Below are 72089 nucleotides of genomic sequence, written 5' to 3'. Positions count from 1 at the left end.
TGCGAAATTTATTACAACAATATAAATAAAATAATAATAATAATAATAATAATAATAATAATAATAATAATAATTAATAATAATAATAATAATTAAAAACAATAAAAAACAAAATAAGAAAAAAAACAAAAAAAAAAAAACAAAAGACAAAATGTCAAATCAGGAGGTAGAATTGAAAAAAGAAGGGGGAGGGGTGGGGGTGGTGTTAGTGTTTTTCTATGTTAAGTTACCATTTACCTTTGCTCACTTTCACAGGAATTGAAGATGTATTCTTACAAATTTTTGAAAGCGAAAATCATATTATACCATATTTATTTTGTTGATTCATTTGAGAACACGTTAATTTTGTGAGACTGTGAGACGCAATCTAAAAAGAATTTTAAAATGCAAAACAAAATGAAAAGTCCGGAAATCCTTTTTTAAATTATTATATTCGTCATTTTCTTTACATATAAAATAAAATAAAAAAATAATGTTTTTTTTAAATACGTGAAACATTTAATTGAATGTTACAATCTAAATAATCTAATGTGATTTTTAAAATGTTAGAATATTCTATTATCCTAACAGATTTGTCAGATATGTAAAAATTTTAATATTCTACTAGAATATTTCATAGATATTTCTAAAAAAATAGTAATTTTTTATATTATTTATTTATTTATTGGATAAAAAGTGATGAAAATAATATTTAAGAAAATCAAAAAATTTCAATTATTTTACATTTTAATTTTTTTAATCTACAAAATGAATGATTATGATTATGTCTTCCCGTGTCACAAAATATAGTTCTATCACATGAACCTAACAGCTTATTTTATTACATTGTAACGCTTTATTTTTAATTAATATAAAGTTATGTTGGCTGAAATAATGTTTGTTCATATAGTTTAAAGAAAAAACATATGTTAGTCACGTTTGGTGGTTTTAAAATGTTGAAAATTACTAATATAGTCAACTTTGCTAATTACTTTGTAATAAATAGCAAAAAAATATACACACAGTAGACTAGAGCTGACAAAAATTGACTCGACCTACCAATTCAACCCGAATCCAACCCAAAATTAGCAGGTTGGGTTGAGATTTTCAACCCATTTAGGATAAATGGGTCAACCCAATTACGTAGGTTGAGTTGGGTAAATATTAACAACTTGTTCTCAACCCACGAACCTATTTAACTTATATATATATATATATATATATATATATATATATATATATATATATATATATATATATATATATATATTACGATGTATTAATCTAAGTTTTGAACTAATTCTTATCTTTTTTCGGCCGACAATATTGTCACTCTTCAAAATCATTTTAAAATTACATATCTTTAATATTATTTGAAAATTTTCGTTGTACTTTTGAATTGGAATTGTGCTTTAATATACTTTGGAAGTTTATTTAAGTTTTGAATTATATTAAGTGGTGTAATTTTTAGTAAATTTTTTTAGATAGGTTAATCTAGGTTTAACCCATTTATTTAATAGGCTGGGTTGAAACTTACATAAACGGATCAAATCGGTGACAACCAATTTATTTGAAAGTTTGGATTGGGTTGTAAATATCTACCCATTTAAATAAAAATGTTGGGTTAGGTTGAAATCTCCAACCCAATTAATAAATTGGTTGAACCCAAAATCCAACTCATATCGACTCATTGTCAACTTTATAATAGCCATCAATTTCGTAGATGGATTAGAACCATCTAAGAAATCATTATTCCATTTGCAAAGGTACAAACTGTTTATGCATATTTATGCTTCAGAGAATTGTGCGTTTATAGATGAGAAAACCATCTATGAAATAATTATTTCATTTGTAATTTGACCAATAACCATTTTACGGTTTCAGTTTTTTGAAGTATAAATATAATAAATTTATACATATGTCATAGATGGATTGTAGTCCATCTATGAAATGCTCTCATTCAGTAGATTTCTATATAAATAGTTAGTTTTAACTTTGAATTTTATAAATAGTTAGTTTTAAATATGAATTTCTTAAGATTGACAACAAAATCTGAGAGTTATAAATATGAGTTTATACAAACTAATAGATTTTATATTAAAATTTGCAAAAAAATTTCCCTTGCTACTTATATCATTGGAATTCTTGTTTAACTTATATGTAGCTTCCTTAGAATTTTCCCAAATAAAAACTAGAATAAGAAATGATTTTAAAAAAAAATGTATTTACACCTAGAAGGTGGTACATTCATAGATGGATAATTTGAACATAAAACTCTCCGAAACATAAACTTATATGAATTGCTCGTGCTTTCATAGATGAAATAATGATTTCATAGATGGATCTAAGCCTTCTATGGAATTGATGGCTATTTTGAGTAATTTTGTTTTTTTATGTCTATTTTTTACAAAGTAGTTACTAAATTTGACTATAATAGTAATTTTCTCTTTAAAGAATAAATTTTTGGTTATTTGCTAGTATAAAAAGGCAATTTAACAATTTCTATTATATTTTTAATTTATTCTTATTCATTTTATTTACTAAAAATTTAAAATCGACTATTTTAATATAAAAACCAACCCACTTTTATCTCACCCCCTATCATGTATATTATCATATACTTTAAAAAAAAAATATCTTTAATCTAATATATTATAAAAATTATTATTTTATAGTTAATGGTCGAGTGTTCAAGTCCCGTCGTGGACATTAGTGAAATTAAGTGTTAGCTTAGTTATAGATTATATATTTGTATTTGCCGGTTCATATATATATATATATATATATATATATATATATATATATATATATATATATATATATATATATATATATATATATATATATATATATATATATATATATATATATATATATATATAATGCTTTTAATTACTTTCAAAAGCATAAAACAAATTAGTACAAATATAATTACTATATTTTTTTGAATTAATTTTATATTTTCTGAATTAGTTTATATATTTTTAAATAAATGATATGATGGTGATTTTAATAAAGTGGTTGGTGTGTAGTTTTTCTAAACAAAAATCAGATTATCTTGGTCCATTTGACGTGATTTTCTATGTTGGGGATATGATTTGAAAGGGTAACGCATTTTACCTTTTGATCATATTTGAGCACCAAACTTTTTATGTTATGTATTAACACTCGAAGTTGTTGAAACGTGTAAATGTTACCCTTATGATCTGTTTTAGTTGGTTACAAGCGGTTATAAGGGTAAAATATGAACATTTTCAAATAATGATTTCATCGATGGATCTAAGCCTTTTATGGAATTGATGGCTATTTTGAGTAATTTTGTTTTTTTATGTCTATTTTTTACAAAGTAGTTACTAAATTTGACTGTATTATTAATTTTCTCTTTAAAGAATAAATTTTTGGTTATTTGCTAGTATAAAAAGGCAATTTAACAATTTCTATTATATTTTTAACTTATTCTTATTCGTTTTATTTACTAAAAATTTAAAACCGACTATTTTAATATAAAAACCAACCCACTTTTATCTCACCCCACTATCATGTCTATTATCATATACTTTAAAAAAAATAATATCTTTAATCTAATATATTATAAAAATTATTATTTTATAGTTAATGGTCGAGTGTTCAAGTCCCGTCGTTGACATTAGTGAAATTAAGTGTTAACTTAGGTGTAGATTATATATTTGTATTTGTCGGTTCATATATATATATATATATATATATATATATATATATATATATATATATATATATATATATATATATATATATATATATAATGCTTTTAATTACTTTCAAAAGCATAAAACAAATTACTACAAATATAATTAGTATATTTTTTTGAACTAATTTTATATTTTATGAATTAGTTTATATATTTTTAAATAAATGATATGATGGTGATTTTAATAAAGTGGTCGGTGTGTAGTTTTTCTAAACAAAAATCAGATTATCTTGGTCCATTGGACGTGATATTGTATGTTGAGGATATGATTTGAAAGGGTAAGGCATTTTACCTTTTGATCATATTTGGGTACTAAACTTTTTATGTTATGTATTAACGCTTGAACTTGTTGAAACGTGTAAATGTTACCTTTATGATCTGTTTTAATCGGTTACAACCGGTTATAAGGGTAAAATATGAACAATTTCAAATAATGATTTCATCGATGGATCTAAGCATTCTATGGAATTGATGGCTATTTTGAGTAATTTTGTTTTTCTATGTCTATTTTTTACAAAGTAGTTACTAAATTTGACTATATTAGTAATTTTCTCTTTAAAGAATAAATTTTTGATTATTTGCTAGTATAAAAAGGCAATTTAACAATTTCTATTATATTTTTAACTTATTCTTATTCATTTTATTTACTAAAAATTTAAAACCGACTATTTTAATATAAAAACCAACCCACTTTTATCTCACCCCACTATCATGTCTATTATCATATACTTTAAAAAAAATTAATATATGTAGTCTAATATATTATAAAAATTGTTATTTTATAGTTAATGGTCGAGTGTTCAAGTCCCGTCGTCGTGGATATTAGTGAAATTAAGTGTTAGCTTATGTGTAGATTATATATTTGTATTTGACGGTTCATATATATATATATATATATATATATATATATATATATATATATATATATATATATATATATATATATATGAACCATCAAATACAAATATATAATCTTTTTAAATAAACGATATGAACCGTCAAATACAAATATATAATGCTTTTAATTACTTTCAAAAGCATAAAACAAATTACTACAAATATAATTACTATGTTTTTTTGAACTAATTTTATATTTTATGAATTAGTTTATATATTTTTAAATAAATGATGTGATGGTGATTCTAATAAAGTGGTCGGTGTGTAGTTTTTCTAAACAAAAATCAGATTATTTTGGTCCATTTGACGTGACATTCTATGTTGGGGATATGATTTGAAAGGGTAAGGCATTTTACCTTTTGATCATATTTTGGTACTAAACTTTTTTTGTTATGTATTAACGCTTGAACTTGTTGAAACGTGTAAATGTTACCCTTATGACCTGTTTTAGTTGGTTACAACCGGTTATAAGGGTAAAATATGAACAATTTCAAATAATTCAGAAGTAAATTAAGCACGAAAAAAAGTTCAGTGACTAAATATGAACAAATTTTAAAGTTCATTACCCTATCAAGTCATTATCTCTTTTTGCAATTATCCCTTACTTTATTTTGCCTATTGCTATCAACTACGATTAATAATTTTGATTTCAATCACTACGAATTGTTTTGTGTTGTGCTTATATGAAGTATTACAAAATATAATATATACCACATAACCATGTTGTAGTTCATGGCTTTAATCCTAGTAAATGATATAAGCTTTTATAAGTGAAACATCACCCACAAAGAATAAATTATCAAAAGAGTTTCACAAAGGGAAAAAGATACATATGCGAGCAATTAAATAAAAAATAAGATCAAAAATCAAAAGGAGCATGGTGAGAATGAACTTATATAGAACTAACAAACAAATAAAAAATTTAGATACATGTAATAACTAGCAAGAAAAGTATTGACAAGACAAGGTAAATATAAAAAAAAAAAAAAAAAAAAATCAAAATTAGGAAAATGCAAAAGCAATGTAAAGGAAGCTAGCACCTAGACTACTCATGTACTGCTCCACCACCTTGAGCTTATTCATGTACACTCTATATTTAAAGTTTATGTTCTTGTAAAGAGAAAAACCACATTCAAATATAACATCATATTATATTCACAACGACCGACTCCATCTTCTGGAGTGCAAACTGTCGCGTATGTCATAAGTATATGTTCTTTCTTCCTCGCACAATCTACAACGAATGTCTCGACCTTCTAAAGTGAAAACTATCGCATATGTCCTAATTATATGTCTAAAGCCACTACATTTTTTCCCTTCAGATTTTCTGATTGAAGCCTCTCCTAATGCATTTATAAGTGTTTTTTAGTACCTTATACTATAAAGGTATATCACACAATTACAACAACATCTTCACTTTTGTGATATCCATATGCTGCTTGTGCTCATCCTTAATAACATTTAGAACCATTCATGGGATAATAACTTCAAAGGGTAACAAACTTTCAATTTTGTTCACATTTAGTCATTGAAATTTTTTCATGCTTGATTTACCCTTAAATTATTTAAAATTGTTCACATTTTACTCTTATGACTGGTTATAACTAACTAAAAATGGTCATAAAGGTAAAATTTACACGTTTCAACAAGTTCAAAGTTTAATATATCACGAAAAAAAAAAGTTTAGTGGTCAAATGTGATCAAGAGGTAAAGTATGTTATCCTCTGAAGTCATTATCCCTCTATCTTAACGTACAAGCTTACAAATTGTGTTTTTCTATGTTAAGTTACCATTTACATTGATCACATTCAAAAGAATTAAAGATGTACTCGTACAACCTTTTCAAAGCAAAAATCATATGGTACCACATTTATTTTATTACATTGTAACTTTTTATTATTCATTAATGTAGAGTTCCGCTGACAGAAATAGTGTTCACTTCGGTTATTATAAAACAAAATGTACTAAAATTAACAGCTTAATCCATTTTCAATAGTAAGTTAAATAAATCGTCCATGTAGTTTGAAGAAAAAGCATAAGTTAGTCCAACATTTGAAAATTGTCAAATCAATTTTTGCAATTTTAAAAAGGTGAAAATTACTAATACAGCCAAATTTTGTCGCACCGTTGGCCGCCGACAGAAATGCTGAGATGTGCGACGTAAATCAGTGATCACAGTCATTGAACCTACATTAAATAGTAGAAATAAAATCTTCTGTTATTACCAAAATAGAATTTTCATCGACAATAGTTATTGCTAAATCGTGACACACGTTAATAGTCTAGCATTTATAAATGTATGATAAAAAGAACAGAGGGTCTTCTGTGTAAACACTTCCAACCTTTTAAATGACCTCAGAATACATGGATTAAGATATGTCAAAAAAATTGTTGGTAAGTTCTATAGGTTTTGACACAAAATATAATTATACTAAAAAGTGTTTTATAAAATTTATCTAGTTGACTAGCTTTTATAAATACGTACTTTTCTATCAAAAGTATAAAATAATTGAGTTATTAAAATGTATTTAGACTCATTTAGATCTATCATTGGCTCAAATCCAAAAATACACCATTTGATAAATATATAAATAAATCAAACTTAACAAATTTCTATGGTTCCCATGACCAAAATGTTTTTTATATAAGGATTTTGATTACCAATTTATATAAAATAAAGTCATACCACACTAGTGGGGCAAACTCCTCCCACATAAATATTGTATTTTCGTATAATAACGAAATAGTTTATATAAATATCTTATTAATTGTAAGTTAATAAACATGAACTAATCATGTCATGTTGTTAATTAAGTAAGTTGTAAGTTTTTTTTAGAAAAGTTCTCCTGTTCTTCCAGAAAATCCTATATTTTCTGATATGATGAATGAAAGTAAAAATGACTCTACAATTCCTTCTATGAGTACTAAATGAATACAAGTTATATACCATTTACAGTAAACATACAACTGATTGTGTGAATCTGCCCTAAGCCCACAACCAAACAAGGAACAAGGAATGAAGCGGAAGTCACACATCGTATTGTTTGTTAGATCTTTAGTATATATAACCTCGGTGTATTCATTTGGTACTTAAGGAGTTAACTATAACAGTTCTTTATATTTGATGAAAACTTTAAAATCATATATTTCCTTTAGTAAAATAGTAACCACAATAGTTCCTTCTATAATCACTTAGTAGTTAGCAGAGGAGTCAAGGAGAAACAAAGAGATATTCAAAAAGAGTTTTCTAATAAGTGATCAACCATAGAAACAAAAATGTCTTATGCATCACACTAATAAATATTAAACTTAATTGACTTAGTGAGCTAGTGATTTCACTACTCATACTAGGTGTTAGGATTATTTCTTTTCATGCAGTTAGTATCAGTTATTCAATTCACAGAGATTCATTCGAGGATAGCCACTCTGATTTAAAAAGTTTATTTTATATAGACTCCCTTTATGAATTGTTTCCAGAACCCTATGAATGTCAGAACCAGATATATTCAGAACTAGGATAAATTAGTCTTACTTCTTTCGGCTTATAACCTCTTCTATAGAATTCTATCCATCTCATCTTTGAATTATTATCAGCAAACTATGCCTCGCGGTAGACCTGTAGGGCACGAAGTCAATAACGCAACAGAAAATCCACCACCACAACCCGACTTTGCTGCTATCCAAAAAGCAGTAACAACCGCAACAACGGCTGCCATAACTCAGATCTGTGCAAAGGTACCAGTGGATCTGGTAGCGGTACCCACCTATCTAACCCCGGAGTTACACACGGACACCAACGGGAGTGTTCGTACAAGGACTTCATGAACTGCAAACCCAAATCCTTTAATGGAAATAGGGGAGTCATTGCTATGATGTGATGGTTCGAGAAAACGGATTCGGTCTTCGCAATCTGTCTGTGCCCAAAAGTGAGAAAAGTTAAGTTTGCTGCCTGCACCTTCACCAATAGAGCCCTAACATAGTGGAATAGCCATGTAAAGTCACTGATCCTATCAATGGCTAACTCGATAGGTTGGGAAAACCTAAAGGCGATGATGTTGGAGTAATACTACCTAAGGGGTGAAGTACAAAAACTGGAACAGGAGCTATGGGAGCATACAATGGTCGGCTCAGACATAGTGACCTACACTAATAGGTTTAGCGATCTGGGAGCACTATGCCCTGAGTTAGTTACCCCGGAGAGTAAGAAGATAGAAAGGTACATCTAAGGTTTATCTAGCCCGATTCAAGGAGATGTACTGGCTTCTAACCCAACTACAGTCAATAGCGCCAAACGCCTAGCCCAACGACTCATTGACTATGGGGTGCAAACGAGCCGAGCTAAGCCCGAGCCTGGCTAGGCTTAGCTAGGGCTTGTTTAAGTTGTACGAGGCTCGAGCTCGAGCTCGGCTCGATTCGAGCTTTCTTTTACTGATCTTGACTTGAGCTCGTAAAGAATTATACAAGCTCGGCTCGGGCTCGAGCTTGGCTCGTTTGTCGTTTGATGTGCCTAAATAAGCTTAAGCTCGGCTCAAGCTTGTTTACTAATACCCGAAATCCATAATTTCCCAAATATGTTTTTATTTTAATATAAGCAAATAATAATAAATTATATTATATAAAGGCTCGTTTAGACTCGCGAGCCTAATTGAGCTTAGTAACATAGGCTCGAGCTAGAGCTCGTTTAATAAACGAGCTTAATATTAAGATTGAGCTCGGCTCGGGCTCGTTTAAAACCAATTTTGAGTTGAGCTTTTAACAAGCCGATCCCGAGTAGCTTGGCTCGTTTGCACCCCTATCCGCCACAGCATGGTGTCCCCGTTCCCAAGACATCAAAGGGAGGGGAATATAAACGGAAGTCGGGGAACCAGTGGAAAGAGCGAACAACACAGGAGACCCCGTAGGAACAACCAATGGTCACTATATATGCAGGCACAACACCTGCTACTCTAGCACCTGCCAATCGATATGCTGGAGCTCTCTGAAGTTTGATGTGTGTAACTACCACTACACCAGAGTATGTTAGGTAATGCAATGCTTGAATTGCCACAGAAGGGGCACACTACGCGGTTCTGTAGGGCACCGACACAACCAATCTCCCAAGTCCCCGAAGTAGAAGTAAACCAGGCCTGTTATGGCTATGGGGAGACAGGGCACTACAAGAAGGACTGCCCAATAACAAAGAACTTAGGAGTAGATGGACGAGTTCTAATGATCACCGCAGGAGAAACTACCTCGGATTCCCCAGAAACCAACGATACGTCTTCGAAATAAGAATTTTTTTAAAATTTAATTTATATTTATATAAGACTAAAACTTGGGGAAACATTTAAAAGTAATTATAGTAACTCACTCGTCTAAGCAAGTCACAACATCCATAAGAGAACTAAAGATCCGTACAGGTGAGCTATGATGGCTTAGTATGTACATCAGGGTTGTGCATAGCTAAGATTTTGCAGACATAGAGTGAGTGATTCCGCTTTAATTCCTGTTCTTGTTTGCTTGTGGATTTGGGGCAGAGTCACCCAGTCGACCATCTTATTCATCTTAATTATACATAACTTGTATATGCCCGACGATCATAGAGGTACCGAGGAGGATCATACTATAGAGTATCGACACTAGTTATCAAGGCACTTTAACTATTTGTACCCGCTCATTGCGGTACGATTTGTGGTAGTGGTATTATAAAGGAGAAAGCTGAAAACACTAGAAAGTCTACACAGAAGTATCTGCATCTATTCCCTAGTCCGTAAACACTTACTTTTAGAAATAATTTCAGGATGAACTTCCCTCTAACGGGGGGATGATGTAACAACCGATATTTTAAAGTCCATATAATGATCTAAAGTCAAGTATTGAAAATTATTGTTTTTGAAATGATAAAGACAGCGTCAAAAATGAAATGTTCAAAAATCTCAATTGGAATGTACTAAGTGATAGATATTGTAACAAGGCTTTCAAAAACAAAAAGAACACTAAAATCCGAGTTATAACAAAGAAGTTATGACAAGTTAAAGATCCGCAACAAAACTGGTAAATCATTGTTAAGCATAAAACGTGAAATTTCAATAAAATATTTTTAACCTTAGGTATCAAAATGAAAGTCGTATATCTCATTAAACCGTAAACATACATAAAAAGAACGTCCAAATCTGACTTCATATGAGGAAGTTATGATTTTCCTAAGTTTCGGACATAGCAGTAGACAGCTAAAAACTCGAAATAGAGATCGAGTGATTTTTAGCTGATGCAATCTAAACGAGAATTGAAGATCTCTACATTAGTAGTACAATGATAAAAGGATAGACGAAAACGGGCATCAGATGAAGAAGTTATGCATTTTTAACATACTTTTCCTGTCCTGACCTGTTAAAAATATAATATTAAAAATAAAATCAAAATTAGTCGACGGAGTCTAAACAAAGTTGTAGAGCATAATCTCACCTACGCGTGGATATAAAGAGCGTCAAAAACGGAACTGATATGCGAAATATATGAATCTATGAAGTTCGGGGCAAAAACTTCGACACATGTCAGAATTCACGTCGTGAGTGCAGAGTTCATGACTTGAACAGGTTGATTTACTCTTCCAGAGCAAGTGGACAGATGACACAAGCCATGAGTGGATCAGGACCAAACTCACAACGTGAGTTATGCAAAACTCACAACGTGAGAGTCGAGATTTCAGGCTATAAATAGAAATCGAAGCCTTCTACATTTGGTTGCTATTTCTCAACCCCTCTCCTCTCTTAAACCCTCTCTAGCCACTCTTCAACACCCCGAAGCCCCGGTAACACCCTAGCACACAATGCAAGTCCCGACACCCCAAATCTCCCGAGAAACTAACTCCTTTCCGGTCGAAGTGTTGCCCGCGTGAAGCTCGTTTCTTCACTAGAAACCCGCAGTTACGTCAAGAAATATCATTCCTAGAAACGAAGTGTTGCCTGATTTACCACTTATCGGGTTAGTTCATACCCCTATAATCAATCTTTTAAATGTTTTAAATGCTTTTAAAGGGGGAATACAAGTTGAACACAATGATAATTGTGTAAATGTTATTTATGATAACCATCACTGTAAAGGATTTCTTATGTTTTTATAAGTGATCAAAACCATTTCAAAAACTCTTTTTAAGTTATGTTACTTTATTTTTAATAAAATCGCCTTTTTAAAGAACGATCATAACTTAGCAGATAATCGAGTCTTTTCTACAAATCAGAGACAGATCAAAACAAACATACTAGTAAACTGTAATAGGTATAGTTTAGGGGTTCATAACATACTATAATAATAAATAGAAAGAACATACTATAAAGAGAAACAGGGAGGTACATACAATAACAAGAACAGAAGGAACATACGATAACAAGAACAAGATAACAATAATGTGAAACCACTACTTCACAGCTTAGCAATATACTTGTTAGGTCGCGTTTTGTAATCAGAGTCCCTTGGAGGGAGTGCATGATTTTGTGTATAGATCTATATGAGATTGACACCCCACACCTTATTGCGAGCTACAGTGGGACTTACAAGTCTACAGACTACGGGTGACAAATGTCGCATCAGCTTCGGCCACAGTTGGTCGCCGTGTTAAACACATGTCATATCAGTATGGTTATAACCACATCACATTTTAACCTTAATTAACAAACTGGTTTTAAAGTAGTTAGTACATACAATTAGAAAGGGGACTATAATGCTAACTTTATAATTCCTCGGTAGATACATCAGGGATATATATTAATCGGGTCTGGTAGATAGTAGAATGTGTGCTTTCCACTTCATTTCCTGTTCCTTATTTGGTTGTGGGCTTAGAGCAGATTTACCCAGTCTACTATCTATTCGATCCTAGTTAAATATATATTCCGTATACACCAAGTAATCATAAGGTGTACGCTTAGGGCAGATTCACACAATCGATTGTTTGTTTACTCTAAATGGTATATAACGTGTATCCATTTAGTACTCATAGAAGGAATTGTATAGTCATTTTTACTTTCATTCATCATATAAGAAAATATAGGATTTTCTGGAAGAACATGCGAACTTTTCTAAAAAGAACTTACAACTTACTTTCATCACTTAAATACTCATGAACTCACCATCTTAAATGTTGATCTACTCTTTCAAAATAACTTGTATTCTCAGGAAACTAGTAGACAGGTACGTACACTGGGATTCAGAAGATGGAGTATAGTAGCTTCATGTCTTGTTTTGTTATTTACTTTTGGATTATTTCTTTTGTTAACCACATACTTTGTAAACACTTTCATATTAATACAATGGTTGTTTGTTACTTTGATTACTATGATGCATGTGTTGTGATACTAAACACACTACTAGAAAAACAGCCTTTTACGACACGCAATTTATGATACGCATTGATTCACGATACGCAATAGTGTGTGATCTAAAAATAATGTCATATCTCTATAAATTTAAAGGATTTAGGTCGCGCATTTTTGCGTGCCCTTAAATTAGTGTCTAAAAAAAACATGGAGGGTGCCTATAATAAAACGTGTGTCGTCTAAGGATGTCGCTTTATAAATTTTAATGGAAACGCGCCTTCCATCCTTTAGTACCTGAGGGGGAAAATGAAATCCTAAAAAATTAAAATCCCCGCCTTCCTTTTTCTTCCTTTCCCTCTTGTCCTAATTATCGACGCTCCTTCCTTCCCCTTGCCGACATTGACTGCCACCTACTTCTTCCCTCACACTTCGACCATCGTTACTTGCCATTCCCGATCGTCGAGGTCGATCAAGGCAAGCACGCCACCAGCCGACAACCCTCAATCTCTCCTTCTCATTTTCTCTGTAAACCCTAATCCGCCTCCACCACTACAAAATCCCTTTTGTTTATCCTAAAAGAATAACGCAACCAAGCTCGTATCTCAGATCAAGTACTCCAGCGTAGCATTAAGAAATGAGGGCCCGCTTCAGGTTCACATCCTCACTGACGTGCAAGTATCATTATCTAGGGCTTTTTCAAGGAGTACTCTACCTCAACTCACCTCTGACCTCGACTCATCTCTTTCGACGACCACCTCGAGCTCACTTTACCTCACCAGAGACTGCAACGATTGCTCAAGTTTACAAGCCCTAGGTTAGATTAATATTGAAGTTAATTGTTATAGAATTTTGACTTGATGAAGAATGAATTTTTTTATGGACGATCGTACCACCATGTTTGGATCCATAAAAGAAAACAATCTTGATTTTAGTAGACCTAATCTGTCTTCTTCAACCCTTTTGGATTTTTCACCTTCTTACTTTAGTTCCACAGACGTATTCATGAGATGTTTTGATCCAATCGTTTCCCCAGAGGAAATAGATTTGAACCCTCTTGATGACTATCAAGAATTCTTTAATGATCGATTGGTTCAAGATTTTGACTATTGAATGAAAAATGCATAATGGACACAGACCTTCTTGTTCAACTATGGTTTCCAGTAATTAGACAAGGCAAACATGGGGCCCATGTGAAGGAAGATCCGGGCCCAATTATGTGATTGAATCCGCTTCGTATGTGTTCGATCCAGAGATTTTATGGTTCTTTGAGGCGACCTCAACCCAGCAGCTCGTATCGGGAGAAGGTATTGCTGGTAAAGTGTTGGGTACAAACCAGCAGCTCGTATCAGCAGCTCGTAGGTTGTCCATCATCAGCCACACACTGTGTTTTATAGGCCATAAAGACTTGGAGTAGATGAAATTGAAATCAAAATTGGTATTATCTAGCTGAATTGATATCGATTTGACTCCAAATTGCAGTCAATCGAAGGATTATTTGGTAAGGTGCACTCCTCTGTATTGTAAAAATTTCTCTTCTTTCTCCTGTATTCATGCCTCTGATTTCGATTTTGATTCTTCTTGTATTCTCCTCTGTAAAACCCTAACTAGAAAAGCGATATAGATATTAATCGTGATTTCCTCCTCCTTCCTTGATCCCCAGTTCTACTCTCTAAGCATCTCAGGTACGCTCCATTCCATCTCCCTTATTTTCATTTTTTATGTCTCAGGTGAGACATCCATATCCCCTACTTTTTTTCTTCTTAAATCCATTATGATAGTTGTTCACAGTCGCACACATCACCACACACACATCCACATGTTTACTATTTTGATTCTTTTTGTCTATTTTCGCTGATAAGTTAGGGTTTTGGTCTCTTTGTTATGGACTATGAATGGTGAATGATTCTGGTACACGGGTAAAGAGAAATTAACTTATACTTATAGTTGCTACTCCTATTCCTACAAAAAAATGAGCTCACATTTGTCTTTGAATTCAATTCAGATAGTTTTCAAATGCCAAGTGAATTCCTGTGGATGATTTGTTTCAGTACTGATAGGTTTTACAAAAAAAATCAATTTTGAATCTATGCCCTTCAGGGCGGATGATTTATTCCATCATGGCTTTGGTTAAGAATACATTTTGCTCTTCCAAGACAAACCATATTATGCTAATTGCTAGAGACTAGAGAGTTAAAAGACTTTGTCTTAAATTGATAAAATAAAATTGAATGTTGGATATTGTTGGAATAGTGTCTAAGGCTATAACTATATTCGGTGGTGCATGGTCCTTTTGGGTTTCCTTCACCATAGCAACCTGAAGGATGATTTGTTAAGAGAGAGTAAATATTATAAGGAATAATATTTAGCTATTTGATTAATATAAGTCATAGATTAATTGGTATTAATTTGGTGACTTAAAGAGATTAATTAAATAAGAGGGTATAAACTGTCAATTGTTTGATAGTTAGACTTTAGACTATAAATCCATTAGGATGGACTTTGGACGGTTTCTAAGAGCTTTAGGATAGCTCAAAATAGTCCATAAGGATATCTATGGAATGGATTTGGATAGCCTTAAGTGAAGATTATCCAATTAGGGTTTAGGGTGAAACCCTTAAGGAGTCTAAAGGTATAAATAGGCCCTTGGGGTGTGGAATTCGTGAACAAGATTTCAGAACCTAAAGAAAGGAATCTCTGGCCGAATTTCATCCCCTCTCCTCTCTCCTAAATCATCTTGCTTGCTATTGGTGTTTGTGAACCATCAGAGGAGTGACAATTGTGACTCTAGAAGCTCCAAGACAAGAAGATCAACAAGGAACTCAAAGGTATGATTCTAGATCTGTATTAATGTTATTGTTTAACCTAATTAGCCATTAGAAGTCTTGGATTCAAAAGCATGTTTGATAGAAAGCCTAGATCCAAGCAATAGGGTTTTGCATGCGCACATAGGAAAGTTCTTATGGCTAAAACCCAACAGTGGTATCAGAGCCTAGATTGGTTTTCTACAAATTGTTGCTTGTATAACTGAAACAAACCTGCAAAATTCGATTTTTTGGTTTTTGAGTCACTGACTCGTCGAGTTCCAAAGTGTACTCGGCGAGTAGGCCTGACTCGGCGAGTCCATTTGTGTACTCGGCGAGTCCAAGCGTCAGGAAAGGCCAGATTCGGGATTTCTTTGTGTTTATCTTATCCAAACTTACCATAAACTAATTGGATCAATATGAATCCGTTTTTTTGATAAATATAAGTGTTATCTTGATCTAGTTAAAGGTAATTATCAACTAATTAAATATTTAGTTTCTTTATATGATAATTAATTAATTGTTTTAATTATTTTTGGTAATTATCCTCAAAGAAATCAAAGATAAATCAAATAAAGATAATTAAGATATTAATTGTTAATTGAAATTATTTGTTATTTGATCCTCCATGTTTTTAAATGTTTAAAACCTACCCTATAGTTTTGAAATTTAAATTTGTGATTAAAAGCTTTAATTTAGACAACTTAAATTTCAAACCCTAGATTTTGAAAAGTTTAAATACAACCCTATACTTATATGACATTATTAGAATAATATATATATATGTATAACTAATTGCTAGTCTTACCGCTAGTAGGCCTCATTCACGAAGCCGATCTATAAGGTGGGTATAAGGTTGCGGCCTATAAAATGGCGCTTAATGGGTGTACACTCACACCCACCGCTTGCTTGATTGGTGGAGGGTCGTTAGCCGAACGGGTAGGATAGGGCAACCTCATCCTCTCATTAAAAGTATAATAAGAAATACGAAGTAACTAAATTTTAAATTTCCCAATCTTAGTTACTTTAGGAAAAGTGAATTGATGCAATTCCATGAAATTACACTTTGCACCTTGCTAAGATGTTAGTGGAGCGTGTGTGGTTTACCGGCACACTAATTGGTTCTAAGCGAAGGTGGCGGAGGGTGATTCATTGTTTATCATAGTTCGGTGGAGCGTGTGTGGTTTACCGGCACATCGAATAGGTGATCGTAACAATGAAGGCACCATGTAAATTTGCATGGTAATTCACACCCGCTTTGTGATCCTCGGCATCCCAGTCACAAACAAGAGGGGCATATCGAGATTTAAACATGCCATTGAATAGTTCAATGAATCTCATCCGAACCTAGGAATTCTCAAAAACACTTAGGACTAAAAGTTTAAGTTTTGTGATGGAGAATTAGTGAATCGTCATTCACTTACCTTCAATTTATTTGCATGTTGGATTACGGCATCCCTTTTCTAGTATGTAAATGTTATTGTTGGATCCTAGCCCTAATTTTTCTTATTGGGTGATAATTAGGGATTCTTGTTCTAATCTATCTTTGTCCTTTCTATAGATGTCAAACGCAAACAACGCTGCTGCTAGTTCTTTCACGTTGATGAGCCTTTGCCAAAAGGTCACCTTCGATGGAACGAACTTTGGCGAATGGATAAGATACATTCGCACCATTACTCGCTATGAGGATAAAGAGTATGTCCTCGACGAGAAGCTCGAGAAAATCAACCCCGAAATTGCCACTCCCGCTGAAATCACCGCCTTTGAAACCCATGAGCAAGATGCGACGAAAGTACATTGCATCATGATCGCCACCATGAACTCAGAATTCCAAAAGTCCTACGAGGACATGTATCCATACGAGATGCATCAAGACTTGCTGGAGAGGTACCACCAAAACGCGAGACAAGAGCGTTACGAGATCTTCACCAACATGATTTCCGCTAAGATGGGTCATGGAGAATCTCTTACCGTGCACTTGCAAAAGATGCAAAGGTATGTCGACCGCCTTCGCAAGTTAAACGTTGACTTCGGTGAAGACTTGGCGATCGACATGGTGCTTCACTCTTTGCCTCCGATGTACAATCAATTTAGGATGACCTACCACATGAACAAAGAGGAGGTCACTCTAAGTAAGCTCCAAGGTCTCTTGAGGGTTGCTGAGAGCAATTTTAAGGACAAGTCTGTTGCACCAACTCCCAATCCGTCTACTGCTCCTGTCTTGGCAATTGGTCAAGGGAAGGGAAAGAAGAGGAAAGCTTCTTCAAATAACTATCGAAAGGTGAAAGCCCGAGATGGTTCCTCTTCTAGTGGGACAAAAGTTGATCCCTCTAAGCCCTGCTCTAACCCGAAGGAGGCAGAGTGCCACCACTGCCACAAGATAGGACATTGGAAGCGAAGCTGCCCGGACTACCTGCAAGCCATCAAGGAAGGAAAGATCAAGCCATCTTTCGCAGGTATATATGCAATAAAATCTAACGATTCTAATCATGCTATTTCTTGGGTTCTTGACACCGGTTGTGGTTATCACATTTGTTCTAATGTGCAGGGACTAAAAGGAAGTAGGGATGTGGAGCAAGGAAGGATCAATCTAATCATGGGGAACAGAAGATCGTCGCCTGTGACCAAGATTGGAGTGTATTCTTTGGTGCTTAAGAATAGTTTAGTTTTAAATTTGAACAATTGTTGCTATTCGCCAGAAATGGCTAGAAACATCATTTCATTTCATGGTTTGTATAGACAAGGTTTTAGATTTTCTTTTAATAATGAGAATGGTTCTATTTTGGCTTATCTAAATGGTGTCTTTTACTTTGAAGCTATACCATGTAATGGAATATATGAAACTGTTATGATTGTTGATAACTTAGGAAATGATGTTTTGAATATTGATTCTTCCACTAGTATGGATAAAGCATCCTTGTGGCATTGTCGTCTTGGACATGTCAACAAGAAACGCATAGCCCAACTCCAAAAGGATGGAGTGTTGGAGGCATTCGACCTTAGGGAAGATGACACTTGCGAGTCTTGTTTACTTGGAAAGATGACTAAGTCACCCTTCACGAGCACTTGTGAAAGGGGTGAGGGACTATTAGACCTAATACATACCGATGTATGTGGACCTTTTAGATCAACCACGAAGGATGGGAACTGCTTCTATGTGACCTTTACCGATGATTATAGTAGATATGGGTATATCTACTTAATCAAGCAAAAGTCAGAAACCTTTGAAAAGTTCAAAGAGTTCAAAAATGAAGTGGAGAATCAATTGGGCAGGAAAATCAAGATGCTTCGATCCGATCGAGGAGGAGAGTACCTAAGTCTTGAATTCCACGATTATCTCAAGGAGTGTGGAATAGTTTCGCAATTGACGCCTCCTAGGACAACGCAATTGAATGGTGTGGCAGAAAGGCGTAATCGAACCTTATTGGATATGGTTCGCTCTATGATGAGTCGTGCTTCACTACCTATCTTCTTTTGGGGGTATGCCTTAGAGACTGCCGCCCATATCCTTAACCGAGTCCCTACCAAGAAGGTTGCCAAAACACCTCACGAGATGTGGACGGGGAAAGTTCCCTCGTTGGCACATATCAAGGTTTGGGGTTGCGAGGCTTTCGTAAGACGAGATACTCACGACAAGCTTGAACCTCGAAGTGAGCGATGTATTTTCATCGGCTACCCGCAAACTTCCTTTGGATATCTCTTCTATAGACCGAAAGATAATGTTATCTTTGTTGCGAGGAGAGGAGTTTTCCGAGAGCGAGAACTCATAAGCCAAGGAGACAGTGGGAGGCAAATCGAACTTGAAGAGATTCAAGAATCGATAGATGAAGGAACCTCTACCGCTGGCGTTCAACCCGAGGAGGAAACTCCGGTTGAACCGATTGACGAATCCTTACCTCTTAGACGTTCCGATAGACTTAGAGTTCAACCCCAGTTTTATGGTTTTCATATTACTACCGAAGGGGACACGTATATTAGTGATGGTACACTAATAAATCTTGATGAACCTAATAGCTATAAGGAAGCCATGGCTGGCCCGGAGTCTGCGAAATGGAAAGAGGCGATGGATAGCGAGATCCAATCCATGTACGATAACCAAGTTTGGAATTTGGTTGATTACGTGCCCGAACGTAAGACCGTAGGGTGCAAGTGGATCTTCAAGAAGAAGACCGACGTGGATGGGAACGTACACACATACAAAGCGCGATTGGTTGTGAAGGGCTTTACTCAAACTCCCGGAGTTGACTATGATGAGACCTTCTCGCCAGTTGCGAAGATTAAATCTATTAGAGTGATGCTAGCAATTGCCGCATTTCATGATTATGAGATTTGACAAATGGATGTCAAGACCGCTTTCCTTAACGGAAAGTTGGCTGAGGATGTTTACATGGCTCAGCCAGAGGGGTTTGTGGATCCGAAGCATCCGAATATAGTGTGTAAGCTTGAGAAGTCCATTTATGGACTTAAGCAAGCGTCTCGCAGATGGAATCTTTGCTTCGATGAGAAAGTCAAAGAGTTTGGATTTGTACGAAGCGAAGACGAATCTTGTGTGTATGTCAAAGCCAGTGGGAGTGTAGTAAGCTTCCTCGTTCTATATGTCGATGACATATTACTCATAGGAAACGACATCCCGACTCTGCAGGAGGTTAAGTCCTGGCTCGGGAAGTGTTTCGCTATGAAGGACCTCGGAGAGGCTTCTTACATATTGGGAATAAGGATAGTAAGAGAAAGAAGTAAGAGACTAATTGGACTTAGTCAGAATACTTACTTGGAGAAGGTACTAAAACGTTTTAGTATGGAAAACTCAAAGAAGGGAGAACTACCGATACAAGGAAATGCCAAGTTGAGTAAGACTCAAAGTCCGAGTACCGAAGCCGAGATAGCAGAAATGAGCCGAGTACCATACGCTTCCGCAGTTGGCTCAATCATGTACGCTATGACTTGTACTCGCCCTGATGTAGCCTTCGCTTTGAGCATGGTTAGCAGATATCAAGGGAACCCTGGCAAAGCACATTGGATTGCGGTGAAGAACATCCTTAAGTACCTTCGGAGAACGAAAGAATGGTTCTTAGTCCTTGGAGGGAGTGATGACTTGAAGGTGCGAGGGTATAGTGACGCCAGCTTTCAAACCGACAGGGACAACTACCGTTCGCAGTCGGGCTGGGTCTTTACCCTAAATGAAGGAGCAGTGACATGGAAAAGTTCCAAGCAGGAAACCGTAGCTGATTCAACGTGCGAATCAGAGTACATCGCAGCGAGCGAAGCGTCGAAGGAGGCGATATGGCTGAAGAACTTCATCGGTGATCTTGGAGTTGTACCGGCCATAAAGGAGCCCATGGAGATTTTCTGTGATAACGAAGGTGCGGTTGCCTTGACCAAGGAACCGAGGGATCATGGTAGATCTCGACATATCGACAGAAAATATCACTTCATTAGACATCGTGTAGAAGAAGGACAACTCGTAGTGAAGAGGATATCATCAGAAGATAACCCAGCAGATCCGCTTACGAAGGGACTGAGTAGGGTTAAGCACTTACAGCATGCTAGGAGTATTGGGCTGAAGGATGATATTAGCATAGATTAGATTGTATTAAAAACGTATAATAGATAAATGTAATTAACATTTGATGATTAAATAAAGAAGTTTTATTTATGAGTAAAGTTACTATCACATGTTAGTTGTTTAACTATTGTTTCACTTTGCATGTTTTGACTTCCAGAATAATTGAGTTTATTAGGAATAATCGAATTATTCAAATGGTCCACAATCGTTCATATGTTGGGAGTAGATATGAATGAAGATTGTCGTGAATTGGTGTGTAGAGTGTCTAAATGGTGTTAGACATGGCAAGAGTTGCTGCAACGTTCATGACTGCTTACGAACTGGTTTTGAGCATTGGAATAAACCCGCGCTTGCTGGAATCACCTTATGGAATACGATATAAAAGGTGATCGCAAGACGATAATATCATATGGTCTTAAAACCTAGATATATGGTTTATTATTTGTTATTTGATTGTGCATTGATAATGCGAAAACGCATCAGTAACTTGATGTTATAAAACGCATTGTTGTGTATAGTTGGTTAATGAATAAGTAAATGCATATAAGTCGAAGTTTATCTGTAAATTTTATCCTAAGAGGGTAGAAGAGATATCTTGGCCACTCGATGATTTGATTTGACTTATGTGCCGGGCCCGGTCAGAACTGAATTGATGTGTTCGATTAAGTTCTATGTCAAATAAATCGAAGATCGAGAAATCTAAATGCTAGACTAACCATTCCATACGATTGTCAGCATGATATCTAACAGAGGACTGTACGATCCCTTATCTAAAGGACAAGATTGATTAGATCAGAGTTGACAGCGTCTTTGAGAGCTACGATTGCAAACCGTATTATACTTGTATAGTTACTAGACTTATCCAAGTGGGAGACTGTTGGAATAGTGTCTAAGGCTATAACTATATTCGGTGGTGCATGGTCCTTTTGGGTTGCCTTCACCATAGCAACTTGAAGGATGATTTGTTAAGAGAGAGTAAATATTATAAGGAATAATATTTAGCTATTTGATTAATATAAGTCATAGATTAATTGGTATTAATTTGGTGACTTAAAGAGATTAATTAAATAAGAGGGTATAAACTGTCAATTGTTTGATAGTTAGACTTTAGACTATAAATCCATTAGGATGGACTTTGGACGGTTTCTAAGAGCTTTAGGATAGCTCAAAATAGTCCATAAGGATATCTATGGAATGGATTTGGATAGCCTTAAGTGAAGATTATCCAATTAGGGTTTAGGGTGAAACCCTTAAGGAGTCTAAAGGTATAAATAGGCCCTTGGGGTGTGGAATTCGTGAACAAGCTTTCAGAACCTAAAGAAAGGAATCTCTGGCCGAATTTCATCCCCTCTCCTCTCTCCTAAATCATCTTGCTTGCTATTGGTGTTTGTGAACCATCAGAGGAGTGACAATTGTGACTCTAGAAGCTCCAAGACAAGAAGATCAACAAGGAACTCAAAGGTATGATTCTAGATCTGTATTAATGTTATTGTTTAACCTAATTAGCCATTAGAAGTCTTGGATTCAAAAGCATGTTTGATAGAAAGCCTAGATCCAAGCAATAGGGTTTTGCATGCGCACATAGGAAAGTTCTTATGGCTAAAACCCAACAGATATATCTAGAGGTGTAAACGTTGAGCTTTATCCAACTCGGAAGGCATGTTAGGCTGGGTTTTACCCATTATTTGCTTTTGTAAAGTGCAAAAACAACTAATAATTCACATGATACAGAAGTATGGTAGTAATACTAATCAGTGTTACATGAACCAGAAGCAGTTTGATTTCATCAATGGGGGCACAAAGAATGGGCAGCCAGATGATGCCTACTCCTGGATTTAATAATAGTAATACTAATCAGTCTTACATGAAAACAGATATGTCCAACAATGGTATCTCATCCACTGAACCAGAAGCAGCAAGTTGGTGGCTAGAACAGTCACATATTACATAGCCTTGGGAGCCATATGGGTGGGGGAATCAGGCCTAGTTTACAACAGAAAGGTTATGGCTTTTCAAATGGCTCAATAAACAACGGATTAGAATGATGCCCAATAATTCACCTATGATGAATGCTTCAGGAACCTCAGAAAGCTATGTGACACCTTCTCATTATGGGAACATGAATGTCCATCAACAACAGATGTCACATGGTACTCTCTCTCTCTCTCTCTCTCTCTCTCTCTGCTTTTGTCACTGTAGTATCCTCTTTAATGTTGATGGGTACTTAATACGTATACTTTGCAGGTGATGGTTATGGGAGTAGCACCACTGATTCTTCTTGAACCGGAAACTTTTATGTTCCCACAACCTCAAATACATCAATGATAAATAATCAAAGTTCCTCTCAAAGTTCCTGCATCAGGTTATTCCTGTAGAAAGGAAATTGTTAAAGGAGAACTTTTTAATTTTTTTAAAAATATATTAAAAAGTTTGGCGTGTTACATGTTTGTGTAGTGCATTTTTCACAAGTCAAAAGAATGCAAAGAGTGGCATAAAATATTAATGGATTGAAATAATGTTGATGGGGCGGATAGTGCTAAAGATTCAGGGAGCTCTCAGCCTTATCCCTTTACTTTACTCGGCATTCCAGAGGCAATATTCAGTTTCTTTTCTTTTTTTGATATACAATATACATGTTAATATATATGTATGAGTATGATTGTTGGTTTTTGTATGTTGATACAGGGCAGTGCAAGAAAACAATTTCAACGGTTGTAGGGACCAATCGAAGAGTCTAAATAAATGATTATTCTTGGTATGTATTTGCATTTTTGGTGATTCAAGCAAGTTTTTGATGTACCTGAGACCTGTAAATCATCCTTCTAAGTGTAAAAATTACTAGAGTGTATGTAAACTCATAATTTGTTGTATTTTCAGATTTTTGCAAACTGTCTTGATACATCTAAACTGGATGATGGTGATGAAACTAAACTCAGGGTGTTAGGGAACAGTTCTGAATGCAATAACAATTGCATCCAGATCATCTGCAACCCCAACAAAGGCCTGAAGACAGTTCTCAACATCAATAATCAGCTCTAATACTTCAAAACCATGATTCAAGATAACAACAAAATCAACATAATTTGAAAATTACTATTTTTCAGTTTTCATATAAACTGTGCCAAGTACCGTGGTAAGGCCATCACATCTTGAACAAGTCCAAGTAAAAATGTTAAATCTGACATGTAAACCTACATATTTTATTATTAATTCTTCTACTTAACTTAATTACTCCATAATGTCTCACGGTATCATGTTCATCTTACCGCAGAAGCAAATTCCACCAGAATTGTGGCGAGTGTGTGATTGTAAAGTGGTGAGGGAACCTTATACTTGATTTCAAGTCCTGTGTCCATAAAACGACCTTAATAAATAAGTAAATGCATGGTACTTTCTCAGCAAAAAGAAACCCAACACAGATATGTAGACATCTACAGATCAAAAAAAAAAAAATCTAAATACATAATCAATGGTGGTTGCTCTTATGTTATCGACTCTCATTCCCCAATATCCAATTGAATAAAGTTTTAACCCAACTGTACTCAAAAAGGATAGAAGCATGGAAAAGAATAATAAATGGTGGTTACAGAAAGTCTTCGTACTGTCACGTACATGTGGAACGATGCTGCCACAGGTGATGGTGGCAACAATGGGACATTCTTCAGAGTTGTTTCAAAGGTAAGTCTGCAAAGAAATTTAAAAAATAAATAAATTGTGGGTTTCAAAATTATTATGATTCAGATCATATAATAACTGAATACAAACTTTAGCTTGTGGAAGTACAAATCCCATTCTTCAAGCTTTGATGGTGACAATCTCCAATCATATGGAACAGCAAGAATAGCATTTGCCTCAATCCCAAATTCAATGCACCATTCTTTCCATACTGATGAAAGAGAACCTGATAATCAAGAATTCACTTTCAGGGACTATATGTTACAACTTACATATAGTGTATAAGTGTGTGTGTTTATGTATATACATATAGTTCAGAGATGAAAAGAATGTTACATGTTATATAACCTCGGTCAAGTTCTATGATAGCTGAAAGGCCACTATCTGGACGTGACTTACACTCTGGATGATCTGTTTGATTGTAAGGATCAAGCATCATGCATTTAAGCCAGCAATTCATTATAGAAAGACACTGCATGGTAGATTGTAGCCTTCTTCTATCATCCACCAAACAGTATTTGATAGAAAATGTGAAATGTAGCTTTACTTCTACTATACCATATATAAACAAAAGACCAGAAATGAATCACATTTTATTTGGAATAACATCCAATGTGGAAATATGTCTTTTCAAGTTGTTACACAATCTGGTAGTACTTTTTAAACTTATAAGTTATAATCTACCATATCTTTTTCCTAAGAATATATACTCATCATATATGATATCTCTAGGATCATCACTTATATGTTTAAAAAAGGAGTCACACTTTGGTTTTCCAGGTCAAAGCTAATGCATTTCACCTGTGTTTAAACTAATTATTGTGATTTCAAGTACCAATGATAAGTTTAAAGTGTTTGACAAAAGTGATTATGATTATGATTTTGTGATTATTTGGGGTCAAAAAATTTAGATTTAGAGATGCTTATCCCTAACTTTATGCACTTACTTATCGTTAACATGTTTCTTCTAACCCCTTAAAATTAATACATGTTCAAATTATAAACTATATCATCACTTATCGTTTACATTACAACTGCATATACATGCTTTTTCATTTTATATATTTCTTATGAAATATCAGAACTAATGGTTGATATATCCCACACTTCATTTGTCTACTCGTAAAGTTGCTTTAGAGGGTATCGCCATGAACACGAATCAGTCTCTGTTAGGTCAGTTACTGATGCACGCCCACAAGGTGTTCGACATAATGTCTATATTAGGTTTTCACCCAGATGAGACCACTTTTGGCTACCAAGCCTATCGATATGCACCAAAATGACTCGAGAACAAGATAATTGAACTACAAGTGTCGGGTTGACCGCAAACCCAATAGTCAACTTTTCTGGTGTGGTGGGGACCAATGTTGGCTCAAGAACCGATGTTTCATTTGACACCAAAACTGGAAATTTCACCAAATACAATGTTGGAATTAGCTTCTCTAATCCAAATCTTATTGTTGCTTTCACCCTGTGAGCTCTTTATTTTGTTATATAAAAAATTAATCTTTTAAAGTAATTATGTTGGAGATTAATTAATTAAATATTGCAACAGGAATGACAAGGGGGAGTCACCGACTGCATTATACTACCACATTGTTAAGCCGTTGACCAACACAACTGTAAGTGCATTATACTACCATGTAAGCCCTTTGTAACTTTTGTTGCAAATCCTTTATTCAGTGATCTTTTCATGTTAAAAGGTAAAAGCCTCATGCCAGTTTAACATGAAACTTTCTGAAAAGATGAGGTTTATTTAACTTATTGGTTTTTTAGTTGTGCATATACTTGTAGCTTTTGTTGAAAAAAGCAATACCGTTGTGCTTCCCTTCTTGTTGCCATCGATGGTTGTTATGTGAATCTTTGTTGGGTACTTGCAGCTCGGTAAGTCCATATGCTTTCCTAAAAACTTTTCATCCTTTTCTAGTTCTTACAATGAGTAATATCCTTAATAGGTTCCAGAAATACTAAAATTGTGTTTTGTGTATGTAGGTTTGTTGTTGTGATCCAAACACCATGGTCCAGTCCTTGTGATTGCCCTCAACATTGCATTCTTACAAGCAATAGTCCCACACTTGGCTTAAATCTAATTGGAGAAGGAACAAAATCCCAATTCCGGATTGCTAGGGCCCACTTTTGTAGGTAGGTAATCATAATCATATAGTTTGTTTTGTTGGTAAACAATGAGTTGTAATAATATTTGTAGTTCCTATGTCTTGGAAATAGGAAGTGATCTGGTGTACTCAATTGAACACCTTCGCGAAGAGAATGATGCGGTTATTTTAGCAGTGGGGGCAACAAAGCCATGAGACCTCCTTGTTCCTAGACGTGAGCTCTCAGGTGTGCATTTTGCAATGGAATTTCTATATGCAAATACTAAAAGCTTATTGGATAGAAATCTTGAAGATGGAAACTATATGAGAGGAGCCAAATGTAGCGCATTATACTCATTTATTTTCTAACTATAACAATATACTTCCATTTTGTTAATAACAATGTATAATCGGATCCCCTTAGTCGTTCGAACGATTATTTGTATGGCATTAAATTTATGTAATGGATTCTATTTTTTGTATATGATATTTTGTTTTCTATTATGAAACATTAAATACAAATTTAATTTGAAAATAAGTAAATCCATAAATAATTTTTTTTTAACATTTACAATTATGATATGCAAAAATGTGTGTCATCTTCATTTATGACATGGCCTTTCTTGACAGGGGCTTTCTTGATACGCAATGTGTGTCATTAACACGCACATCGTAAGGTTACGACACATGAATGCGTGTCGTCTTTCTTTATGACAGGGCCTTTCTTGATACACATTGCGTGTCGTAATTGCGCGTCGTAAATGAGCGTCGTAAATGCGCGTCGTCTATAGACGATGTGCAAAAGCATATCGTCTCTCTTTATGATAGGGCCTTCCTTGACGTGCATTTGCGCGTCGTCTGAGCCTTTTACAACGCGCAATGAGCATCGTAAAAGGCTGTTTTTCTAGTAGTGACATGACGCCCTCCGCCCCCAAATGTTTCCGCCGTTCCAGTTTGGGGGTGTGACAGAATGTTCTGAACCCCTCGTCGCTTTGAATTTGACATTTACAAAACCGCAATTAGCAATGGGTCTGATGACTTTGATTGTTGTGATTTTCTGGGCACTCTAGGTTAAGTCTAGCGGTTTACCAAAAGCGAGATAAAAATCAGTAAGTCCTTTATCTACTTTGGTATCTAGAGAGGGAACTTCTACTATGGTTTGGATGTCATAAAATCTTTGTACTTGCATCCACATCCGTCATTTCATTCATTCTGATTGGTTCATCTAACTATCGGTGGGTTGGCTTGACCAATAGCCCCACTGTAGTTTCCTCCTTCTAACTATCCATCATTCAGCTCGAGCTGTTCAATAGGCATCGAAAGTTCCTCTTGATTCTCTTGATTCGTTTGTACTCTGTCCATTGTGATTGGCTTAGGTGCAGCTTCTATTATAGGCACCTGGTCCATCACTTGGGGTTGAGGTTGCTGATTTCTGTTTTCATTTCCAGCTCCACTTTGGGTTTTTTCCATAGTCATCTATACACCAAATTAGGCGAATTTAGATTTTGATTCACGATATATTTTTAAATTATTCTTATCGCTTCGAAACGTTATATGCTAGTTCTAATATCGTAATCATACACTTACAAAATCCAGAACACATAAGGTTTGCAGATCCGGTCGGCAATAGACCATAGATCCGAACAAATAATGGCATATATGACAAACATATAACATTTAGCACATAAAAGAATTTTAGGCATATTTCCTAAAATATACTAGTGCTCGTGTCTTAAAATGTGGTAGACACTCATCTCATGATCATCACTTAGCATTCTAAGTTTAAGTCTATCCTACAAATTCCTATCTCTCTTAAACTAATGCTTTGATACCAACTGTGATATCCCCAAATTTCTCGGCCAGAAAAGACCGATTTAGTTTATGCTTTTAAAATAAAATCAGAGTAATCTCTCCGATAAAAATATTCGGAATTGGTCCTAAAACAAAATATGATAAAAATTTATCAAAGCATTTCTTAAAGAAATGTATTTTCCATTTCATTACAAAACTTGGGATGTCCACATCGATACAAACCAAAAGCATAAATAGTATATTATAGACCTTACAACAGATATTTACATCTAATGACCTATAATCCAAAATTCCTACTTCATCATCCAACTATGCTCTGGGTCCACTTACGATAATATAAAAAGCTGAATGGGTTAGGCTTGAGAGCCTAGTGAGCATATAGGGTTTTCAACCCACAATATTAAAGTTATTATGCTTTATCATCAAACAATTAACCCAATTACTCATCCTCATTATTTTCTTTTTTTTCTAAAGTATTTACTCTAAGAATCATCTATCACTCCTTCATTGACACTATTATTTTTTAGATTCCATTCGCAATACATGTCAATGGGTTTTTAGAGTACATCTGATGAACATATTGTTCACACACTTGTAGGCTGCGAGCCTGCTAGTGTTCCACGGACTGTCAAGAATAGTTCATGGTTGTCATCCATACTCTGCTAGATGATGGGGTCATCGCTTCGCTCATCACATCTCACCATATTTACCACTCATATATCTTTAATCTACCCATCTTTTACACATCAAAATTATAGGTATAAAATACATATACAGTTTAAGACAAATAAAACATGTATATTTTTGTTCATCCAACATATTTGTAGATAAAAATACATATACAATTGAAAACCTGTATAAAACATTCATTCAACATCCATCTCAAATAAACAAACAATATATGTACACATAGCATGTATTTTATAGAAAATATTTCATATATATATATATATATATATATATATATATATATATATATATATATATATATATATGTGTGTGTGTGTGTAAGATGAAAGTGACCACACACTAATCTGATAAGATGGCAATTGGACAACACTTCGTCCCTTAAAACAACCTTTTTCGATAAAATCGATATGTTTTCTCGAAAACCGAGCTTCACATGGATAGAGTTTCAGCTCGAAAAACTATTTTCTTGGGATCTTCGGGCTCTCTGGGGCTTGCTTACGATGCTAGGATGATATTCTAGGCTTGGGGGTATATAGTGTATGTAAAAAGAAACTAGAAGGTGAAAAAGAACAAAATTTGTAACCATTTTCGGGGCAACCTCACATCCTATTTATAGGGGACCGAAGCTCCTCATTACAGTGGACGTAATTCTAGGTACGCGGGGAGTACTGCCTCGCAAATCTCTTAGTTGGGTGTAACTTCGTACGTTGAGGGTACGAAGTGGATCAGCTCAGACGCGTCAAGGCTACGATACATGTCTCTCATGCGAAGGAGTAGGGGGTGGCAGACTCTGGGTCACTTACACGAGTACTTTGGGCGTACTCCTTCGGACTAGCCTCAAAGTTTGTGCCCAAAACTTAAAAAATCGTAACTTTCGCATACGAACACCGTTTTGACGTTCATTATTTCCATGTGTAGGTTAGACCGTGCTCTACAACTTTCGCTTATACTCCATCGGCTAATTTTGACTTTATTTTAAAAGTTATACTTTAATAGTCCGGGACAGGAAAAGTCCATTAAAAATTCAAAACTTCTTCATTTGACGTCTGTTTTCATCTGTCTTTTTACCGTTGTACAAATATTGACGAGACCTTTGATTCTCGTTTAGGTTGTCTCGGCTAAAAATCACTCGATCTATATTTCGGGTTTTTAGTTGTATACTCTATACTGAAACTTAGAAAAAATATAACTTCCTCATACGAAGTCAAATTTGGATGTTCTTTTTATGAAAGTTCTCAGTTTAACGAATACTACGACTTTTATTTAGATCACTACAGCTAAAAAAATATTTTATCATAAACTTACTTTTTACGCCATATGGCGTCGTGTCGATTCTGTCGCGAAACATTGGCAGATCTTAATTTCTTCGTTATAACTCGGATTTCGGTATTCTTTATACCTCTGGAATCCTTGTTTTAACCTCTAAAACTTTCTTCATAAATATCGGGTTTATCTAATATTTATTTTTTATGCTTATTTTTATCCTTAATTATTAAATCATAATAATTAAGTATAAGCACATAAGTTCGCATAATTCATTCTTATTACTTCAAAACGAGTTACAAAGGTTGACCTAGACTATTACTTCATCATTAATGCTTTACTCTAGAAACACGGGCATTACAACCCAACCCCATATACAAAATCAATATATAAATACCATAATCTAGCTAGCATGTACAAACAGTCAAACTGATCTAACAGATCACTAATCACAGCATCAACTCGTATAAAAGGATACCGACCTAACATGTCACTAACATATCATCATCCTATATACTCGGATACCGACCTAACAGATCATTAAGCATATCATCATGTAATAACCATGATAACAATCCAAAAAGGACCGGCATTGGTGACTTCGACGCTATTAGTATAGTGAGGACAACTCCCTCACAATGTCATTCGGAACTAAAATATCAACTCCTGAAACACAACTCCAAACACCAACACCTCCAAATAGATGCCAACATGATGTAGATGTTGGATCTTCAAGCTTCCTCTCGTTCTAAGCCTCTACATCTTCAATCGTTTTTCAAGAAATGCACGAAACACTCACTTTAGCCTCACACACACTAAAATAGGGTTTAGCTCGCTTAGGGTTTGCTCTCTGGACGTGAAGGGGGAAAGGGTGGCTGTGGGAAAAGACTTAAGGTCCTTTAAATAGGGTGCAAACCCTTAAAATTAGGGTTTCCATGCATAGCCTCTACTCGTTGAGTTAGGTTCTCCAAATCATCGAGTAGATTCTAAAATCCACGCGACTGGATCAATCTTTACACAACGTGTTAGGGGGAAACCAACTCGTTGAGTAGGTTCTATAATGTGAGTTTAAAAACATTAAAATTTACACTTGGGAGTCGGGATGTTACATTTCAGGCAAGTGCTACGAGCCACCTCTGGGTTTTCCATGCAAGCATCACAAAGATAACTAGCATACAGTCTTCAACTACTTAATTAATAATTGGTAGAGTTCCGAATCTAGTCTTTCATACAGTGTACCAACAGCCAACTCCTGGTCTTTCATACAATGTTCCAAGAGCTAACCCTCGGGTCTTCCAACAATACATAAATCAAATGGGTCGGCATTGGTGCCTTCGACCCATACGAATAGTGAGGAGACTCACCTCGAATGTTGAAACTCACTTCATGAAACCGTAGCTGCTGACATTATGACTTCCCAAACTAGCAATGCCCAAACAACATCCAATTAGCAACTGAAATCCAAACAATGATCCATAATCTAAACTTGGGTAAAATGACCATTTTACCACTAGCCCATCAAAACTCATAACTAAGGCCCAAGCACAAAGCCAACAAGGCCTAAAACTATAAGATCCATACAAGCCCACTAATGGCCCGATTTTCCAAATTGGGCCCAATCCAATATGGATCTTATCCTAAGACCATATTTTCCTCAAATACAATGCAGGTTACTTCAAACACCCCCTGGGACAAACTCATCCAAAAGCATATGTCAAAAGTCAAAGTCAACGGTCCAAGTGACCCAACTCGCCAAGTTTGTCCTTCAATTCGTCGGGTTCTCATCAAACCGCAGAATCGCGAAGAATAGATCCAATTAATCGAGTTCCATTAAACTCGTCGACTTTTCCCCTCCTTTTTCATCAGAATCGCGACAATCCTAAACTAAATCACCGAGTTCTCCTATGAACTCCTCGAGTTTTTTTGTCAGCAAACCCGCTTAATCTATTAAGCCACTTAATCATCAAGATAAGACTTCAAATTGCAGATCTGGTCCCTTGAGGTTGTATTGATGTGTAAAGTCTCCAAATTTACTCTTATGAAAGGCTATAAGAAGCTCAAAAGCTCAAAACAAACTAGAAGAAGGGGTTAATGGATGCATGGAGCCCTTAAGACATAAATTTGGACCAAAACATGGAAAAGAACCATAAGAAGGAGATCTATGAATTCACAAAGCAAGGTTGAGACTTTTTACCAGAAAAGTGTCGAAAATGAAGCAAGGATTCAAGATCTAGCAGCTCCTTTTTGTATCACCAACTCTCACCAAGTTTCCCTTCCTTCCAGTGGCTTCAAACACACCACAAAAGTACTCAAATTGGCTCACAACACTCAAAAATTCTTTAGGGTTTTGAGTTTAGGGTTTAGGACGATGGTGGCTGGAAATGAAGCCAACATATGGGGTTTAAATTCATTAAATAGGGTGCAAAACCCCAAAATTAGAGTTTCCTAAACTATTTCTAAATCGAAGAGTTGGTCCTCTCCAACTTGTCGAGTCGGTCTTCAAAAACACGTGCGACCAATGCTTCCAACACGTCGAGTTTCTTCCCCCAAACTCAAAGAGTTGTCCTTTAGAAATGAGGTTTTATTTCCGTAATTGACCTTCTAGATTCAAGATGTTATAAGTCTCCCCCACTTAAATTAGATTTCATCCTCGGAATCGCTCCTTATTAAAACTCATATAAAAACAATCAACATGTTGATCACTATCGGAAATTATGCGCATAAAATAACCTTCCAAAGGAAACTGAAACCCAAACTGACACTTCTATCCTGAAAATAACACCCAAACCTTCAATCCTTGAAAAGCACCTCTACTTTCTGAGACTTAAAATCCACAATGACCTGACTTCCCAACAGATCGCCCATCCTGAAACAACCCATGCCATATCTCAGTGAATAGCAAACCAATCATAACCCTTCTAACTCTGATCATACAACGACCTATCTCGATCTTCTAAAAACATACTTAGAATAATTTTTCTAGCCCAGTGAAGAACGAATCCTTAATATTTAAATAAAACCTAGTCCTATCTCGCCTGAAATCTAAAACCTACAATCGCAATGGTCTGACTCCCTTTCAGACCTCTCACGCCGAACCGCCACCAAGCCAAACCCATAGGTTTTTGAACCGAACAAATACTTCATAGGGGAAACAAAATCACTAACCATATACAGTTATACAACACTTATACTCAATAGTAGGCTCGGATAATCATTCGAAAGATGTGCAATAGGTTCGAATCAATTACTCTGATATTATTTAATCCCGCTGTGAGTGACTTAGCATTACCCAAACACCCAAATACTTCTGATACACATGAAAACCCAAATCGCTAATCCCGCCTAAAACATAGAAACCGCCTAAAACACTGAAACTGGCCGAAATAGTAAGTTGCCTTCTGGCTACTTTCCCAAATCCACCGAGACCTCCCTGATCCCAATTCGTTAGGCAGTCTTCTAAAATACCGGGTTCCTTCCCAGTTGCTGAGCCAAAAGACTCCCACACAGTCTCCCCTCGCGACATCCGATATAAATCCTTATAGGCAATACCTGCCTAAACCATCTCGACACTAACCCGATGCTATGCTGAACACTATAGGACCAACTGTAGTCTTCCTCATACCCGGTCTCCCATGACCTACCATATCCTGATTCCAAACATGTTATTGCCCTCCCTTAGCATAGCGAACTGACCCAACCTAGCCTAAACAATCCTAAGAAAATCGCGAGCAAAACACAATTTACCACCCCTAATCACTGCATAGGGACCAATGAATGCTATGGGGTACCTCGTAGTCTTTCAACACTTCTTAGGCTGACTGACCGCTAGTGAATACTATAGGCCACCCCATAGTTTTACAACACGCATACACTTTTCGCAAACAAGTGAATGCTACGAGCCACCCCGTAGTCTTACAATACTTCCACTAACTGCTTACTAGTCATTTCTACGGGCCACCCCACAGTCTTACAACACTTCCACTCACCGTAACCGCAACCCAAAGCCTTACCGCTAATCTAACAATCCAAACGCCGCCCGAATTCAAACACACACCTAACCATGCTCGTAAACCGAACTCAAATCATGACAGGAACCAAACCCTAGATTCCCCCTCCTGAAGCCTGCTAGCTGACATCAAGAAAATGCGAACCCAACGTTGGAAAGTTTCCCAAACTTCCAACTCATACAATCCTCAATCCGAACAACCACTTGGCCACCCTCCGCCCCGGGGGATGCGAAATTAACCCTATTTCCACACTTGCTTCTAATCCTGATTACATGTATGACTCTCCGCCACTTAGATTCGACTAATTCTTCATAATGCATGAGAATTGAAGGATTCCCGATCCTTTTTAGCCTCTAATAACCAAACTACTAACAACCTATGCTTACCCGTGCTAGTGTTCCATCACTAGCCAAACCCCAAAAGACCGCACAACTTCTAAAGACCATACGAATACTTCCCAAATCCTACCAAAACTGATAACTCTAGATTCCTTGAAATGATACCACACTCAAATCTTGAATTCGAAATAGTCGACACTCAATGCAAAACCTCAGCAATAGAATACTTCTCTTGGCACTTCCAAAAGCCAACCCAAGCACAAAGACTGAACCTACCGAACCCTCACGATGCTGGATAACCATCCCGCTAAGCCCTGACCACAGACTTCCACATAATACCCTTGAACCGATCCTCAATCACGACCAAGATAAATTTGAACACTCTAAATCTGTAGCATCACCTGATGGAGTCCTAATCTCCTTTGTCTATCACCGTAAATTCCGAATCCTCTCCGTTGAGGCTCTTGGTCCACCATTTCATCCATCGGTGATCCTCAAAGTAGCCAGAGCAGGCGTGCTCACTGCTCCTCCTGACAACATCGGATAGTCGACCTTCTTGTGGCCTACCTGATCATAGTGAAAACATAATGGGCTGGCCCCCGAGGACAATCCCTACTGATGTGACCAACCCTGCCACACTTGTAGCAGCCTACACCCCTCGAACGACAAACTCCATCGTGCAGTTTTCTACATGAGCTGTACTGACTCCAGCCTTGCTGGCCTCTCAAACGCTGATCAGAAGTCTTAGGTCTCTTCCCGGTACCCTCCAATTCATATGCACCTGATCTTCGACTCCTTAGCAGAAAGTTGTCTTGAACGTGTTAGCCATATCCACTAAACACCCTTACTAGAAACGGGTCCCTCTCCCCATAGAATGAAAGAGCTCCACAAGCATGAGACTCACAGAAAGAAAGAGTGTAAGCACCAATGGTAGCCATAACCTCATCACGAAACGCTCTTGAGCATTCATCCGAGATCTTCAAAAACCCTTCCTTGACCGAACCACAGACCATTAGAGTCTTCTCCAAAACACTGCAAGTAATCTCCGACGGGATGAATTACCTCCTTTGCTCGCTAATCGACTTAGTACCCTTACCTGAGCCGGAAATATAACCTAAACATCCTTCTTGGAAGCTCATCACCAAACTAAAATACAAGCACGTAGATGATCATAACATACTCAAGAATCCTCTTCCCGAAGGTTCTTAGATTCTACAAGGCTTTCCCTGATTCAAGTATGGATCCTGTGCTTTCAGTAGTGCGGGCCCAGTACTACCTTCCACACCTATCCATACTTTCTTCCAGGATCATCCCAAATCCTCTAAGTCACCTACTCCTCTGATGCACTAATTATCCGCTAAGCAGCAACATGACACCTACCGAAGCACCTCATAGGCTCCCCTAGTGAGCATATAAGGTTTTCAACCCATTTACCCATCCCCATTTTCATCTTTATTTTTTATTTTTTTTAGGTTTTATCCTAAGAATCGACTATCCTTCCTTCATTCGTTCCTACGGATTGACCTAAGGAATTCGCAAAAAGCCCATTACTGCTTGAGGTTAATCTACATAGTACTAAATCCTTAGTTACCATCGTTCATGTACACTGTACTAAATCCATAGCTACCATCGTTTTATAATGAGACACTAACTCTATAGCTGCCAGGGTTTTTTAGAGTACACCGGTGAACATCAAGTCCACAACACCTACAAGTTGCGAGCTTGCTAGTGTTCCACTGGACTATCTAGAATAGTCCATGGTTGTTATCCCTACTCTGGTGAATGACAGGGGCCATCGTTTAGGTAAAGGTTTCACTCATTTTTCACCTATCACCCTGATCTCATGATCTATATCATCTTTCGTCTCATCCTCAAACTCATCTTTCATCACACACCAACTATTTCATCTACCCATGTTCTACCCAACATATTTGTAGATATAAATTACATATATATATAATTAAAATTATTTAAAAACCTATATAAAACATTTGTTCAACATCCATCTCAAGTAAACAAACAACGTATAAACACATAGCACGTATTTCATAGCAAATACTTCATATCTATGCGGTAGAAGAAAGTAACTATACACTCACACATATAAACAACAATATATATACACATAACACGTATTTTATAAAATACTTCATATCTATGTGTAAGAAGAAAGTGACTATACACTCACCTGATCAGACAACACTACGACTTGTAGAAGTAGTATTCTTGGGTAGATCTGGAAGATCTTCGGAAAAACCGAGCATCTTGCGAGCACGGCTTCGGCTTGGGAATCTCACTTCTCGGGATCCTCGGGGGTTCAGAACTTGCTTCGGGGCTCGGGAATGATACCGGGGCTTCGGGATATAATTGGCACACAAAACGATGCAAAACTTAGAGAGAAAGGAAGAAAATGGCAAGGAAAATGGTTGATCTCGGTTTTTATTTATAGGTTGCTGGGTCTGGGATTAGGCTGGGCATAATCAGTACGGTGGGCGTATATAGAGTACGTTGGTCGTAATCTTCGAATAAGCTTTGGTATGCGTGTCCCGATCTTCAAAAACTCATACCTTTCGCATACAAACTCCGTTCTTAACGTTCTTTATATCCACGCGTAGGTGAGATTATGCTCTACAACTTTCGTTTAGACTCCGTCGGCTAATTTTGACTTTATTTTTATTATATTATTTTTAGTAGGCCGGGACAGAAAAACTTCGTTATAAATTCATAACTTCTACATCCAATGTCTGTTTTCGTCTGTCTTTTTACCGTTGGACTACTATCAACAAGATCTTCGATTCTCGTTTAGATTGTTTCAGCTAAAAACCGCTCGATATCAAATCGAGTATTCGGGCTGCATATCGCTAAGTCAAAACATAGAAAAATCATAACTTGCTCATACGAAGTCAGATTCGGACGTTCTTTTGATGCACGCTCATGGATTAACGAACTCTACGACTTTTGTTTAGATCGCTAAGGCTAAATATCAATCTAACATAAATTCACGTTTTACGTCATTCAGCGTGGTGTCGGTTCTGTCGCGAAACTTCGACATGTCATAACTTCTTCGTTATTACTCGGATTTTGGTGTTCTTTATATGCACGGAAACCTTGTGACATATACTAAAACTTAGGTAAGATTATTCATTCAAAATAATCTTCCATAAAAAATTCATTTTTGACGCTTATCGTCTATAAATTGACTAGCCCTAATCTACGAGCGTTATAATTATCTCCTCCTTAGGATGATTACTTCCCAGAATCATCAATGAAACAGGGCTTGTATAATGATTCCATACGTTAACTTTCCATCCTAGTTAATAACCGTGATGCTCAATCTTGCACCTGCTCTTCGTACTATGTTGGGCTTTCAATCGTAACCTTCAAGTTACAAAATAGGTCCTCATTGAGGACTCCTTCTTCTTCTCAGGATAAATACATTCCTTAATCTATTGTAATATACCGATGGGTTGCGTTCTAATGACCTCTCATTGCATGATGCAATGCTTAGACTCAGGTCTTTTAGAGTTAAATTTCCATAATGGAATATACCTTCCTTCATATTCTAATGTGATATAATCACATTTCAGCATGTAGCATTTCTAACTACAAACTTCATTAACAATGAGCACGATTCAATCGATCATATTAATTTCAACCTTCTGACTTTCGTCAGATGTTACCTCGAAATTGGTTCTCTGAATCACGTAATACTCACCGTAGTTGGACTCAATTTGATATGACCACTAGGGTCGGAATAACAACCATCTTACTAGTCATTACTGAAATAAGGGTATTGACATACTTGAATAAAACAGAATCAATCGCTAGATGCTTGGTAACCTTGTGACTTTCCCTGATCCAAATGTGAGTCTTGTGCTTCTGGTAGTATATCCATATACTACCTTTCACACCTAATCATACTGGTCCCAAGTATTGTCTTGCAGTCCCCAAGTCCTGAAATCACAAAACAATTTAACACATACGAATGTGCCCAATTAATCATAAAAAATTTCCTAAACTCTACTAGGGCTACTTCCATGCGTATCTTCTATCATCAATTCTAATTCAACTCGGTTGGTGATGGAAATTCCAGGCGATGCGACACCTTCAAGAATTACACCTACCGTTCCATCATCCTGCCAATCAAAGGTGTACTTGAGACGTACCGTACTCCTTTAAACGTACTGTTATTTTATCAAACATAAACTAAAGGAAAGATACCACCTTCGATATCTTTCGATAGGTGTCACTCAATACATAAGATAATAAAACCAGGGTTTATATTAATTCTAGAAACTATTACACAAAAAGTTCAAGTTCACCCTACACTACGCCTATAATAGGCTACACTTCCTGATACATACTTATATATATATATATATATATATATATATATATATATATATATATATATATATGTATGTATATATATATATATATATATGAATTTTCATCCTTTAATCCCCTCGTTTGCATTTCCCACACCATTTCTCCTTACTTCCTTTTTTGCTAGACTTCGAGAACATGTTTCTTTTGTTGGGCCTCGAAGGCTCCTCAAATTTCCTCTTTTTTCCAATTTCAACCATGTCAGTGGTCCAATCATTGATCATTTCTTCAACTGACTTAGCAACCCAGATAGTTGCCTCAAGAGTAGGTGCTTGGCGTACTGGCACAACAAGTTCGTCCTTACTTTGTTGAAGTAAACACCTTGTTTCTTTCATTTGTTGATCCAAAATCATCCACACCATTGTGTATACTCCTGCCATCGTAATTGGCTCGGGTGCAGCCGTTATTTCTGGTGCACTCCCTATCCCTTGTGACTCAGGCTGCGGGGTATCATTTTCCAGTCCGCTTTGTGTGCTTTCCATTTCGATCTATACACCAAATTGGGTGATTTTAGATCCTTATCCACGATAGATGTTTAAATCATCCTTATCACTCAAAAACGTTTACATGCTAGTTCTAATATCGTAGTCGTACGCATAGAATCCTAAACACATAAGGCTTCCTGATCCAGTCGGCAACAAACCATAGATCCGAACAAATAATATCATATATGGCAACATATAACATTTAGCACATAAAAGAATTTTAGGCAACTTTCCTAAAATAAACTAGTGCTCGTGTCTAAAATATAAAAGACACACATCTCACAATCTTCACTTTGCATTATAAGTTTAATTCTAGAAATTCTACAATTTCCTAGTTCGCTTAAACTAATGCTCTGATACCAACTATGACATCCCCAATTTCATGGCCAGAAAAGACCGATTTGTTTATGCTTTGTTTTTAAAATCAGAGTAATCGTTTAAAGAAAATTGTTGCGGAATGTGTCCCCAAAACATAATATGATAAGAATTTATCAAAGCATTTCTTAAAAAAAAGTATTTTCATTATATGACAAAATCTCGGGATGTCATGTTCCGATACAGACACATAAGCATAAACAGAACTTACATTTATTTACACTAATGATTTACCTCTCCTTTAATCTCTAAATGAAACATGTCTTCGTATTGATACCTGTGATACAAAGAAAACTGAGTGGGTCAGGCTTGGGAGCCTAGTGAGCATATAGGGTTTTCAACCCATTTACCCATCCCCATTTTCTTCTTTATTTTTTATTTTTTTAGGTTTTATCCTATGAATCGACTATCCTTCCTTCATTCGTTCCTAAGGATTGACCTAAGGAATTCCCACAAAGCCCATTACTGCTTGAGGTTAATCTACATAATACTAAATCTGTAGTTACCATCGTTCATGTACACTGTACTAAATCCATAGCTACCATCGTTTTATTATGAGACACTAACTCTATAGCTACCATGGTTTTTTTAGAGTACACCGGTGAACATCAAGTCCACAACACCTACAAGTTGCGGGCTTGCTAGTGTTCCACTGGACTATCTAGAACAGTCCATGGTTGTTATCCGTACTCTGCTGAATAACAAGGGCCATCGTTTGGGTAAAGGTTTCACTCAATTTTCACCTGTCACCCTCATCTCATGATCTATATCATCTTTCGTCTCATCCTTAAACTCATCTTTCATCACACACCAACTATTTCCTCTACCCATGTTCTACCTAACATATTTGTAGATATAAATTACATATATATAATTATAATTATTTAAAAACCTGTATAAAACATTTGTTCAACATCCATCTCAAGTAAACAAACAACGTATAAACACATAGCACGTATTTCATAGCAAATACGTCATATCTATGCGGTAGAAAAAAGTAACTATACACTCACACATATACACAACAATATATATACACATAACACGTATTTTATAAAATACTTCATATCTATGTGTAAGAAGAAAGTGACTATACACTCACCTGATCAGAAGATGATCGGACAGCACTACGACTTCTAGAAGTAGTATTCTTGGGTAGATCTGGAAGATCTTCGGAAAAATCGAGCTCCTCACGGGCACGGCTTCAGCTCGGGAATCTCACTTCTCGGGATCATTGGGGCTTCAGAACTTGCTTCGGGGCTCGGGAATGATACCGGGGCTTCGGGATATAATTGGCATGCAAAACGATGCAAAACTTAGAGAGAAAGGGAGGAAAAAGGCTAGGAAAATGGCTGATCTCGGTTTCTATTTATATGCTGCTGGGTCTGGGATTATGCTGCGCGTAATTTTGGAGTACCATGGGGGTACATAGAGTACGTTGGGCGTAATCTTCGGATAAGCTTTGATATGCGTGCCACGATCTTAAAAAATTCATAACTTTCGCATACAAACTCTGTTCTTGATGTTCTTTATATCCACGCGTAGGTGAGATTATGCTCTACAACTTTCGTTGAGACTCCGTCGGCTAATTTTAACTTTATTTTTATTATATTATTTTTAGTAGGCCGAGACAGAAAAACTCCATTATAAATTCACAACTTCTTCATCTGATGTCTGTTTTCGTCTATCTTTTTACCACTGGACTACTATCAACAAGATCTTCGATTCTCATTTAGATTGTTTCGGCTAAAAACCGCTCGATCGCTTATCAACAAGATCTTCGATTCTCGTTTAGATGATGGGGTCATCGCTTCGGTCATCGCTTGGCTCATCGCATCTCACCATATTTACCACTCATATATCATCGTTCATCTTTCATCACTAGTCATTTATCTCATCTTTAATCTACCCATCTTTTACACATCAAAATTATGGGTACAAAATACATATACAGTTTAAGACAAATAAAACATGTGTATTTTTGTTCATCCAATATATTTGTAGATAAAAATACATTTACAATTTAAAACCTGTATAAAACATTCATTCAACATCTATCTCAAATAAACAAACAATATATGTACACATAGCATGTATTTTATAGAAAATATTTCATATCTATGTTTAAGATGAAAGTGACCACACACTAATCTAATAAGATGGCAATTGGACAACACTTTGTCCCTTAAAACAATCTTTTTCGATGAAATCGATATGTTTTCTCGAAAACCGAGCTTCACATGGATAGAGTTTCAGCTCGAAAAACTATTTTCTTGGGATCTCCGGGCTCTCTGGGGCTTGCTTACGATGCTAGGATGATATTCTAGGCTTGGGGGTATATAGTGTAGGTAAAAAGAAAGTAGAAGGTGAAAAAGAATAAAATTTGTAACCATTTTCGGGGCAACCTCACATCCTATTTATAGGGGACCGAAGCTCCTCATTACAGTGGGCGTACGTCCAGGTACGCGGGGAGTACTGCCTCGCAAATCTCTTAGTTGGGTGTAACTTTGTACGTTGAGGGTACGAAGTGGATCAGCTCAGACGCGTCAAGGATACGACACGTGTCTCTCATGCAAAGGAGTATGGGGTGGCAAACTCTGGGTCACTTACACGAGTACTTTGGGCGTACTCCTTCGGACTAGCCTCAAAGTTTGTGCCCAAAACTTAAAAAATCGTAACTTTCGCATACGAATACCGTTTTGACGTTCATTATATTCACGTGTAGGTTAGACCGTGCTCTACAACTTTCGCTTATACTCCATCGGCTAATTTTGACTTTATTTTTAAAGTTATACTTTAATAGTCTGGGACGGGAAAAGTCCATTAAAAATTCAAAACTTCTTCATTTGACGTCTGTTTTCGTCTATCTTTTTACCGTTGTACAAATATTGACGAGACCTTTGATTCTCGTTTAGGTTGTCTCGGCTAAAAATCACTCGATCTATATTTCGGGTTTTTAGTTGTATACTCTATACTAAAACTTAGAAAAATCATAACTTCCTCATACGAAGTCAGATTTGGATGTTCTTTTTATGAAAGTTCTCAGTTTAACAAATACTACGACTTTTATTTAGATCACTACAGCTAAAAAATATTTTATCATACACTTACTTTTTACGTCATATGGCGTCGTGTCGATTCTGTCGCGAAACATCAGCAGGTCTTAACTTCTTCGTTATAACTCGGATTTCAGTATTCTTTATACCTCCGGAATCCTTGTTTTAACCTCCAAAACTTTCTTCATAAATATCGGGTTTATCTAATATTTATTTTTTATGCTTATTTTTATCCTTAATTATTAAATCATAATAATTAAGTATAATCACATAAGTTCGCACAATTCATTCTTATTACTTCAAAACAAGTTACAAAGGTTGACATAGACTATTACTTCATCATTAATGCTTTACTCTAGAAACACGGGCATTACAACCCAACCCCATATACAAAATCAATATATAAATACCATAATCTAGCTAGCATGTACAAACAGTCAAACTGATCTAACAGATCACTAATCACAGCATCAACTCGTATAAAAGGATACCGACCTAACATGTCACTAACACATCATCATCCTATATACTAGGATACCGACCTAACAGATCATTAAGAATATCATCATGTAATAACCATGATAACAATCCAAAAAGGACCGGCATTGGTGACTTCGACCCTGTTAGTAATGTGAGGACAACTCCCTCACAATGTCGTTCGCAACTAAAATATCAATTCCTGAAACACGGCTCCAAACACCAACACCTCCAAATAGATGCCAACATGATGTAGATGTTGGATCTTCAAGCTTCCTCTCGTTCTAAGCCTCTACATCTTCAAGCCTTTTTCAAGAAATGCACCAAACACTCACTTTAGCCTCACACACACTCAAATAGGGTTTAGCTCGCTTAGGTTTTGCTCTCTGGACGTGAATGGGGAAAGGGTGGTTGTGGGAAAAGACTTAAGGTCCTTTAAATAGGGTGCAAACCCTTAAAATTAGGGTTTCCATGCACAACCTCTACTCGTTGAGTTAGGTTCTCCAAATCATCGAGTAGATTTTAAAATCCATGCGACTGGATCAACCTTTACACAACGAGTTGGGGGGAAACCAACTCGTTGAGTAGGTTCTATAATGTGAGTTTAAAAACTTTAAAATTTACACTTGGGAGTCAGGATGTTACATTTCAGGCAAGTACTACGAGCCACCTCTGGGTCTTCCATGCAAGCATCACAAAGATAACTAGCATACAGTCTTCAACTACTTAACTAATAATTGGTAGAGTTCATAATCTAGTCTTTCATACAGTGTACCAACAGCCAACTCCTGGTCTTTCATACAATGTTCCAAGAGCTAACCCTCGGTTCTTCCAACAATACATAAACCAAATGGGTCGGCATTGGTCCCTTCGACCCATACGAATAGTAAGGAGACTCACCTCGAATGTTGAAACTCACTTCTTGAAACTGTAGCTGCTGACATGATGACTTCCCAAACTAGCAATGCCCAAACAACATCCAATTAGCAACTGAAATCCAAAAAATGATCCATAATCTAAACTTGGGGTAAAATGACCATTTTACCACAAGCCCATCAAGACTCATAACTAAGGCCCACACACAAAACCAACAAGTCCCAAAACTATAAGATCCAAACAAGCCCACTAATGGCCCGATTTTCCAAATTGGGCCCAATCCAATATGGATCTTATCCTAAGACCATATTTTCCTTAAATACAATGCAGGTTACTTCAAACACCCCTTGGGACAAACTCATCCAAAAGCATATGTCAAAACTCAAAGTCAACGGTCCAAGTGACCCAACTAGCCAAGTTTGTCCTTCAACTCGCCGGGTTCTCATCAAACCGCAGAATCATGAAGAATAGATCCAACTAATCGAGTTCCCTTAAACACGTCGAGTTTTCCCCTCCTTTTTCATCAGAATCGCGACAATCCTAAACTAACTCACCGAGTTCTCCAATGAACTCCTCGAGGTTTTTTGTCAGCAAACCCACTTAATCTATTAAGCCACTTAATCATCAAGATAAGACTTCAAATTGTAGATCCGGTCCCTTGAGGTTGTATTGATGTGTAAAGTCTCCAAATTTACTCTTATGAAAGGCTATAAGATGCTCAAAAGCTCAAAACAAGCTAGAAGAAGGGCTTAATGGATGCATGCAGCCCTTAAGACATAAATTTGGACCAAAACATGCAAAAGAACCATAAGAAGGAGATCTATGAATTCACAAAGCAAGGTTGAGACTTTTTACCAGAAAACTGTCAAAAATGAAGCAAGGATTCAAGATCTAGCAGATCCTTTTTGTATCACCAACTCTCACCAAGCTTCCCTTCCATCCAGTGGCTTCAAACACACCACAAAAGTACTCAAATTGGCTCACAACACACAAAAATTCCTTAGGGTTTTGAGGTTAGGGTTCAGGACGATGGTGGCTGGAAATGAAGCCAACATATGGGGTTTAAATTCATTAAATAGGGTGCAAAACCCCAAAATTAGAGTTTCCTAAACCATGTGTAAATCGAAGAGTTGGTCCTCTCCAACTTGTGGAGTCGGTCTTCAAAAACACGTGCGACCAACGCTTCCAACACGTCGAGTTTCTTCCACCAAACTCAAAGAGTTTTCCTTTAGAAATGAGGTTTTATTTCCGTAATTGACCTTCTAGATTCAAGATGTTATAAGTCTCCCCCACTTAAATTAGATTTCATCCTCGGAATCGCTCCTTATTAAAACTCATATCAAAACAATCAACATGTTGATCACTATCGGAAATTATGCGCATAAAATAACCTTCCAAAGGAAACTGAAACCCAAACTGACACTTCTATCCCGAAAATAACACCCAAACCTTCAATCCTTGAAAAGCACCTCTGCCTTCTGAGACTTGAAGTCCACAATGACATGACTTCCCAACAGATCGCCCATCCTGAAACAACCCATGCCATATCTCAGTGAATAGCAAACCAATCATAACCCTTCTAACTCTGATCATACAACGACCTATCTCGATCTTCTAAAAACATACTTAGAATAATTGTTCTAGCCCAGTGAAGAACGAATCCTTAATATTTAAATAAAACCTAGTCCTATCTCGCCTGAAATCTGAAACCTACAATCGCAATGGTCTAACTCCCTTTCAGACCTCTCACGCCGAACCGCCACCAAGCCAACCCCATAGGGTTTTGAACCGAACAAATGCTTCATATGGGAAACAAAATCACTAACCATATACAGTTATACAACACTTCTACTCAATAGTAGGCTCGGATAATCATTCGAAAGATGTGCAATATGTTCGAATCAATTACTCTGATATTATTTAATCCCGCTGTGAGTGACTTAGCATTACCCAAACACCCAAATAGTTCTCATACACATGAAAACCCAAATCGCTAATCCTGCCCAAAACACAGAAACCGCCTAAAACACTGAAACTGGCCAAAACAGTAGGCTGCCTTTTGGCTGCTTTCCCAAATCCACCGAGACCTCCCTGATCCCAATTCGTTAGGCAGTCTTCTAAAATACCGGGTTCCTTCCCAGTTGCTGAGCCAAAAGAATCCCACACAGTCTCCCCTTGCAACTTCCGATATAAACCCTTATAGGCAATACCTACCCAAACCATCTCGACACTAACCCGATGCTATGCTGAACACTATAGGACCAACTATAGTCTTCCTCATACCCGGTCTCCCATGACCTACCATATCCTGATTCCAAACATGTTGTTGCCCTCCCTTAGCATAGCGAACTGACCCAACCTAGCCTAAACAATCCTAAGAAAATCGCGAGCAAAACACAATTTACCACCCCTAATCACTGCATAGGGACCAATGAATGCTATGGGGTACCTCGTAGTCTTTCAACACTTCATAGGCTGACTGACCGCTAGTGAATACTATAGGCCACCCCATAGTTTTACAACACGCATACACTATTCGCAAACAAGTGAATGCTACGGGCCACCCCGCAGTCTTACAATACTTCCACTAACTGCTTACTAGTCATTTCTACGGGCCATCCCACAGTATTACAACACTTCTACTCACTGTAACCGCAACCCAAAGCCTTACCGCTAATCTAACAATCCAAACGCCACCCGAATTCAAACACACACCTAACCATGCTCCCAAACAAAACTCAAATCATGACAGGAACCCAACCCTAGGTTCCCCCTCCTGAAGCCTACTAGCTAACACCAAGAAAATGCGAACCCAACGTTGGAAAGTTTCCCAAACTTCCAACTCATGCAATCCTCAATCCGAACAACCACTTGGCCACCTTCCTCCCTAGGGGATGCAAAATTCACCTATTTCCACACTTGCTTCTAATCCTCAATACATGTATGACTCTCCCCCACTTAGATTCGACTAAGTCTTCATAATGCATGAGAATTGAAGGATTCCCAATCCTTTTTAGCCTCTAATAACCAAACTACTAACAACCTGTGCTTACCCGTGCTAGTGTTCCATCACTAGCCAAACCCCAAAAGACCGAACACTTCTAAAGACCATACGAATACTTCCCAAATCCTAGCAAAACTGATAACTCTAGATTCCTTGAAATGATACCACACTCAAATCTGGAATTCGAAATAGTCGACACTCAATGCAAAACCTCAACAATAGAATACTTCTCTTGGCACTTCCAAAAGCCAACCCAAGCACAAAGACTGAACCCACCGAACCCTGACGATGCTAGATAACCATCCCGCTAAACCCTTACCACAGACTTCCACATAATACCCTTGAACCGATCCTCGATCACGACCAAGATAAATCTGAACACTCTAAATCTGTAACATCACCTGATGGAGTCCTAATCTCCTTTGTCTATCACCGTAAATTCCGAATCCTCTCCGTTGGGGCTCCTGGTCCACCATTTCATCCATCGGTGATCCTCAAAGTAGCCAGAGTACATTGGATAGTCGACCTTCTTGTGGCCTACCTGATCATAGTGAAAACATAATGGGCTGGCCCCCGAGGACAATCCCTACTGATGTGACCAACCCTGCCACACTTGTAGCAGCCTACACCCCTCGAACGACAAACTCCGTCGTGCAGTTTTCTACATGAGCTGTACTGACTCCAGCCTTGCTGGCCTCTCAAACGCTGATCAGAAGTCTTAGGTCTCTTCCCGGTACCCTCCAATTCATATGCACCTGATCTTCGACTCCTTAGCAGAAAGTTGTCTTGAACGTGTTAGCCATATCCACTAAACACCCTTACTAGAAACGGGTCCCTCTCCCCATAGAATGAAAGAGCTCCACAAGCATGAGACTCACAGAAAGAAAGAGTGTAAGCACCAATGGTAGCCATAACCTCATCACGGAACGCTCTTGAGCATTCATCCGAGATCTTCAAAAACCCTTCCTTGACCGAACCACAGACCATTAGAGTCTTCTCCAAAACACTGCAAGTAATCTCCGACGGGATGAATTACCTCCTTTGCTCGCTAATCGACTTAGTACCCTTACCTGAGCCGGAAATATAACCTAAACATCCTTCTTGGAAGCTCATCACCAAACTAAAATACAAGCACGTAGATGATCATAACATACTCAAGAATCCTCTTCCCCAAGGTTCTTAGATTCTGCAAGGCTTTCCCTGATTCGAGTATGGATCCTGTGTTTTCAGTAGTATGGGCCCAGTACTACCTTCCACACCTATCCATACTTTCCTCCAGGATCATCCCAAATCCTCTAAGTCACCTACTCCTCTGATGCACTAATTATCCGCTAAACAGCAACACGACACCTACCGAAGCACCTCATAGGCTCCCCTAGGTTCCTAACCTCACTTTAACATGAAGAACTCCTCATGATGCCAGTCAACCACCTCATGAATATCGACATATTCACTTAGTAGCTGACTCCCATCATCCAAGAGTTCCACAAATCACAAAGCAAGCAACATTCATGCAGTAATACTTCGATCCATAAAACTATCATATAACATCCACCCCATACACTACTACCAGTACAATAAATTTCACCCTTACTGCTAATTGCCTTATGCATGCAAATTATACACAGAACATGATCAAAATAGACTGTTGAATAACAGACTCTATCCTAGGACAAGAACCAGACAAGGAAGAGGAAATAAGGCCAAATCCATTATTTTAAGTCTATAAGATCCTAACTATATATAATTTTTTAAATATACACTTAGCAGCTACTGATACCACTAATATTCCCATTACAGCACAATATTCAATACTCCGAATACTACTGAGCATCACACATATCAATCCAATCCACCACTGACTAATCGGATCTAGAATGCAAGTCTACCATCTCATACAATAAACATATAAAGGCATCTCTCCTAGAATTCTATCATGCAAAAACTAAGCAGATCCATAGCCCTAACTAGCATGTGATTCACCGATTCATAAATCAAACATAACATATAACATGTATGGGTATTTCGGGAATACTTACTCGAGCTCAGCTGATGGCATACACCACACCCTTTCTTTTCTTAGAAAACTCTTTCCTTAAAAACTTTCCTTTTGAAAATTTTATCAAATCCTCAGTTTAAGTTCAGACACACTCAAGAGTATGTCCAAATCCCTCAAACCAAGGCTTTCATACCAACTTGTAATGACCCAAAAATCAAGGATAAAACTTTCATTTTTATTATAGTCAATACTCAGATGTCATTTAATCCAAACATTCCAAAAAAACATTGCTAATTAAATACATTTATCAGAGTTCATCCGAAAATCACATATGACGGAAAACACAGGTGTGTGCGCTGCGATCAAGTCGGGCCCTTCCTTTCCAAATTAATGATACTTGAAACCATAAACTAAACTGTAAGCACAAAGCTTAGTGAGTATCCCCCAAAATACCACATAGCAAACAATCACAGAATAACATCCACACATTATCATCCACAGTATATCATGTAACACACATATACTTGCCATGGACTCCCCCATGGTCTTTACCAAAAATGTCATGGGTTCCCTCCATGGCCATATATTCCACTGACATGGGCTCCCCCATGGTCTATATCCAAATGATATGGACTCCCCCTCATGGTCTTATATCCAAATGTCATGGGCTCCCGCCATGGTCTTTCAGGAAAGTGTCAGGAGCCACATCCAGGTCTTCCATGCAAGCATTACAAAGAAAACAACCATACAGTCTGCGACATCCCCAATTTCACGGCCATAAAACACCGATTTGTTTATGCTTTGTTTTTAAAATCAGAGTAATCGTTTAAAGAAAATTGTTACGGAATTTGTCTCCAAAACAAAATATGATAAGAATTTATCAAAGCATTTCTTAAAGAAAAGTATTTTCATTATATGAAAAAATCTCAAGATGTCATGTTCCGGACACATAAGCATAAACAGAACTTACATTTGTATTAATACCTGTGATACAAAGAAAACTGAGTGGGTCAGGCTTGGGAGCCTGGTGAGCATATAGGGTTTTCAACCCACAATAATATAATTATTATATTCAATCATCAAACAATCAACCCATTTACCCATCCCCATTTTCTTCTTTATTTTATTTTAGGTTTTATCCTAAGAATCGACTATCCTTCCTTCATTCGTTCCTAAGGATTGACCTAAGAAATTGGCACAAAGCCCATTGTTGCCTGAGGTTAATCTACATAGTACTAAATCCTTAGTTACGATCGTTCATGTACACTGTACTAAATCGATAGCTACCATCGTTCTATTATGAGGCACTAGATCTATAGCTGCCAGGGTTTTTTAGAGTACACCGGTGAACATCAAGTCCACAACACCTACAAGTTGCGAGCTTGCTAGTGTTCCACTGGACTGTCTAGAATAGTCCGTGGTTGTCATCCCTACTCTGCTGAATGATGGGGGCCATCGTTTGGGTAAGGGTTTCACCATTTTTCACCTGTCACCCTCATCTCACGATCTATATCATCTTTCGCCTCATCCTGAAACTCATCTTTCATCACACACCAACTATTTCATCTACCCATCTTCTACCCAACATATTTGTAGATATAAATTACATATATATAATTTAAATTATTTAAAAACTTGTATAAAACATTTGTTCAACATCCATCTCAAGTAAACAAACAACGTATAAACACATAGCACGTATTTCATAGCAAATACTTCATATTTATGCGGTAGAAGAAAGTAACTATACACTCACACATATAAATAACAATATATATACACATAACACATATTTTATAAAATACTTCATATCTATGTGCAAGAAGAAAGTAATTATACACTCACCTGATCAGAAGATGATCGGACAACACTACGACTTGTAGAAGTAGTATTCTTGCGTAGATCTTGAAGATCTTCGCAAAAACCGGGCTCCTCACGGGCACAGCTTCGGCTCGGTAATCTCACTTCTCGGGATCCTCGAGGCTTCAGAACTTGCTTCGGGGCTTGGGAATGATACCGGGGTTTCAGGATATAATTGGCACGAAAAACGATGCAAAACTTAAAGAGAAAGGGAGGAAAAAGGCAAGGAAAATGGCTGATCTCGGTTTCTATTTTACGTTGGGCGTATATAGAGTACGTTGGTCGTAATCTTCGAATAAGCTTTGGTATGTGTGCCACGATCTTCAAAAATTCATAACTTTCGCATACAAACTCCGTTCTTGACGTTCTTTATATCCACACGTAGGTGAGATTATGCTCTACAACTTTCATTTAGACTCCGTCGGCTAATTTTGACTTTATTTCTATTATATTATTTTTAGTAGGTCGGGACAGAAAAACTCCGTTATAAATTCATAACTTCTTCATCCAATGTCGGTTTTCGTCTGTCTTTTTATCGTTGGACTACTATCAACAAGATCTTTGATTCTTGTTTAGATTGTTTCGGCTAAGAACCGCTCGATATCAAATCGAGTATTCGGGCTGCATACCGCTAAGTCGAAACTTAGAGAAATCATAACTTGGTCATACGAAGTCAGATTCGGACGTTCTTTTTATGCACGCTCATGGTTTAACGAACTCTACGACTTTTGTTTAGATCTCTAAGGATATATATCAATCTAACATAAATTCACTTTTTACGTCATTCAGCGTCGTGCCGGTTCTGTCGCGAAACTTCGACATGTCATAACTTCTTCGTTATTACTCGGATTTCGGTGTTCTTTATATGCACGGAAACCTTGTGACATATACTAAAACTTAGGTAAGATTATTCATTCTAAATAATCTTCTATAAAAAATTCATTTTTGACGCTTATCGTCTATAAATTGACTAGCCCAATTCTACGAGCGTTATAATTATCTCCTCCTTAGGATGATTACGTCCCAGAATCTTCAACGAAACAGGGCTTGGATAATGATTCCATACGTTAACTTTCCATCCTAGTTAATAACCGTGATGCTCAATCTTGCACCTGCTCTTCGTACTATGTTGGGATTTCAATGGTAACCTTCAAGTTACAAAATAGGTCCTCATTGAGGACTCCTTCTTCTTCTCAGGATAAATACATTCCTTAATCTATTGTAATATACCGATGGGTTGTGTTCTAATGACCTCTCATTGCATGATGCAATGCTTAGGCTCAGGTCTTTTAGAGTTAAATTTCCATAATGGAATATACCTTCCTTCATATTCTAATGTGATATAATCACATTTCAGCATGTAGCATTTCTAACTACAAACTTCATTAACAATGAGCACGATTCAATCGATCATATTAATTTCAACCTTCTGACTTTCGTCAGATGTTACCTCGAAATTGGTTCTCTGAATCACGTAATACTCACCGTAGTTGGACTCAATTTGATATGACCACTAGGGTCGGAATAACAACCATCTTACTAGTCATTACCGAAACAAGGGTATTGACATACTTGAATAAAACATAATCAATCACTAGATGCATGGTAACCTTGTGACTTTCCCTGATCCAAATGTGAGTCTTGTGCTTCTGGTAGTATATGCATCTACTACCTTTCACACCTAATCATACTGGTCCTAAGTATTGTCTCGCAGTCCCCAAGTCCTGAAATCACAAAACAATTTAACACATACGAATGTGTCCAATTAATCATAAAAATTTTCCTAGAATCTACTAGGGCTTCTTCCATATGTATCTTCTATCATCAATTCTAATTCACCTCAGTTGGTGATGGAAATTCCAAGCGATGGGACATCTTCAAGAATTACGCCTACCATTCCATCATCCTGCCAATCGAAGGTGTACTTGAGACGTACCGTACTCCTTTAAACGTACTGTTATTTTATCAAACATAAACTAAAGGAAAGATACCACCTTCGATATCTTTTGATAGGTGTCACTCAATACATAAGATAACAAAACCAGGGTTTATATTAATTCTAGAAACTATTACACAAAAAGTTCAAGTTCACCCTACACTACGCCTATAATAGGCTACACTTCATGATACAGACTTTATATATATATATATATATATATATATATATATATCAATTTTCATCCTTTAATCCTCTCGTTTGATTTCTGCTTCATCGAGGATCATGTGGAATGCCTTTGGCTTTGCTGGTTCATTCTTCTTTGGGAAATTTCTAGAAAAGTGCCCTTCTTCATTACATTCGTAGAATACCTTCTTGGCGGATGTGCACTTGTTGGCGTAATGGCCTTTCCTTCCACATTTGTAGCAAGTCACCTCTTCATCGCATCTCTCGTAATGCTTTAGCGGTATCTTTAGCTTTGTAGCTTCTTCCCTCATTGGTCAATCCTGCTTGAAGTGCCCTGCCTCATTACATTCCTAACATCCCCTTGCAATGAATGTACATTCATCGGCGTAATGCCCATTCTTTCCACACTTAAAACATGTTACCTCTTTGCCACAATTTCTAGGGTTTTTCTTTTTGCATTTCCCGCACCATTTCTCCTTACTTCCTTTTTTGCTAGACTTCGAGAACATGTTGCTTTTTTTGGGCCTCGAAGGCTCCTCAAATTTCCAATTTCAACCATGTCGGTGGTCCTGTTGTTGATCATTTCTTCAACTGACTTAGCAACCCAGATAGTTGCCTCAAGAGTAGGTGCCTGGCGTACTGGCACAACAAGTTCGTCCTTACTTTGTTGAATTAAACACCTTGTTTCTTTCATCTGTTGATCCAAAATCATCAGCACCATTGTGCATACTCCTGCCATCGTGATTGGCTCGGGTGCGGCTGTTATTTCTGCTGCACTCCCAATCCCTTGTGATTCAGGCTGCAGGGTATCATTTTCCAGTCCGTTTCGTGTTCTTTCCATTTCGATCTATACACCAAATTGGGCGATTTTAGATCCTTATCCACAATAGATGTTTAAATCATCCTTATCACTCAAAAACGTTTACATGATAGTTCTAATATTGTAGTCGTACGCTTAGAATCCTAAACACATAAGGTTTCCCGATCCGGTCGGCAACAAACCATAGATCCGAACAAATAATATCATATATGGCAACATATAACATTTAGCACATAAAAGAATTTTAGGCAACTTTCCTAAAATAAACTAGTGCTCATGTCTAAAATATAAAAGACACACATCTCACAATCTTCACTTAGCATTCTAAGTTTAAGTCTAGAAATTCTACAATTTCCTAGTTCGCTTAAACTAATGCTCTGATACCAACTATGACATCCCCAATTTCATGGCCAGAAAAGACCGATTTGTTTATGCTTTGTTTTTAAAATCAGACTAATCGTTTAAAGAAAATTGTTGCGGAATGTGTCCCCAAAATAAAATATGATAAGAATTTATCAAAACATTTCTTAAAGAAAAGTATTTTCATTATATGACAAAATCTCGGGATGTCATGTTCCGATGCATACACATAAGCATAAACAGAACTTACATTTATTTACACTAATGATTTACATCTCCTTTAATCTCTAAATGAAACATGTCTTCATATTGATACCTGTGATACAAAGAAAACTGAGTGGGTCAGGCTTGGGAGCCAAGTGAGCATATAGGGTTTTCAACCCATTTACCCATCCCCATTTTCTTCTTTATTTTTTATTTTTTTTAGGTTTTATCCTATGAATCGACCATCCTTCCTTCATTCGTTCCTAAGGATTGACCTAAGGAATTCTCACAAAGCTCATTTCTGCTTGAGGTTAATCTACATAGTACTAAATCCATAGTTACCATCGTTCATGTACACTGTACTAAATCCATAACTACCATCGTTTTATTATGAGACACTAACTCTATAGCTGCTAGGGTTTTTTAGAGTAAACCGGTGAACATCAAGTCCACAACACCTACAAGTTGCGAGCTTGCTAGTGTTCCACTGGACTATCTAGAATAGTCCATGGTTGTTATCCTTACTCTGCTGAATGACATGGGCCATCGTTTGGGTAAAGGTTTCACTCATTTTTCACCTGTCACCCTCATCTCATGATCTATATCATCATTCGTCTCATCCTTAAACTCATCTTTCATCACACACCAACTATTTCATCTACCCATGTTCTTTGTAGATATAAATTACATATATATAATTAAAATTATTTAAAAACATGTATAAAACATTTGTTCAACATCCATCTCAAGTAAACAAACAACGTATAAACACATAGCACGTATTTCATAGCAAATACTTCATATCTATGCGGTAGAAGAAAGTAACTATACACTCACACATATAAACAACAATATATATACACATAACACGTATTTTATAAAATACTTCATATTTATGTGTAAAAAAAAGTGACTATACACTCACCTAATAAGAAGATGATCGGACAGGACTACGACTTCTAGAAGTAGTATTCTTGGGTAGATCTGGAAGATCTTCGGAAAAACCGAGCTCCTCACGGGAACGGCTTCAGCTCGGGAATCTCACTTCTCGGGATCATTGGGGCTTCAGAACTTGCTTCGGGGCTCAGGAATGATACCGGGGCTTTAGGATATAATTGGCACGCAAAACGATGCAAAACATAGAGAGAAAGGGAGAAAAAAGGCAAGGAAAATGGCTGATCTCGGTTTCTATTTATATGTTGCTGGGTCTGGGATTATGCTGGGCGTACTTTTGGAGTACGCTCGGTGTACATAGAGTACGCTGGGCGTAATCTTCGGATAAGCTTTGGTATGCGTGCCACGATCTTCAAAAATTCATAACTTTCGCATACAAACTCCGTTCTTGATGTTCTTTATATCCACGCGTAGGTGAGATTATGCTCTACAACTTTCGTTTAGTCTCCGTCGGTTAATTTTGACTTTATTTTTATTATATTATTTTTAGTAGGCCGAGACAGAAAAACTCCGTTATAATTTCATAACTTCTTCATCCGATGTCTGTTTTCGTCTGTCTTTTTACCATTGGACTACTATCAACAAGATCTTTGATTCTCGTTTAGATTATTTTGGCTAAAAACCGCTCGATCTCAAATCGAGTATTCGGGCTGTATACCGCTAAGTCGAAACTTAGAAAAATCATAACTTGCTCATACGAAGTCAGATTTGGACGTTCTCTTTATTCACGTTAATGCTTTAACGAACTCTACGACTTTTGTTTAAATTGCTAAGGCTAAATAGCAATCTAACATAAATTCACTTTTTACGTCATTCGGCGTCATACCGGTTCTGTCGCGAAACTTCGACATGTCATAACTTCTTCATTATAACTCGGATTTCGGTGTTCTTTATATGCACGGAAACCTTGTGACATATACTAAAACTTAGGTAAGATTATTCATTCTAAATAATATTCTATAAAAAAGGTTGTTTTTGACGCTTATCGTCTCTAAATTGACTAGCCCTAATCTACGAGCGTTACACAGTCTACAGCCACTTAACTAATTATTGCTAGACTTTAGGTTCTTGTCTATCATAGAGTGTGCTAGGATTCGCCTCCTGCTCTTTTATACAGTATGCCAAGGTCTAACCCCTAGGTCCTCCTACAATATGTAAAACAAATGGTCCGGAATTGGTGCCTTCGACCCATACGAACAGTGAGGAGACTCAGCTCGAATACAAGAACTCATTGCACAAAACCCTAGTTGTTGATCTGATGACTTCCCACACTAGAAATACCCAAATAACATCCAATTAGCAACTAAAATCCAAACCATGATCCATAATCCAAACTTGGGGAAAACTGACCATTTTACGCCTGGCCCATCAAGACTCACAACCAAGGCCTAAGTGCAAAACCAACAAGGCTCAAAACTATAAGATCCAAACAGCCTACTAATGGCCCAATTTTCCAAATTAGGCCCAATCTCGTATGGGTCTTATCCTAAGCCCATATTTTCCTCAAATACAATTCAAGTTACCTCAAACACCACTTGGGACAATCTCAGTCAAAAACATAAGTTTAAAGTCAAAGTCACTTCCAAAGTCAACGACCCAGGTGACCCAACTCGCCGAGTTCTCATCAAACCGTATAATTGAGAAGAACTGATCCAACTTGTCGAGCTTTCCCTCTTTTTCATAAGAATCGGGACAATCCTAAACCAACTCGTCGAGTTCTCCTATGAACTTGTCGAGTTCTTTAGTCAGCAAACTACTTAATTATCAAGATAAGACTTCAAATTTCAGATCTGGTCCCTTAAGGCTATATTGATGATTAAATCTCCAACTTTACTCTTATTCAATGCTAGAAGAAGCTCAAAAGCTCAAATTAAGCTAGAAGAAGGGCTTAATGGATACATGGAGACCTTAAGACCATAAAGTTGGCACCTTTATGCCAAAATAACTCCCTAGGACCATAGATCTGAACGGGTTTGTCCAAATGGGACGTCCAACTACCAACAACCACTCCATTTGGACCAAAACATGAAAAATAACACTAAGAAAGAGATCTATGAATTCACAAAGCAAGGTTGAGACTTTTTACTAGAAAAGTGTCGAACATGAAGAAAGGATTCGAGATCTAGCAGCCCCTTATTGTATCATCAACTATCACCCAGCTTCCTTTCCTTTCAATGGATTCAAACACACCACAAAAGCACTCAAAATGGCTCACAACACTCAAAAATGTCATAGGGTTTCGTGGTTAGGTTTTAGGATAATGGTAGTTGGAAATGAGGCCGACATATGGGGTTTAAGTTTATTAAATAGGGTGTAAAACCCTGAAATTTGGGTTTCCCAAACCACGTCGAACTCATTGAGTTGGTGCTCTCCAACTCGTCGAGTTGGTCTTCAAAAACATGCGCAACCAACACTTACAACACGTCGAGTTTCTTCCCCTAAACTCGACAAGTTGGCATTTAGAAATGAGGTTTTATTTCCGTAATTGACCTTCTAGATTCCGGATGTTACACCTTCTCCATTTCATCAACCCAAAACATAGAGTCCAAAACATCATCTTGACAATTAAATTCAAATGGGTAATTTTGATAGTGAGCTCGACGGTCATTCAATTTGTTAACTATCAACTGGGCATCATTATAACCTATAACCCTGTTGATATCTCTCCATAAATTTTTATAGTCAACTACTTTGGGATTTCAAAACTCATACCCACCTCTCAAACTTGCCCTCAACTTATTAGCCATAGTTGGGCCTATTTTTGATGTTGAAGCACGCAATATAAACTTTTTTTTTTTCTGAATATGACATTTGCCTTGCTTTTTTTAAATCACTTCTCTTCACAAGTGGATGGTTGTGAAATTCATCAAACTGAAAAACTTTATAATATGGAGTTCCATACACAAATTCAAATATAATCTTTGCTTAACAACCAATAACGCTTGAATTTGAATTTTGTTTCCTTTAACACCACTTGTACCAAATGTGTCACAATATTTATTTTTCTGTTTGCCACCATGATTACATATAACATGTTTCTTCTTTATAATCTTGTTATCAAACATTGTCTGTGTGCTCTGTCTCACATAAAAACCACCCATTTCAGCATACTTATAATACATTTTGATGGCAAACTTTAATGATTTGAATATTAAACCTACAAATTGGATAAGTTGAACAAGTACATCTGGTTTATTGACCTGTTCTCCAGTTACATTACTTCAATAATCTACTGAACTCGAAGATTTAGTTGATAAAAAAAATTATAAAATCTAAATCAATCTATTAATACATGAATGAAATAATCATAGATGAATGAAACAATCATATATGTATACATGAAATTCATATAAATAAACCACAAAAACAATGTTTTTTAATGCGTGAATAAAACAATCAGAATGAATACATGTCATTCATATGATTAAAAAATATAAAATAAAAATAGTACTTATTCACATATCAATAAAACGAAAATAATAATAAATTCAAAATTACAATTATCTATCACACCCCCGAACCAGACGGCGAAAACGTCTGAGGGCTCGCGTGATTTAAATTGAACATCATCACAATGAAAATACATGAATCATAACATAAACATCACCATGCATCAATATATTACAACTAACATTGTTCACATCAAGTACATTGTTTAAACATTACATATCCATGACATAAATTGTTTGATAGTCTTCAAAAGCATAACACCATAACGTACTTGGTATAACTCCTCAGCTTACCTGTTACTTGAGAATACAAGTTATTTTGAAAAATGTCATCATATGGAATGTTGGTGAGTTCATAAGCATGTTTGTTATGAAAATGTTTTGTGTAGTTTATAAAACTCATAAAATCCGATATTTTCTGAAAGAGACAATTGTTTATACCAAAGTGTGAAGATCCATATGTTTATGCATGAATGATTTCAAAGCGTGTATAAATGAAAAGTTTTGCATTATAGTTATTGAAAAGTACAAATGATTGGTGTAGATTTCCCCAAAAAACCTAATGCTTTCCGATCAGAAGATATAATTGTTTCAAATTGTTAAACTGTCACAACGAATGATTATGATTTTTCCGTGATTACTCGGATAGTATTAGATTTGTTTATGTGAGTTGTTATAACCATGCATGATAATGACTAGTTCGTCTGTCTTGGCATTCGAATGAATGCCAGAATTAATCTTAAGAATTTGTCACCCTAGACTGGCCGAGTTTAACTGTAGCAAACAGTTGGGGTGTGAGGGAGTCACCCCCGTATAGATTTATACACAAACTCTCGCTCTCCCTCCAGGAGACTTTGATAATAACTACAGACTATAGACGACCCATAGAGGTGTCGTCATTTATTACTCACTAAATCTAACATGAATTTGATTATCATTGATTAACGACCTGTATATATGTTTACAGAATTGAAGGTAGGCCAAATAAACGAGGAGAAAAGGATTACAAGGTCCTACTAAACCCACGTAATATTTATGGCTATTGGGTATATGAAGGGCACGTTGGCCCATTTCGCATTTGATTTACTTGGACCTTACTAGCAATGATAATGGGTCACTAAGGCCCAATAGCACTTAAAAGCCATTGAGGGTCCCTTAAATATGAAACTGGGTCATAAAAGGCCCAATAACATTTATTATTATCCTTTGGGCCTAAAGTCATGTTAATGGGTCAGAAAGGCCCAACAAGCATGATCGGAACTTTCAAGCCCAAAGATTTGAATATTTGATTGTTTTAGGTATTGCATAATTGTCGGAAAGATTGATTTTTATATTCGTAACGACACGAGGCCGGTCGGTTACCTATAACGATATTTAGAATTACATGTATATTCGTGTTTCTATTTTCGTAAGTTGTAGTTTGGTGTTTTTGACTCAATATCTTAAAAACAAAATAATTGACTCAAAAATATTGGTTTGAACCCTTTCAACCCTTCTTTAGTACAAATGACAATTTTAGTCCTTTATAAAAAAAGACATTTTAAGACCTTAAACCATTTTCTTGGCACTTTTGACCCGTAGACTTGTTCAAGTGATATTTTTAGCTCAAAACTTTTTCTGTGGCGGTTTCAGTCCATCCAGAAAAGTTTTTTTTTGTTTAAAGCCCAAACTTTTTGCAACTTTTACAATTTTGGCCCAAAATCCAAAAACTTTACATTTTGATCCTTGTTTCGAAAAATATCATTTTAATCCATGAATCAAATTTTTTTACTCTTTTTCCTCTTCTTTTGAGAATTTTACCATTTCAACCCCTTGAAAAACACCTTTTTCGAAAATTTGGGCCTAAAGGCCGAAAAGCCCAAGGTTTAGCCCATTAGGATAAAATTTACATTTTTAGTCCTTTAAAAATCAAGATTGTTATAATAACTCATATTTTAACTGATTTGACCTTTTTGACCCTTATAAAAATTATAGATGACATTTATTTCCCATCTTTTTCTTATTTATCAAAAATGGTTCATAATTTGGATTTGTGTTTTGCTTTGCTTATTTTGAACTTGTATAATACTTTGATCTGGATAATAACATGTTTTAAGATGTCATAGAGCATATATATCCTAATCATGGTTAAGGATCTCGGCTAGATCATGATTTTTCACACATATTTATCAAATAAATTCAAGAAATCACACATATCATCCAAAAACACATAGATCTACACATTTTACTTGTATTCTGCCCCATAAATCTTGTAAAAACCGAAAATAGAAGGGTATGAACTCACCTTTTCTTGTGGATCTCGGTTTTGAAGAAGAAAGGAAAGAAAATGGTGATATTTTTCGGCCTAGCAAGCTTCTTGGAAGATCTTTGGCTTAGATGTGTTCTAAGAAGCAAGATCACAAATTTTGTAGGAGTTAAGGGAGATTTTTGAGGGAATTAAGAAGTTAAGCATGGATCAAACAACAACTTACCAAGGATTAGTGATATTAAGAAAATATCTTCTTGTAGCCCCTTGTGATTCTTGAAATTTTGGAGGAAAAGTGAAGGAGTTCTAGAGAGAGTTTTGAAGAAACTTTGAAATGGTCATGGGGTGTGTGTGTTTTGGCCGAATTAAGAGGAGGAGAGGGGAGAAGAGATAAAATGAGTTGACATGCATGGAAGTATGGGATTTGTGCATGGGTTTCCAATGGAAAAATATGAGGTGGCATATAAAAGTCAACTCTTTTCCCCCTATCTTTTGTAGTTGGGCCGAGAGAGGGAGAAGAAAGAAAGAATTTGGGCCTTTTTGTGCTTAAATCCATATTATGGCCCATTTTGATGATTTTTCAGCACAATAGGTCTTTAGAGATGGGTTCACAGCCCAAAATAAATTAAAGTATGTGTCTCATGGCCCATTTGGGCTAGTTAGATTTGTTATGGCCCAATAAGGCCCATTAGAGATAAACTAGTCCATTTTAGATCCATTATGGTCCAAAATGTTAAGTTTCATGAATGTGGGTCCAATTAGGGCCCATTTAATAGTTCTAAGCCCAAATAATCAAATTGGAAGCTTATCGGCCCATTTGGCCCAATAAGGAAATCCTAGTCCATGATGGACCTAAACCGGGATTTCTAGGGTTTCCAATTCTTTGTTGACTATTTGAAGTGTTTGTATAGAGTTTTTGATGAAACTTTGTTGTCATTTAATAAGCATCATACATGCTTTCAAGTTTTAATCACCATGTTATTATTGTTCAATGTTTACAAAGCATCAAAATTCCTAGTTGTGACATCATCCCCCCGTTAAAGGGAATTTCATCCCGAAATTCTTTTTGAAGCTAGATTTGAGAGTGCGACAATAGGTGAGGGTACTTCTGCTTCATGTGGTCTTCGTGTTCCCATGTGGATTCTGGTCCACGCTTTACGTTCCACCGAACTTGCACAATTGGAATGCGACTTTGCTTAGTACGCTTCACCTTCATGTCAATGATTTCGACTGCTTCTTCGATGAACAGGAGATTCTCATTGATTTCGATTTCTTCAAATGGGATGACGATAGTTTCGTTGGATAAACACTTTTTCAAATTGGAAACATGGAACACAGGGTGTACACTACTGAGCTGGTTGGGTAGCTGCATTCTATAAGCCACTGGACAGATTCGGGCAAGAATCTCGAAGGGTCCAATGTATCGTGGGTTTAGTTTTCCCCGTTTCCCAAAAAAATCACTCCTTTCCAAGGAGAGACTTTTAACAACACTCGATCCCCGACTTGAGATTCCAAGGGCTTTCGTCGTTTATCAACGTAGCTCTTTTGTCGGTCTCGTGATGCTTGTAGTGTAACTCTGATTTGAATATCTTCGTTGTTGTTTTGCGTATGATCTCCAATCCCGTTAATGCCTTGCTTGATGTCTGTCTTCCTGCTAGCTGAGTATCACCTACCTCAGCCCAACATAACGGTGATCTGCATTTACGCTCGTATAGTGCTTCGAAGGGAGCAACTTTGATGCTTGAGTGATAACTGTTGTCGTATGAGAATTTGATTAAAGGCAAGTAGGTATCCCATGATTTTCCAAAGTCTATCACACATGCACGAAGCATGTCTTCAAGGGTTTGAATGGTTCGCTCACTTTGACCATCCGTTTGTGGATGATAAGCAGTGTTCATGTCTAGATGTGTTCCCATATCCTTTTGAAGTGATTGACAAAAACACGAAGTGAATCTACTATCTCGGTCGGAGATGATAGATATTAGCACTCCATGAAGTCTCACCACTTCTTTGATGTATATCCTGGTCAACCTTTCCATCTTGTCGGATTCTTTTATTGGCAGGAAATGGGCTGATTTCGTCAATCTGTCGACTATTACCCATATGGTATCCAATCCATCTGTTGACTTGGGTAATTTGGTCACAAAATCCATAGTAATCCTTTCCCACTTCCAATCGGGAATTACTAGTTGTTGTAGTAATCACGAGGGCTTCTGGTACTCCACCTTCACTTTAGTGCAAGTAAGGCATTTGCTAACGTAGTTGGAAATCTCTGCCTTCATGTTGGGCCACCAATAATGTTGCTTGATATCCAAGTGCATTTTATCTGAACCTGGATGGATGGAGTATTGTGTCTTGTAGGCTTCATTCATGACTACTTCCCTGAATCCTCCGAGCTTAGGGATCAAAATGTGGTTCATGAAGTAATAGGCTCCATCCTCCTTAACTTCGAAATTCTTTTCCAGTCCACGTAACGCTTTACTTGTTCTGTTTTCCATTTTCAGAGCATTGAACTTGGCTGCTTTGATTTGCGTAGTCAGGTGGGATTGAATGGTTTTGGAGAGAGTTTTCACATGACGATTTTAGTATTCTTTCCTACTCAAGGCATCACCTACCACGTTAGCCTTTCCCGGGTGATATTTGATTTCACACTCATAATTGTTTAGAAGTTCAACCCATCTTCATTGTCACATGTTCAACTCTTTTTGACTTAAAATGTGTTCGAGACTATTGTGGTCAGTGAAAATGGTGCACTTTGTACGATAAAGGTATTGCCTCCAAATCTTCAAGGCGAAGACCACAGCTCCTAGTTCGAGATCATGGGTGGTATAATTCACCTCATGTGTCTTTAGTTGGCAGGACGCATAAGCTATCACTTTCCTGTGCTGCATAAGTACGCAGCCTAAACCCTGATTTGACGCATCGCAGTAAACTACGAAGTCCTCCGTTCCCTCTAGTAATGATAGTACCTGTGTGCTAAAGAGTGCTTGCTTCAGAGTTCGGAATGCAACTTCTTGCTTATTTTTCCATTCAAAGGGTACACCTTTTTGGGTAAGCATGGTAAGTGGCTTGGCTGTTTTAGAGAAGTTCTGGATGAACCTCCTGTAATAGCATGCGAACCCTAAAAATTGACGAATTTCTGTGGGTGTCGTTGGGATCGCCCATCCTTCAATGGCTTTGACCTCATAAGGATCCACATGTATCCCTTCTTGACTAACGACATGACCCAAAAAGTTCACACTATGGAGCCAGAACTCAAAGTTAGGGAATTTTGCGTATAGCTTTTCGGTTCGCAGGGTTTCCAGGATTTGCCGGAGATGTTGGCCATGCTCCTCTTCGCTTCGAGAATATACTAGAATGTCATCAATAAAAACGATGATAAAGTTGTCGATGAATGGTCGGCATATTCGATTCATTAGGTCCATGAATGCGGCAGGGGAATTCGTTAGACCGAAAGGCATTACGACAAATTCATAATGTCCATAACGAGTTCGGAAAGCGGTTTTGGGAATATCGTCTTCCCATACTTTGAGTTGGTGGTATCCGGGTCGCAGATCTATGTTAGAGAAGTAGCTTGCGCCTTGGAGCTGGTCAAATAGATCGTCGATTCGCGGAAGTGGATAGTGATTTCTGATAGTGAGCTTATTTAGTTCCCTGTAGTCAATACACATCCTAAAGGAACCGTCTTTCGTCTTAAAAAAGAGAACTGGAGCTCCCCAAAGTGAGAAGCTGGGTCGGATAAATCCTTTGTTCAAGAGCTCAGTGAGTTGGCTGGACAACTCTTGCATCTCCGCAGGAGCCAATCTATAGGGCGATTTGGCGATGGGTGTAGCTCCTTGCGCGAGATCGATTCGGAACTTGACTTGTCTTTCTGGGGGTATCCCCGGAAGATCTTCAGGAAAAACGTTTGGGAAATCGCAAGCCACTGGGATGTCTCGAACATTGACCTTTTCTTTGGACTTATCCACTATATGAGCTAGAAATGTCAAATCTTTCTTCTGTATATACTTTTGTGCCTTAATGCACGAGATAAGATGAAGGTTCATGCTAGGCTTGTCTCCGTATATAATTAGGGTTTTGTGATTTGGAAGGTGAAGGCGAACAACCTTCTCGTGACACATGATTTCAGCATGGTGGGGCTTAACCAATCCATGCCGATAATCACATCAAAACTCCTAATGGAAACAGACACTAGGTTTATTTGAAAGACGTCTTGGTTCAAGGTTAGGGTGCATCCGATGTAGATTTCCCTAGTGGATTCTATTTTCCCATTAGCCATTTCCACTGTAAAGGTTTCATTAAGTTTCTAGGGTGTTGTTTTAACAAGTGTTTAAATCTATTACTCACAAAGCTTCGTTCTGCTCCGGTATCAAATAGGATGTGTGCATAAGTGTGGTTTAGGAGGAAGGTACCGGTGACAACAGCGGGATCCTAAACCACTTCTCCCTGACCCATGGTCAGCACTCTTCCGGTTCCTCCATTCTCAGGGTTGTTGTTGGGGAAGTTTTAATGGAAGTGCCCATTACTTCCACATCCATAGCAGGTGTGGCTTTGTCCTGCATTGTTTCCATTGTTGTTGTTGTTGGTGTTGTTGTTGTTGTTGTTGTTGTTATTGTTATTGTTGTTGTGGTTATTGTAATTGTTGTTGTTTCCTTGCTGCTGGTTCTGGGAAGGATAGTCCTACAATATTTTTTTCGTGTGACCCTTTCGATTGCAACTGGTACAATGCATCTCCCTGCATTTTCCATGGGGATGGAGATTGCACTTGCTGCAATTTGGGAGATTCCCGAAATACTGCCTAGGGCACATGGAGCAGCTGAGACTGGAGCATGTGGTGTGGAGGGAACTTGGGTGGTTACAGCATTGATTGTCACTACTTTTTGTTTCTTGGACGACATTGAGCCTTTTCGCTCGTTTATCTTGTTATTCTTTCCTTTCTTGTTGTCACTCTCCTTCTTGCCTTGAGTTTCCCCTGGTTTCTCACCTTTCTTGTTGTTGCGGTCATACACTTTCTTGGCCAACCTCTTGGCACTGTCGACGGTTTAAGGATTTGCAGCTATCACATTTCCTTGAATTGGGGAGGTTAATCCCGACATGAATCGTTCGATTTTCTTTCCCTCTGAAGTAATCATGCTCGGACACTACAGTGACAGTTCACTAAACCTTGATATGTATGCATCAATGTCGGAGTTTTGGACAGTGAGGTTCCACAACACTTGCTCAATCTTCTAAATTTCACCTCGTGGGCAGTACTTGGCCATCAACATTTCTTTCAATTCCGCCCACGTCATGGAGTTGGCTACGGGGGGAGTCATGGCTTCCATATGTCTGTTACACTAGGTGAGAACTTGATCAACAAACATGCATGCGGCAAACTTCAACTTCATCTCCTCGGGGCATTCACATATCTCAAATATCAATTCCACTTTCTCTATCCATCTTTTTAGGGTTATCATTCCGTCCGTGCAATTAAAGGTTTGTGGCTTGGCATTGGTGAAGTCTTTGTAAGAGCATGTCTTGGTAGGTCCTTGATTTATTCTGTTGTTCAAACTTCCAGCCCCTTGTTCATTGGCTCCACCATTTTTCCCATTGTTGATCTGTGCTAGTGCTTCTATGATTACCGTAGATACAGCTGCTTGAAATGTCGTTGAGTTGATTTCTGGTGGGCTTGGCCCAGTGTAACACCAGTCAAAATAGGTCAAAAACAATCACATGTGATTATGCCAATCATGTAATGTGATTTTGTTAAACTTGTAAAGTGAATACTAAAATGTTAAGAACCACAAGATAACCTCCGTAGCGAAGAATACTTGAATAAAGTCCGAAAGTAGGTTGCATTAAACCTCGTAACCCAAATCCCGAAGAGATTTTAGATTCAACACCAGTCTAGGTGTTAGTCGATGGGTTATACAAGAGCACACGCCTTCTACAGCTGGAATAAACTGACACCTCAGAGAATAGGGCATATCATAGAGATTCATTGGACTACCAAGTGTTCCAAGAATACTATCTCACATGGAAATAGCAGAACCACCTCCCGAGATAGTCCAACACTGCAAGAAAATCTCTAAGAACTGAGTTAGCCCTGAGCGGAGATTGCTAATCATGAAGCAAAAAGGCAAGTAAGAGCATGGTTCGTCCTATTAGGAATCATATTGTGGGAGCGTCAACTAGAGGATGATGTAAAGTTTAGAAGCATTCTAAACAGCTGTCTGGTAAAACCCTATCTCCCTGACCCTGATAGTTCTGTTAGGAACATCTCAAGAACCAGAAGTGTAGGTTCATTTTGCACTAGGTTGAGATAGACGCCCTGCAACAAACAGATACCCGTAGACATCCAATTCATCCGATGATCCAGAAGACCTATGAAAGCAAATCAACAAGAAACACGAATCCAAGGATAACCCGAACTTTCTAAGAACCAAACCTCGACAGACCACGACTATTTTCATAAATTCCATAAGCTTCGCCTCCAAATCAAATCCACGTCTTAGACTTGAAAAGTGTTCGCCCGGCATAACTCTCTGAATCCTACTTGTCTTGATAGAAATCATTGGGGACTCTAACTTCGTATGGGAACCTGTAGGAATCGCGAGCCGAGCGATCAAGTGAACGAAACGGAACCCGCATCCTGTAAGTGAGGGTTTGTTAGAACGACAAGAAAAGGCCAGAGTTCACTTGGGAGTACAAAGATCAACTGAATAGGAAGTACCCTCATCTCTCTACCCGATTGTTCATGCCTACCTCTCTACCTAAACCTTAATTTCGGGACGAAATTTCCTCTAACGGGGGGATGCTGTGACAACCCGAAATTTATTCTGTCACGGTAAACCCTTATTCCGCTAATAAAACTTGTTTTATTAAATTGTTTCGTTAACATTTTTGGGATTAGGTTAATTAAATTAGGACTTTTACTATAACTTCATGAGTGTTCAAAATGCAGTAGCAACACATGAAAAGCCCTCGACAAACTCTTTAAAAGTTTCTAATTCACGACCCCGTCGAGTTACAACCATTCAATCAGGTACGCCCAAAATCCCCGTTCAACGTCAGTATCGGGTAGATTTCCACTGAGCCAGAAACTCAAAAACCTATATAAGGGTGAATGAACCTCATTTACACCTTTTTCACTCTCTCTCTCTCTCTCTCTACTCTCTCTTTCTCTCTACAAAGCCGATTTTGATCCAAAAACGCCTCCTTCAAGCCCCAAACTAGTAAGTAATCTACCCAAACTAGTTGTTTAGCTCATTTAACATGCAAATTCGTGTTTAAGACATCCAAAAGCCTCATAAGCATGTGTTTATGGCCCAAGAACACTCTTGGACCGCAAAAACTCATAAATGGGGTTTTGAAGCCCCAAAACCCTTCCAAATCACTCCTAGGGCTTAGATAAGACTTGTGGACTTGCATGTAGGAGCTTAGAACACCAAAACCTTATCATATGGAGAGTAAAAAAGAGTTTACGACCCAAGAACACTCTTGGACAGTAAACCCCTCTTCTTGGGCCGTGAACACCAATTAAGGTGTTAAATTTTCCCTTAAACACCTCCTAAGGATTGGGTAAATGTCTGGAATCAACCACAAATGAAGTACAGCCTTTAAACATCAAAGAAACCAAGGACCTAGGAGTTTACAGCAGTAACCCCCCCCCCCCCAAGGATTGGTCCATGGGCTGTAAACTCCCATAATGAAGCCAAATGATGCTCTAACTTCCCCCATTTGACTTAGAAAAATGCATAGAACGTTATATCCTTTCATTAAGACCTTAATTCATGAAGGGAATGGCCAAGTGAGAGTTTATGGCCGTAAACTCTAAGTTTAAATCCATGAACTCCCTTAAGTGGTTCATTTGAAGCCTTAAACCCTTCTTAAGCCCTAAATGTGAGCCTAGCCAAACTCTACAAGTGATATAAGACCTTTTAGCATCCAAAAACACACCACCCATGATTTTACAGTCGTAAACTCATGGGGACATGTGATGGGTTTTATACAAACAATCCTATGTGTGCATGCAACCCTAGTATTGGATCTATGTTTTCACTATTAGTTATACAACTTTATGAACACAAAAAGAAACCTGGCATGCTACTATAATTTTCGAAATCCATATATAAAGCTAGAATACATACCTTTTGTTGTTATATAGCAATAACAACTAGTTCCTTGAATTTCCTTAGCTCTTGAAAGCAAGTACCACAAGTGTAGTACCTCTAATGGAGTCACAAACACCATATGCAACTTGGATGAAGAGGAGAAGAAAAAGAGGCACCAAAAACGGCTGGAAACCCTAATGGAAGTGTTGTTCTCGTTTTTGGGGCTTAAGGGTCCCTTTTATACATGTAGGCTATTAGGGTTTACAACTAGGAAACCCTAATCTGACTGCTTAGGCCCTAAGCAGCCCATGGACTCCTTAAACATATCCCTTGGACGATTTCTAATGGGCTTCCCATAGAATTCGTTCAACCTATATATTATTAGGTGATCCATAGCCCAATTATAATTATCTTATAATTACAACTTCAGTCCCCTAAGTTTAATTAATCTCTTTTAACCACAAAATTAATTCTTAATTAATTCTTGACCAATATTAATTAAACAATATGATTTCTCCTTTAATATATTATTCTCATAATATATTAATAAATCATATTTAAACCTTTCTCTCCTTAAATCATCCTACATATTGCTATGGTGAAGGCAACCCAAAAGGACCATGCTCATAATCGGGTCAAGTACATACCAAAATAGTTATGGACTTAGACACTAATCCAACAGTCTCCCACTTGGATAAGTCTAATAACTATTTTCCGTATGACTTCAGAACCTGATCAGCAATCGTAGCTTTCAAAAGCCGCTATCAACTCTGATCTTATCAGATAGCGTGTCCTCTAGATAAGGGATTATATATTCCTCCATTCTCAAGATATCGTATAGACAAAAGACATGAATTTCAATCATTCTCTCTATACTATTTCCCGACTTCTGATTCATGACGACTGATAACAGACTACAATTGAACACATCAACTTAGTCCCGGCTTGGCCAAGCGCTTAGGTGTCATCACTAAATCATCGAGAGGCCCACATATATCGCTTTTATCCCACTTTAGGTAAATGGAATGGATAAACTTCGACTCAAATGCTCGCTTGCATTTACTGATCGAATCACACACAACAATAAGTTTTATAACACCAAGTTACTGGTGCGTTTACTTATTATCAATGTGTAACTGACCAACAAATAACAACTCACACGTCTCGGTTTCAAGAATATACAATATTATCGTCTCACTAATCACTCGTGATAAAACCGTGAAGTGATCCAAGTGAGCGTGGGTTTAATCCAATACTTTAATCTTATCAAAGCACTCACGAACTCTGCAACAAACTTGTGCCATGTCTAAACACTTCAGACAATCTACAGACAGATTCACGACAGTCTTTATTCATACCTACTCCCAACGTATGACCAACTGTGGATGTTTGAATAACCTAGTTATTCTGGAAGTCAAAACATGGAAATTGAAACATAACAACAATACTTAATCCTATATGGCCCCAAACTTGTGAGAGTAAATAAAACCCTTCTATTTATCCACCATATTGATTACTCATTATTTATCATTTAATGTTTCGGATAATCAACTCATTGCTTGAACTACAACAACAATTGTCCCATGCTCTAAGCATGCACACCGTGTTTCCTATGGTCCATGCTTTGTGAAATAGATCAATTGAACACATTTCCAATCATTCTCATTTCACAACTCCAAATCCATTTTCATAAGTGTAAGAATATCAAATTCTCGTTACTTATAGAATATGCTAGATCTTAACACTTTATGCAACGATCCCTTCATAATGTCACTGCACTATTGCCAATGATATTACAAAGTCTTCTATCAGAGATTGTTACAAGACAATTCCTTAGATATGATGTCTCTCACTCAAAGTACATTCCTTTGAACATCCTTTTGCATAAAAGTTTCTAATCTAGACAAAGATTTTCAATATTTATTTCCTAATATGAACACGCTTCCATATTTTCCTCATGACAACCCATTCTTAATAGAATCTTTTCTATTTGTAATGATGTCGATATGGTCCATCCAATATGGAAACATTTCCATATTTTCCAATACTATACTTCCAACTACTCACAAGCGACCAATTCTCGTCGAACTTTGGATTGTCCTTTGATAGTTGTTTAATTATTTTAGTCAAAACCAATTCTAGTCCCTTTTTCCCTCTAAATGCGCTAGACATTTGGAAAATTTTAGAA

The sequence above is a fragment of the Lactuca saligna genome, chromosome 6 (assembly GCF_052625555.1).
Source record: "Lactuca saligna cultivar CGN05327 chromosome 6, ASM5262555v1, whole genome shotgun sequence".
NCBI classification, from domain to species: domain Eukaryota; kingdom Viridiplantae; phylum Streptophyta; class Magnoliopsida; order Asterales; family Asteraceae; genus Lactuca; species Lactuca saligna.
Note: the sequence above shows the minus strand (reverse complement) of the source record.